The 70,548-nt window shown below is 43.1% G+C and overlaps 4 protein-coding genes across 6 annotated transcripts; 1 reads left to right on the plus strand and 3 right to left on the minus strand.

Annotated features, from left to right (window-relative positions):
• The first annotated feature begins 3,186 nt into the window (after window positions 1–3,186).
• pomgnt1 (protein O-linked mannose N-acetylglucosaminyltransferase 1 (beta 1,2-)) lies at window positions 3,187–18,399 on the plus strand. Of its 3 annotated transcripts, none has more exons than XM_080472800.1 (20): window positions 3,187–3,584; window positions 4,058–4,160; window positions 6,455–6,570; window positions 6,642–6,707; window positions 8,402–8,515; window positions 8,586–8,703; window positions 9,534–9,632; window positions 10,243–10,370; window positions 11,137–11,207; window positions 11,282–11,357; window positions 12,613–12,696; window positions 12,769–12,810; window positions 12,916–12,974; window positions 13,049–13,121; window positions 13,441–13,569; window positions 14,213–14,338; window positions 14,435–14,544; window positions 15,204–15,339; window positions 15,558–15,667; window positions 17,211–18,399. In XM_080472800.1, the coding sequence occupies exons 1-20, from the start codon at window positions 3,465–3,467 to the stop codon at window positions 17,293–17,295; spliced, it is 1,965 nt and encodes a 654-aa protein (XP_080328926.1). In that variant the 5' UTR covers window positions 3,187–3,464; the 3' UTR covers window positions 17,296–18,399. The 3 variants fall into 3 exon arrangements, 2 of the variants coding, with proteins under 2 accessions (XP_080328926.1, XP_080328925.1); XR_013935686.1 differs by having other exon boundaries at window positions 3,194–3,584; window positions 10,240–10,370; window positions 14,439–14,544; window positions 17,211–17,828; XM_080472799.1 differs by having other exon boundaries at window positions 3,194–3,584; window positions 10,240–10,370; window positions 17,211–17,829.
• A 2,454-nt stretch (window positions 18,400–20,853) lies between these two features.
• tspan1 (tetraspanin 1) lies at window positions 20,854–22,859 on the minus strand (the record flags this gene model as incomplete). Its single annotated transcript, XM_080473971.1, has 6 exons — window positions 20,854–20,913; window positions 20,978–21,061; window positions 21,280–21,402; window positions 22,144–22,242; window positions 22,369–22,443; window positions 22,686–22,859. 6 exons carry the CDS (start codon window positions 22,857–22,859, stop codon window positions 20,854–20,856), a joined length of 615 nt encoding a protein of 204 aa, XP_080330097.1.
• A 1,223-nt stretch (window positions 22,860–24,082) lies between these two features.
• Window positions 24,083–42,416, minus strand: pde4dip (phosphodiesterase 4D interacting protein; the record flags this gene model as incomplete). Its single annotated transcript, XM_080473048.1, has 21 exons — window positions 24,083–26,883; window positions 27,015–27,061; window positions 27,180–27,237; window positions 29,204–29,311; window positions 29,384–29,490; window positions 29,696–29,800; window positions 29,902–29,961; window positions 30,064–30,138; window positions 30,750–30,916; window positions 31,001–31,058; window positions 31,132–31,349; window positions 32,544–32,640; window positions 32,707–32,790; window positions 32,874–32,958; window positions 39,219–39,272; window positions 39,367–39,402; window positions 39,804–39,909; window positions 40,003–40,055; window positions 40,343–40,528; window positions 42,251–42,294; window positions 42,371–42,416. The coding sequence occupies 21 exons, from the start codon at window positions 42,414–42,416 to the stop codon at window positions 26,833–26,835; spliced, it is 1,845 nt and encodes a 614-aa protein (XP_080329174.1). The 3' UTR covers window positions 24,083–26,832.
• Window positions 42,417–46,917: 4,501 nt separating this feature from the next.
• Window positions 46,918–58,745, minus strand: prrx1b (paired related homeobox 1b). The gene is made up of 5 exons (XM_080472747.1): window positions 58,207–58,745; window positions 48,909–49,084; window positions 48,555–48,736; window positions 48,194–48,259; window positions 46,918–47,808 (listed from the first exon to the last, which is right to left on the minus strand). Exons 1-5 carry the CDS (start codon window positions 58,424–58,426, stop codon window positions 47,670–47,672), a joined length of 783 nt encoding a protein of 260 aa, XP_080328873.1. The 5' UTR covers window positions 58,427–58,745; the 3' UTR covers window positions 46,918–47,669.
• Between the last annotated feature and the right edge of the window lie 11,803 nt (window positions 58,746–70,548).

Below are 70,548 nucleotides of genomic sequence, written 5' to 3' on the forward strand. Positions count from 1 at the left end.
CCTAAAGGAGTTAGTGAAAGATGTTAGGAGACTTCCTAAAGGAGTTAAGGAAAGGTGTTAGGAGGCTTCCTAAAGGAGTTAATGAAAGGTGTTAGGGGGCTTCCTAAAGGAGTTAAGGAAAGATGTTAGGAGGCTTCCTAAAGGAGTTAGTGAAAGGAGTTAGGAGGCTTCCTAAAGGAGTTAAGGAAAGGTGTTAGGAGGCTTCCTAAAGGAGTTAGTGAAAGGAGTTAGGAGGCTTCCTAAAGGAGTTAAGGAAAGGTGTTAGGGGGCTTCCTAAAGGAGTTAGTGAAAGATGTTAGGAGACTTCCTAAAGGAGTTAAGGAAAGGTGTTAGGAGGCTTCCTAAAGGAGTTAAGGAAAGGTGTTAGGGGGCTTCCTAAAGGAGTTAAGGAAAGGTGTTAGGAGGCTTCCTAAAGGAGTTAGTGAAAGGTGTTAGGAGGCTTCCTAAAGGAGTTAAGGAAAGGTGTTAGGAGGCTTCCTAAAGGAGTTAAGGAAAGGTGTTAGGAGGCTTCCTAAAGGAGTTAGTGAAAGGTGTTAGGAGGCTTCCTAAAGGAGTTAGTGAAAGGTGTTAGGAGACTTCCTAAAGGAGTTAGTGAAAGGAGTTAGGAGGCTTCCTAAAGGAGTTAGTGAAAGGTGTTAGGAGGCTTCCTAAAGGAGTTAGTGAAAGGTGTTAGGGGGCTTCCTAAAGGAGTTAGTGAAAGGTGTTAGGAGGCTTCCTAAAGGAGTTAGTGAAAGGTGTTAGGAGACTTCCTAAAGGAGTTAAGGAAAGGTGTTAGGGGGCTTCCTAAAGGAGTTAGTGAAAGGAGTTAGGAGGCTTCCTAAAGGAGTTAGTGAAAGGTGTTAGGAGACTTCCTAAAGGAGTTAAGGAAAGGTGTTAGGAGGCTTCCTAAAGGAGTTAATGAAAGGTGTTAGGGGGCTTCCTAAAGGAGTTAAGGAAAGGTGTTAGGAGGCTTCCTAAAGGAGTTAGTGAAAGGTGTTAGGAGACTTCCTAAAGGAGTTAAGGAAAGGTGTTAGGAGGCTTCCTAAAGGAGTTAAGGAAAGGTGTTAGGAGGCTTCCTAAAGGAGTTAAGGAAAGGTGTTAGGGGGCTTCCTAAAGGAGTTAGTGAAAGGAGTTAGGAGGCTTCCTAAAGGAGTTAGTGAAAGGTGTTAGGAGACTTCCTAAAGGAGTTAAGGAAAGTTGAGTGGTTCCTAGGCTAAAGTAGGTTCTAAAGGAAGCATCAGTGGTTCCGAGGCTGAAGGAGGTTCTAAAGGAAGCATTGGGCCGCCTTTCCTCAGATTAGTGAGAATTCCAGCGCTCCTTATCATGGCTGCCACTTAAACACTTCTGGGGTTAAGGAGAAGTGGATAGGAAAGGAGATAGGAGGGATTGTTAGGAGATAGGAGGGACTAGTAGAGATAGGAGGGACTAGTAGGAGATAGGAGGGACTATTAGGAGACAGGAGGGACTATTAGGAGATAGGAGGGACTAGTAGAGATAGGAGGGACTGTTAGGAGACATGAGGGACTAGTAGGAAATAGGAGGGACTATTAAGTGATAGGTTGGACTAGTAGGAGATAGGACGGACTAGTAGGAGGTAGGAGGGACTGTTAGGATATAGGAAGGATTAATAGGAAATAGGTGGGACTAGTAGAGATAGGAGGGACTATTAGGAGATAGGAGGGACTAGTAGGAGACAGGAGGGACTATTAGACGATAGGAGGGACTAGTAGGAGGTAGGAGGGACTGTTAGGAGATAGGAGGGACTATTAGGAGATGGGGTACTAGTAGGAGACATGAGGGACTAGTAGGAAATAGGAGGGACTATTAATAGATAGGTTGGACTAGTAGGAGACAGGACCGACTATTAGGAGGTAAGAGGGACTAGTAGGAGACAGGGGGGACTATTAGGCGATAGGAGGGACTAGTCGGGGACAGGAGGGACAAGTAGGAGATAGGAAGGACTATTATGAGATGGGAGGGATTAGTAGAGATAGGAGGGACTATTAGGAGATAGAAGGGACTATTAGGAGATGGGGTACTAGTAGGAGATAGGAGGGACTATTAGGAGACAGGAGGGACTATTAGAAGATAGGAGGGACTAGTAGAGATAGGAGGGACCGTTAGGAGATAGGAGGGACTAGTAGGAGATAGGAGGGACTGTTAGGAGACATGAGGGACTAGTAGGAAATAGGAGGGACTATTAAGAGATAGGTTGGACTAGTAGGAGGTAGGAGGGACTAGTAGGAGATAGGAGGGACTGTTAGGAGACATGAGGGACTGTTAGGAGACAGGAGGGACTATTAGGAGATAGGAGGGACTAGTAGAGATAGGAGGGACTGTTAGGAGATAGGAGGGACTAGTAGGAGATAGGAGGGACTGTTAGGAGATAGGAGGGACTATTATGAGATGGGGTACTAGTAGGAGACATGAGGGACTAGTAAGAAATAGGAGGGACTATTAATAGATAGGTTGGACTAGTAGGAGACAGGACTGACTATTCGGAGATAAGAGGGACTAGTAGGAGACAGGAGGGACTATTAGGCGATAGGAGGGACTAGTCGGGACAGGAGGGACAAGTAGGAGATAGGAAGGACTATTATGAGATGGGAGGGACTAGTAGAGATAGGAGGGACTATTAGGAGATAGAAGGGACTATTAGGAGATGGGGTACTAGTAGGAGATAGGAGGGACTAGTTGGAGATCGGAGGGACTAGTAGGAGCTAGTAGGGACTGTTAGGAGATAGGAGGGACTAGTAGGAGACAGGAGGGACTAATAGGAGATAGGAAGGACTAGTAGCAGACAGTAGGGACTTTTAGGAGACAAGAGGGACTATTAGGAGATAGGAGGGACAAGTAGAGATAGGAGGGACTATTAGGAGATAGGAGGGACTAGTAGGAGACATGAGGGACTATTAGGAGTTAGGAGGGACTTGTAGGAGATAGAAGGGACTATTAGGAGATCGGAGGGACATTTCGGAGATGGGGGGACGTTGGGGGGATGTTTTAAAATTGTAAAAGTAAAATAGAAAAATAAATAAGATTTAAATAACTAGATGTTTTTTAATTTAAAAATCAGAAAACTTAAATAATTTCATTAAAAAAAGAAACTAAAACAAAATAAAAGAAAAATCCACTAGATGGCAGCAAGTGATCAGTCTGGAGTGCAAAGTGATGACGTCAACGCTTATAACCTCCGGTGTGACGTCATTTCATTGCGCCATCGATCGCTGCATGTTAGCATGTAGCCCTGACTAGCTCCAGTGCGGAGATTATTTCCGCCATTTTAACGATTTTTGCGGTTTTTATCGTGATTCAGGAGCCGCGGAACTAGTTTTGTTTAGCGGGAAGCTTCCGGTGAGTTTTTCCGGCAGCTCCCTGAGTTCAGCGGGTGGAGGGAGTCGGTGCGTCCGTGGAGGATGTGAGCGGCTCCGGCAGCTCCTCGGAGCAGCAGCTTCCCCCCCTCCGGTCCGGTCCGGTCCGGTCCGATGGAGTCGTGGACCCCGAACCCCCGGGCCAAGCCGTTCGTCCCGCGGCAGCAGAGGAGTTTGTACCGAACCTGGAGGTATCGGGTCTCCAGCAAGAGGAGCCTCCGCAGGTTCTGCCAGGTAACGGGTGGCAACCACACCGGGGCCGGAGGGGTTAAAAAGAGTCCTCCTGTCTTCATGTGATTTTTTTACTGATTTCTGTTTTGGGGGTTTCTTTGCGTATTTTTACATGTTTTTATTGCGTGACTTTACAATTGTTTAATGTCATTATCTGTTTCTTTTACTTGTTTTAATGGACATTTTTACGTGTTTTTAAGTGTATTTTTATGTGACTTTTGGTGTTGCCAGGTCTTTACATGATTGTTTTTTACGTATTATTAAAGGTTTTTTTATGTGATATTTGTGTTTTTGACAACCTTTTTATGAGTTTTTGTTTTTCACATTTTACTTTTATGCATTTTCTTGGCATTGTACGTAAAAACAACACGTAGAAAACTGATCTGTTTGATTTTCCAGGATGCCTGCCTAAATGCGTTTCTATTTATTGGACATGCTTTGTTAACTTCCATCATAATTAGATTTTCTTTGAACAGGCGGGTTCCGTCATCTTCCTGCTCGTCACCGTTATCGTGAACATCAAGCTAATCCTAGACACGCGGCGTGTCGCCAGCGAGGATGCCACCGCTCAAGACTACGGTAACGCCGTCGTTAACAAGCGAGCTAGCTTTTTTTTGTTGTTTCTTTTTTTGCTAGCGCAAATTAAAAGCTACATGCTAATGTTGGCCACAAAACAATCTGTCATATTTATGCTAAAACATTAGCTGTCTTAATGTTGATGCTAACGTTGGCATTGGCTGTCTTAATGAGGAAACTCGCTAGTGGCTTTTTATAGAATCTGTCTTAACAGTCTCTCCTATCTCCTTTCCTATCCACCTTTCCTTAACTCCTTTAGGAAGCCTCCTAACACCTTTACTAACTCCTTTAGGAAGTCTCCTAACACATTTACTAACTCCTTTAGGAAGTCTCCTAACACCTTTCCTTAACTCCTTTAGGAAGCCTCCTAACACCTTTCCTTAACTCCTTTAGGAAGCCTCCTAACACCTTTACTAACTCCTTTAGGAAGCCTCCTAACACCTTTACTAACTCCTTTAGGAAGCCTCCTAACACCTTTCCTTAACTCCTTTAGGAAGCCTCCTAACACCTTTACTAACTCCTTTAGGAAGCCTCCTAACACCTTTACTAACTCCTTTAGGAAGTCTCCTAACACCTAGGAATACTTCCTATAGGAGTTAGTGAAAGGTGTTAGGAGGCTTCCTAAAGGAGTTAAGGAAAGGTGTTAGGAGGCTTCCTAAAGGAGTTAAGGAAAGGTGTTAGGAGGCTTCCTAAAGGAGATAGGAAAGGTGTTAGGAGACTTCCTAAAGGAGCTAAGGAAAGGTGTTAGGAGGCTTCCTAAAGGAGTTAGTGAAAGGTGTTAGGAGGCTTCCTAAAGGAGTTAAGGAAAGGTGTTAGGAGACTTCCTAAAGGAGTTAGTGAAAGGTGTTAGGAGACTTCCTAAAGGAGTTAGGAAAGGTGTTAGGAGGCTTCCTAAAGGAGTTAGTGAAAGGTGTTAGGAGACTTCCTAAAGGAGTTAGGAAAGGTGTTAGGAGGCTTCCTAAAGGAGTTAGTAAAGGTGTTAGGAGGCTTCCTAAAGGAGTTAGTGAAAGGTGTTAGGAGACTTCCTAAAGGAGTTAGGAAAGGTGTTAGGAGGCTTCCTAAAGGAGTTAGGAAAGGTGTTAGGAGGCTTCCTAAAGGAGTTAGGAAATATGATCGTGTTGTGACAGTTGGACCACACTTCCACTAGGTTGCGTAATAATAATTCGACAACGGTGAAAGTTAGTGACGTCAGTCGTAATGAAAAAACTCAAAATTTCAGAAATGTAGTATAAAACAGTGATTTCTAGTTGACGGATATTACATTAGCAATACTTTGATCTAGGCTTACGTGTATGCTTAGATCCTGAAAATCCGTCCATTCATTCTAACCAGGACATTCTTACTGTTCACTCCAGGATCAGGTCGTTCTGCTCTCAGCCTGACGTAGGATGGCACAACAACAGATTAGAACTCAGCTACTCCGGATAACAACACACACATGCAGCTTTCATGACACACGGTTGGCAACAGACGCCATGACCAAATTGACCAAGGGTGCTGAAGCCCAACCTGTTGTCGAGCCGTGGCCCCGTCCAGAAGATAAATGTCGAACCACAGAAGTAGGACACTCTGCTGGTCCTCCTGCGTGAGACGTTCAGGTCCAGCGCTGCGCATTGCATATGGCTAACTTTACTAACTTTGCTAAATAAATGGTAAAACGTATTTTTGCTCTTTTAAACAACCAAGTATAGGACCAAAGAACCGGGAGGAACCAGCGGGCTTAAGGCTGGGTTCCAAAATACCACTTTCCCCTGTGGCAATAAAACCACTGATATAATGTCAAATATCACAAGGTTTGAATGTAAATCAAAGGAAAAGAGAAACTAAAGGAAGCATCTGTGGTTCCTAGGCTAAAGGAGGTTCTAAAGGAAGCATCAGTGGTTCCTAGGCTAAAGGAGGTTCTAAAGGAAGCATCAGTGGTTCCTAGGCTAAAGGAGGTTCTAAAGGAAGCATCAGTGGTTCCTAGGCTAAAGGAGGTTCTACAGGGAGCATCAGTGGTTCCTAGGCTAAAGGAGGTTCTAAAGGAAGCATCAGTGGTTCCTAGGCTAAAGGAGGTTCTACAGGGAGCATCAGTGGTTCCTAGGCTAAAGGAGGTTCTAAAGGAACCATCAGTAGTTCCTAGACTAAAGGAGGTTCTAAAGGAAGCATCAGTGGTTCCTAGGGACTATTAGGAGATAGAAAAGACTATTGGGAGATAGGAGGGACTGTTGATGCACCCTAAGAAAAGCTGTGGAATCACCGTTAGCATAGGCTGTTTTTTTTTTGTTTTGTTTTTTGAATTCCCAACTTTCTTCTAGAGGATGCTAACGCCAACATGGAGACACCGCGCCGCCCGGCTAGCGGCCACAGAATACTGGACATGGAGGTTTACTCGAGCCGCTCCAAAGTCTACGTTGCCGTGGATGGGACCACCGTAAGTCACTAGCGGCTAGCCACACTAAATCCATGGCTGACGCTAACTACATGTTTTTTCATGCCTTGAAGGTTCTGGAGGACGACGCTCGGGAGCAGGGCCGTGGGATACACGTCATTGTGCTCAACCAGGCTACGGTGAGACAACTAGCACCTAGCATTAGCCCGATTGCACAGCCTGTATTAGCATCTCTCATTGCCATTGGCCTGTTAGCACAGCAGGTCTCATTAGCTTCAATCTATAGCACTAGGCTATGTCGTTAGCCTATGTTAGCAGCCTGTTAACCTGTTTTGTTAGCCTGTAACATTAGCGTGTTTGTTGGGTTTGCTCTGTAAGAGTGCCCTGAAATGACTTTGTTTTATTGGACACTATATAAATAAAGTTGAATTGAATTGTTTTGTTTTGTTAGTCGATGTCATTTGTCTTTTTTTGTTAGCTTGTTTAGCCTTTTAGCTTCTTAGCATGTGTAATTAGCAGTGACGTGCTGTGATCACTGATGGGTAGGCAAGGCAACGCACTACGAGGCCATCAGCGTCGACACCACCCACACTTCTGTATTGTGGCGTTTGTCTCGCAGTCTTAACACATGAAGCCGTGCTTTTCCCTTCATACCAACTGCCATCAGCAGAGGCTTTGATTTGGACACACCAAACAGGAAGACCTTGGAGGACGACAAGACACACCAAACCCTCTTCACTCCTGGTTGCCAACTTCCAAATATTAAACTAAACTAGAACAACTAACTAACTGCGTGAACTAAGCAACAAAAACACAACACAACCATTACCAACACTAACAAGCCTAATACAACCACAAATAAAGACTCCCATAATGCATTGCAGCAATCAGCTGCGTGACGCTACAATATGTTTCTGCTGGTAAAGTGTTAATCTGACAGAACCAAGATGGTAAAACAACTTTACAGAAACTTAACCAATGATTCTAGATCTCCAGACTCTCAACAAGATCAATCTCATGACCTGGCAGAGCGTCTGTTGTTCACCTTAGAAACTCAGAAACAGAGAAAATGAAAACAACTCTGATAGTAGAACGTCTGTGGTGATGAAACCGCTCCTGCAGAACGTCTGCTCCCCAGATTGACATGAAAGTAGAACAATGTTCTGATCTTTCCGTTGCTGGAGGTCTGTAGCTCAGGTGTTTGTCGCTCATCTTTTAAAGCTGCTCTGTTTGTCCTCTAAAGAAAGTAGTGAAAATGTCTTTATCGTCTCTCGCGCTGCCATCCTGTCTGTTAACCCGCCAACTAGCTAGAGAGCGTAGCAGCACGGTATCAATTCAATAATGCACTGTGAACGTACCTTTAGCATTTAGCATAGCACGGTTACATCCAAAGGCAGTGTAGCAATTTGCCGTTTTACATAAATGATTTTCATATTGGAGAGCTGACTGCCCATGAGCAAACATCCAGAAACTGGATATGACTGGCAAAGGCAGAGCAGCAGGAGAGGGGGTGACTTCTGCAGCCTCTCTGCCGGACCAGGAGATGGCGATGTTGAGTCATTTGGGCTATGAAAAGCACAACATGCTGACACTTTCAAACCTATAGGTACTGTAGGCTACCGGATATTGAAAAATAAATTATAATTGTATTATAATTAAAACAAATAATCAAAATGAACATTTCATTCATTTCAATTCAGCCTTGGGTAGGCCCTGACTGCACGTCACTGGTAATTAGCCTGAACATTAGCATGCGTTTGTCGTCAGGGTCACATGATGGCGAAGCCAATGTTGGTATTAGCTTGTGTTTCAAGGTCACATGATGTCGAAACGAGTCTTTGATATGTACTGACAGCATTAGCATGTGTTTCAGGGTCACGTGATGGCAAAGCGAATCTTCGATACGTACTCTCCTCATGAGGACGAAGCGCTAGTTCTCTTCCTCAACATGGTGACTCCCGGACGAGTTCTCATCTTCACCATCAAGGTCAGGCTACGTAATCATGGTACAGCTAACGCTAACTGACAATGAGTTAACGTTTAATATCGTCCCGCAGGACGAGGGAACGTTTCATCTAAAGGACACAGCCAAAAATCTTCTTAAGGGACTCGGGAGTTCGGAAGCTGCAAACCTCAACTGGAGGGACATGTGGACGCTAGTCGTACAGAAGGGAGGTATGCTAGCCGCTGCAAGCATGTTCGCATTTGATAGCTTGAAAAAAACATGTGGACACCAGTCATGCAGAAGATAGGTACGCTAGCTGCTGTTAGCATCTCGCTGTTAGCATCTGGTACCTTTAAAAAAAAAAAGCATGTGGACGCTAGTCATACAGAAGACAGGTACGCTAGCTGCTGTTTGCATCTCGCAGTTAGCATGTCAATGCTGTCGTTGGAATGCTAGCATGCATTTGCGTTCTGATACGGAGTGTTCCCAACGTTAGCCTCAAAACAGTGGTGCTAGAATGGTCGCGTCAAATCTTTGGTGTCATAATATTCATATTGAAATGTTTGGATCATCACGTTAGCGTTGCAATGTTAACCTCAGAACATAAAATATTTAGCGTCAAAAGAGTGGCAACAAGACGCTAGCCTAAAAACGTTGGCGTTACAACATAACATTAAAATGTTAGCGATGACCACGTTAAAAAACATTAGCATCAAATAGCTAGTATCAAAATTTTTGCCTGAATGTTCTTGTCAAAACATTAGCATGTAGTTGTTGGCGTCATGTTGAGATCATAGCATTGTCATGTTGACAAATGTTTGCATCTTTCAGCATGTTTCAACGTTAATCTGATGCTAATGTTTTAAGCCTTTTCACACTAATGATCTGTTGTAAAAGGCGCAAAAACATTACTATCAAAACATTAGTGTCAAAATGCTAATGTTGGCCAATTAGCTGTTTGCGTTAGCAATGCTAGCTAAAGTAGCCCTTTTAGCATGTCATCGTTTACTACCGTAGAAAGCTAGCCTCGCTTATCGTGGCATGTTTGTTTGTGTTTTAGGCATCGTTTACGGAGAAAAGAGTTCTAAGTCTCCGTCTCTGTCGAGTTGGGCCGATCCCGTTCTGCTCAAAACGCAAGTCCAACTTGGCGTCTCCGAAGGTAAACCGCTAGCTTAGCATCACTAGTGTTAGCTTTTAGCACCTGAAGTTAACGCAATTTCCCACGATATCTTTAGTGTTTTTTCCATTTTTATGCCATTAAAGCATATTGAACTTTTTTACCTATTTATTAACATGTTTTTTCATGCATTAGCATGTTCTAGTGTGCGTGAAAATTTCTTCGTGTAAAGTCTTAGTTACATGTTTTTCATGGGTTTCAGGGTTTTTATTTGACATTTTTCTTTATTCACACATTTTTCAATTCTTTTTTAAGAATGTTTACGTGTTTTTACATTTTTAAATATTCATTAGCGCATCTGTTTCGAGTGTACAATGTGGAGTTTTCAACATTATGTTTTTTCACAGAGCACGTTCTTGAATATGGTAATGCATGTGAACCCAGGTTCACAAATGCTAGCGCGCTGTTACACATAACATTTTATGAGCTTTAGCTCAAGTTGGCAAGCATTTGCTAGCAGAGGCTAATAAATGCTAAAACAGGCCCGCCTTTTCATTGACGAACAGATAGGTTTCACATTAATATTTATTCTAATGTTAGCTTAGCATTTGGAGGTTACATGTTGTAGTTAACATACTATCGTTGCTAGCAGAGTCGGAGTGTTTGTGGAGCGACGGGGAACTGAACCGACGTCGGAAAACCTTCTGCAGCAAAGTGGAAGGTTACGGGTCCATATGTAGCTGCCGAGATCCCGCCCCCTTTCACTTCAATCCCGCCCCCGTAAGTACAGGCTATGCCTCTTTCACTTCCACCCCGCCCCTGTGAGTAGTGGCTCCGCCCCTTTCGCTTCCAACCCTGCCCCGTAAGTATCGGCTCCATCCCCTTTCACTTCAATCTTTAGCAGAGGCCCCTCCGCCTTTCACTTTAACCCCGCCCCTGTACGTCAAGTCTCCGCCCTTTTCACGCCAACCCTTCTCTCGTACATAGAGGCTCCGCCCCTTTTCACTTCAAATCTGCATCAGCATCTGGCTAACAGAACCAGGTTAGCAACAGATTAAAAGTTGCAAAAGAGTAGGCTAGCAATGTTGACTTCCTTTCCACTCACAAGCTGACAGTAGCCTAGCAACAGGCTAAAGGTAGGCTCATTGTGGGTTGGCTACAGAATGGAAATAGTCTAACAATAGTCAAAATGTAGGTTAGTAGTGTTATTTTCTGACATACATACATACATGCTAACAACAGGCCAATGGTTGGCTAGCAACAGGCTACAAGTAGGCTAAGTGCAAAATAACAGTTGGCTAGCAAAGTAACAGGCTAAATATAGGCTAGCAGTGGGCTAAAAGTGGGCAAGCAATTAGATAATAGCAGGCTAACAGTGTTAGCTTCTGTCTCTAGGGTTAGTCTTAGTATAAGTATTAGTGTTCTTCGTGTGTTAGCCACTGACTTTAGCATTAGCTCTCCTCATGTTGTACCTAGCTGCCTGTGTTAAAACTAATGTTTATAGCATTATCTGTAGTAGCTAAAAGTTAGCATGTTGTGGTTCCAGCTCCCGCTCAACAACGTGTTCAACGTTCCCGTTGCTGTCATCGCGGGAAACCGACCAAACTACTTGTACAGGTGTGCTAGCCTTCTAACACGCTAATTCATTGGAGTGTGTGAGTTAACATGCTAACCGCTAACTGTGTTGACAGGATGCTGCGATCGCTGCTATCGGCTAACGGAGTCAATCCCAACATGATCACTGTCTTCATCGACGGATACTACGAGGTAAAAGCAACGTAAACATACGTAATGTAAATATACTGCAAGGTAAAAACATAAGTAATGTAAAGATACTATGAGATAAAAACAACAAAAACATACATAAAGACACTACAAGGTAAAAACAACAAACATACGTAATGTAAATATACTATGAGGTAAAACCAACGTAAAGATACTATGAGGTAAAAACAACGTAAAGATACTATGGGGTAAAAACAACGTAAAGATACTATGGGGTAAAAACAACGTAAACATACGGAATATAAAGATACTATGAGGTAAAACCAACGTAAAGATACTATGAGGTAAAAACTACTTAAACATACGGAATATAAAGATACTATGAGGTAAAACCAACGTAAAGATACTATGGGGTAAAAACAACTTAAACATACGTAATACAAAGATACTATGTGGTAAAAACAACTTAAACATACGTAATATAAAGACTATGAGGTAAAAACAACGTAAAGATACTATGGCGTAAACATACGTAATATAAAGATACTATGAAGTAAAAACAACGTAAAGATACTATGAGGTAAAACCAACGTAAAGATACTATGAGGTAAAAACAACTTAAACATACGTAATATAAAGATACTATGAGGTAAAAACAACGTAAAGATACTATGGGGTAAAAACAACGTAAACATACGTAATATAAAGATACTATGAGGTAAAAACAACGTAAAGATACTATGTGGTAAAAACAACGTAAACATACGTAATATAAAGATACTATGAGGTAAAACCAACGTAAAGATACTATAAGGTAAAAACTACTTAAACATACGTAATATAAAGATACTATGAGGTAAAAACAACGTAAAGATACTATGGGGTAAAAACAACGTAAACATACGTAATGTAAAGATACTATGTGGTAAAAACAACTTAAACATACGTAATATAAAGATACTATGAGGTAAAAGCAACGTAAAGGTACTATGGGGTAAAAACAACGTAAACACACGTAATGTAAAGATACTACGAGGTAAGTAAAAGAAATGTAAAAACACGTAATGTGAAAACATTCAATGTCAAAACACTTAAAGATTTCACTATATATTCTACTATATAAAAACACATAACATAAAGATACTATGAGGTAGATAAATGAACTCAAAGAAAAAAACAAACGTGTGATGTAAAAACACCTAACTGATAATGCTACGAAAGTTGCTACATCAGTTATGCTAAGGGGTTTGTAGCTGTGGGATGCTAATGGCTGTGTTAACCGTTGTCTCGTCGTCAGGAGCCCATGGACGTGGTGGAATTATTCGGACTGAAAGGCGTCCAGCACACGCCCATTAGCATCAAAAATGCCCGCGTCTCACAGGTATCACGCCAGCTACTGCTAACTCACTACATAAGCTTGTCTGAGTGTAGTAACTGTTTGTTTCCATTGTAGCATTACAAAGCTAGCCTGACCGCAACCTTCAACCTCCACCCGGTGAGTTTCCCATCATGCTCTCGTTTAGCTTGTAGTCCATAGCTACGAGCTTTCATTAATTAGCTATTAGCCTCCACGTGTTCATATGTTGTCCTCTTGCGTCAGGATGCCAACTACGCTATCGTACTGGAGGAAGACCTCGACATCTCCATCGACTTCTTCAGGTACGCTAACACCATGCTAACAGCTTCCCTTTTGCTTCCGATGTTCTTACCGAGCTTCTGTCTCGTTTCCGAAGTTTCCTGAGCCAAACAATCGGACTCCTAGATGAAGACGAGAGTCTGTACTGCATTTCCGCCTGGAACGACCAGGTCAGCTAACGGCTCGAGGCACTGATGATAACATTAACAAGTTTAGTCCAGGGCTATGAGCGCTTTTATGATTTGGCAGCTTCAGCTTTTTTTTATTAATTTTTTTTAACGACTTTATAACAAATGAGTATTGTTAGTATTTCTTTACGGTATAGTAATTTTAGCACCTTGTTGTTATCATTTAGGTTGCATCTTTTGAATTTTTAACATTGTTAGCATGGGCTATGAGCATACGGCAGATGACCTGTCTATTATGTACCAGGGGGAGAACATGCGTTAGCATTTTTAGCATCCTGAGCCCGATTACGATTGTTTCCAGGGCTACGAGCACACGGCGGATGACCCGTCTCTTCTGTACCGGGTGGAGAACATGCCGGGACTTGGCTGGGTGCTGAAGCGAAGCCTCTACAAGGATGAGCTGGAGCCAAAATGGCCGACACCCGAGAAGGTGAGCTAGGGTGTCGGCTTCTGATGCCATTAAAACATTGGTAATGTTGGGAAAAGCTAATGTGGGCTGCTTTGCAGAGTCATGGTATGTTTGTACACCTTGTGCTAATGCTAACTGCTAAGCTTGCCAAAACGTTACGTGTTTAATGTCTGGACGTGTGGATTAACAGCTATGCTAACATGCTAGCTGTGGGACTGAGACCTGTGGATGCTAACATGTTGGTGCCAACATGCTAGCTGTGGGACTAGGACATAGGCCTGTCGCGATAATCAATAAATCAATTAATTGCACGATAATTAAAAATGAGGTGGATCAGTTTTCCAGGCTGGCACACCTGAGAGCAGCATGAGACTCCGTGAGGAGGAGAGGGGGACATGAGGTTGTTTGATTCTTTATTTTGGATATTTACAATCTCTTTTTTCACAATACAATATCAATTTGTAATATTCTTCAGATATAAAAGTTTATTTATCTTTAAAAGGGTATACTTGCATTATTATACCATTATTAATATATTAGTGGAAAAATGGTATCAAAACGGCAATATTATCGTTTATCGCAATAATTTCTGGGACAATTTATCGTCCAGCAGAATGTGTTATGGTGACATGTGGATGCTAACATGTTGATGCCAACATGCTAGCTGTGGGACTGGGACATGTGGATGCGGATGCCAGAGCAGCGTCGTGGACGAGAATGCGTAATTCCCGATGTTTCTCGGACGTACCACTTCGGAATCATCGGACTCAACATGAACGGATATTTCCATGTGAGTTTTTTCATGAAGTTTTTAGTTCTCTGGACGTTTTACAAAGCTTCTAAAACTGTGCAATGTTTTGGTAAAGATTTGCGATGTTTGTTGCAGGAAGTTTACTTCAAGAAGCACAAGTTCAACACAATTCCGAATGTTGTCATGAAAAATGTGGCAAGTGTCAAGAAAGATGCGTATGAGGCCGAAATCCATGCGCTGCTCAGGTAACATGCTAACGTGCTAATGCTAACTTGATAACATGCTCATGCTCACGCTCACAGATCAACAAATAACGTACCAAATGCGAACAAATTCACATAACGTGCTAACATGATAGTACTAGCAAATCCACATAACGTGCTAACTGCTAACCGATACACCTGACATGCTATTGCTAATAGAGACAATTTGTGTCGCTAACTTGCTCGCTGTCTGCTGAGGTGACTACTGTTAACATTCTAACTGCTCCTATTTTTCCTCATTCAGCGTGTAGCAGTTCTATTGTTGCTATGCTAGGGCAACCTTTGTTTTCAAAATATAGCAGAACTATTGTAGCTAAATTAGTGCTAATATTTTGTTAGCATGTAACATTTCGATAATTGCTTTGCTAATAACTGCTAGCTTAGCAATGAAAGGCGCATCTTTGCTGCTATTGACGCATTACTGTTGTGCTGATAGCATTAACTCACCAGTTCTTTCATAGCTACACAAGTCACGTTTTGTCTCGTGTGAGCGAGCGCTAACTTTCCTTGTTTGCATGAAGTAGTTCTATGGTTGCTATGCTACCGCTATTTATCTTAAACAGATATCAATTCTGCTGATGCGAAGCTGCTGTTAGTCGCTCTGCGTGAATGCTCAGCTAACATTGGTGTGTGTGCTACAGGAGCGCGGAGGTTCTGGATCACGCTAAAGATCCGTGCTCGGATTCCTTCGTTCCCGACTCAGATGGAAAAACCTACGTGATGTTCATCAGGATGGAGTCTGAGTCAGACACCAGCACCTGGACACAGCTAGCTAAGGTACGCTAATGACAAAATACTAATGCTAAAAATGGCTAATGGCTAAATACCAATGCTCTAAATAGCTAATGGCTAAATACTGATGCTAAAAATGGCTAATTGCTAACCGCTGATGGTTAGAATTGGAAAACAACAAATGGCTAACAGTGTTTGCATGAGCGCCCAGCACCAGCTGATTCTTCTTCTTGTTCCTCTGGTCCTGGTCTTCCTGGTCTCAGTGCCTCCATGTTTGGGACCTGGATGTGCGGGGGAACCATGCTGGACTGTGGAGACTCTTCAGAAAGAGAAACCACGTCCTTGTCGTCGCTACACCAACATCCCCATACTCGTAAGAACCGCTACGCTACGTATTAGCATGTGAGCTTCATTAGTGTCTAAGCTAATTTTGCATGTCAGCTTTGTTAGAATGTCAGTACTGTTAGCATGTAAGACGTTAGCATAGCATGCATGATGTTAGCATAGCATGTATGGTGTTACTATGTCAGCTTTATTGTGTCAGTTGTGCTAGCATGTTAGCCCTTATAGCATGTGTGAAATTATAGCATGTCAGTGATGTTGGCACATCAGCTAGCTATATATGTAGTATGTACCATGTTAGCATTTAGGAATGTGTTAGCATGTCAGCTACATTAGCATGTCAATAGCATTAGCATGTTTGAATGCATGTTGTCAGCATTTCAGGATTTTCTTCAGCATCTCAACTACATTAACTTGTCAGATACATTAGTACACTGAACAAAAATATAAACGCATTTGTTTTTGCTCCTATTTTTCATGAGCTGAACTCAAGACTTTTCTTTTGTATGCAAAAGACCCATTTCTCTCAAATATTGATGACAAATCTGTCTAAATGTGTTGGTGAGCACTTCTCCTTTGCCGAGTTAATCCATCCCACCTCACAGGTGTGGCAGATCAAGATGCTGATTAGACGTATGAATATTGCACAGGTGTGTCTTAGGGTGGCCACAATAAAAGACCACTCTGAAATGTGCAGTTTTGCTTTATTGTGTGGGACTGGGGGGGTCGCAATGGAGTGTGACCACCATTGTCCTCCCGCAGTGCAACACATCTCCTTCACATAGACTTGATCAGGTTGTTGATTGTGGCCTGTGGAACCCTCTACAATGGCTATGCCAGGTTGCTGGATATTGGCCGGAAGTGGAACACGCTGTCGTCTTTGCCGATCCAGAGCGTCCCAAACATGGAGATCAGGTGGAGATCCTGATGAGGACGAGGAGCTGCAGTCAGGTGGAGACAGTTTGTGCAGAATGTCTTTGGTCCTGCAAAGCGATGGTTGCAGCAGCTGTCCAGGTGGCCGGTCTCAGACCATCATGGAGGTGAACATGCTGGAGGTGGAGGTCCTGGGCTGGTGTGGTCACACCTGGTCTGCGTTGGTGAGGACAGTTGGATGCACTGCCAAATTCTCTGAAACGTCTTTGGAGACGCTCATGGTGGAGAAATGAACCTTTAATTGACGGGCATCAGGTCTGGTGGACAATTCCTGCAGTCAGCATGTCAACTGGACGCTCCTCAAAACCTGTGACATCATCGGCAGTAGCTGTGACCTCAGACTGCACATTTCAGAGGGACTTTTATTGTGGTAACCCCAAGACACACCTGTGTAATATTCCTGCTGTCTATCAGCATCTTGACCTGCCACACCTGTGAGGTGGGAGGAGTCATCTCAGTGCTCACTAACACACATTTAGACCGATCTGTCAACAATAGAGAGAAATGCCTGTTTTGTGTTTTACATCTTTGAGTTCAGCTCATGAAAACTGGGAGCAAAAACAAAAGTGTTACGTTTAGATTTTTGTTCAGTAGCATGTGAGCTACGTGTTAGCAACCAATGCTCTCGTTTGTCCCATTAGCGTGAAGAAGCCGGCAGGTGTGACTCCGATCCACCTGGAGGCTCCGCCCCCCCGAGAGGACAACGCCCCTGTGGAACCCGGCTAGCCATGCTAAAGCCAGCCGGAGCTACCTGGCTAACTCTGAGGATGATGGCGGCGTTCCAAGCTAGCTACCTTTGGTGTGAAGTAGCTAACACTACAGACTGCTAATACCAGAGGATGGTAAGCTCACTGATGGACACGTGGCTAGGCCTGACCTAGCGAGCACCGTGCTACGTGGAGAAGCTAACATGATGAACGCTACTTGATGAGATGCGAGCCTGCAGACAAACAGCTAGCTCCGCTCAACACTGAAAAGCTAACACTAGCTAAAATGCTAGGTTACATTCTGTTTTTATTTTGTTGTGTTTTTAGCTTATCTATTTATTTGATGCTAACAAGCTAGCCATTTTTGTTTTGTTTGTTTTAACTATGCTAATGATGTTCACACTTACGCACAAAGTTTATGGTCACGTACCTGTTACCATCGGAATGTTAGCATTTGTAATATGTCCCAAATCTTGAGTGTTTTGAGACGTGAGCTGTTAGCAGAAGTGAGCTCTTTTTTCTTACAAAAAAAATAAAGTTTCTACAAAGTTTCCTGAGACGTATTTCTGTCCCGTCACATAGATAAATGGTTACGCTTACATTTGAGATTTTTTCATAGCATTAGCTTTCCTCGTGTGGATGCTAGTGTGTTAGCATGAGCAAATTCCTAAAACTACAAAATAAATAACATTCAGAAATGCTTTCATTGTGAAAATAACTGGAATTGCTGAACTTGACAGATTTGTTACGCTATACTCAAAATGAACTCAAAATACCACAAGAATGTTTAAAATTATTAAAATTAGCAAAACAAATAGTTTAAACCTGATTGATAAAAGTTGCTATATAATGTTAGCATTAGTTTTTCGACTGTGGTTACTACAGCGCTAGCGTTAGCTTTCCTCTTCAGTGACCTTGACTTTGTGGTTTGTGGTTAGATGGTTTAGCGTAGTCACGGACATGCTAGGTAAATTACTGGTGAGGTGCATTGTGGGAAAACATGCAAATGTTAATGGGAAGCTTGCGCTGAGAGTCGGAGCTGATTTTCAGTGACAACTTGTACAGTATGTTGAGAAATGCAAATGTGGAATAACACAAAGAATACTGCTGAATAAGCTCAATTAAAAAAAAACACAAATTGCTGACTGTTGACAATGTTGAAAATAGCAGAGAAAACACAATCGGAAAAAATGCTAAATAAGCATAAATATAGCGTTAGAAAACTTGTACCGCAGCGAAATAGCTAACAATGACTAATCTAGCGTAAAACAGGAAAAAGTCACTGAAGACAACATCATGAATTGCTGCACCTGAGACTCGTCCTCCGGTCGCCTTCGATCAACAACCAAACTCCAGAGACGTTCATTTGATGCCGTAAGAAGCTGTGGAGCTCCTGCAGCCAGAGTTACAGAGTTCTACAGGGCGGAGCCGCAGCAGGAACCAGCAACACGGAGTTCCACAGGGCGGAGCCGCAGCAGGAACCAGCAACACGGAGTTCCACAGGGCGGAGCCGCAGCAGGAACCAGCAACACGGAGTTCCACAGGGCGGAGCCGCAGCAGGAACCAGCAGCAGGAACCAGAAACACGGAGTTCCACAGGGCGGAGCCGCAGCAGGAACCAGCAACACGGCGTTCCACAGGGCGGAGCCGCAGCAGGAACCAGCAACACGGAGTTCCACAGGGCGGAGCCGCAGCAGGAACCAGCAGCAGGAACCAGAAACACGGAGTTCCACAGGGCGGAGCCGCAGCAGGAACCAGCAACACGGCGTTCCACAGGGCGGAGCCGCAGCAGGAACCAGCAACACGGAGTTCCACAGGGCGGAGCCGCAGCAGGAACCAGCAGCAGGAACCAGAAACACGGAGTTCCACAGGGCGGAGCCGCAGCAGGAACCAGCAGCAGGAACCAGAAACACGGAGTTCCACAGGGCGGAGCCGCAGCAGGAACCAGCAACACGGCGTTCCACAGGGCGGAGCCGCAGCAGGAACCAGCAACACGGCGTTCCACAGGGCGGAGCCGCAGCAGGAACCAGCAGCAGGAACCAGAAACACGGAGTTCCACAGGGCGGAGCCGCAGCAGGAACCAGCAACACGGCGTTCCACAGGGCGGAGCCGCAGCAGGAACCAGCAACACGGCGTTCCACAGGGCGGAGCCGCAGCAGGAACCAGCAGCAGGAACCAGAAACACGGAGTTCCACAGGGCGGAGCCGCAGCAGGAACCAGCAACACGGCGTTCCACAGGGCGGAGCCGCAGCAGGAACCAGCAACACGGCGTTCCACAGGGCGGAGCCGCAGCAGGAACCAGCAGCAGGAACCAGAAACACGGAGTTCCACAGGGCGGAGCCGCAGCAGGAACCAGCAACACGGCGTTCCACAGGGCGGAGCCGCAGCAGGAACCAGCAACACGGCGTTCAACAGGGCGGAGCCGCAGCAGGAACCAGCAGCAGGAACCAGCAACACGGAGTTCCACAGGGCGGAGCCGCAGCAGGAACACTGAGTGACGACCACGGCTAACAGGGGAGCTAACTCTACGTGCTCCGCTAGCGTGGCAGTGAACCAGAGCGACAAATGACTGACATCTTTGACCAGGATGAACACGACCCTGAAACAGGTGGCGAGTGACGTGGTGATGATCACGTCTGACACAGCAGAGCTCCAGAACCGTGCGCGCTTTGCTAACTCAGCTTGAAGAGGAGGAACGGCGCATGGCTAGCATCGCTCACGATAACACCGCTCTGAGACAGGAAGTGGAGCCACTCTGGAGCCGTGGCGAGAATCAGGAGAATCCAGGAAGACGCTGAAGGACCAGAAACCAACAGTCGTCCTCCGGCTCCCGTCCTTCATTAAGCATCTGATCCTCCTCCCCATGCAGCCCCTCTGACATGTCCTGTTTGGCTATGTCAGAATAAAAGCCTCCACCATTAACAGTGGACATAACAGAAAGTGCTTATTGTCTGTCGAGGGTGTTTGAGACATTAGTATAGCCAGAGTGCAGTTCTCTTTAGTATTGATTACATTTGTTCTCTATAATAGAAGTGGTTGAAATTGCAGCGCAGTACACTACTTTTATCAAAACATATACGAGTAAAAGTTCTGAGTTTCAAAACCACTACACAAAAAGATGACTCAATTACAGTAACGCGAGTAAATGTATTTTGTTACGTTCCTCCTCTGCCTCTGGTATACGTGTGCGTATATGTGTGTATAAATAGTGATCTGTAACCAGCTGACCAGCTATTTACAAACCTGTTTATTATATCAATGAAACTTTAACAAAACTTTGAATTAAAAAATAAACACGAGAAAAATTTTGAAAAAAATGAGAATGTAGTTAAAAGCAGAATATTCAAAAACTGAAATATAATAAACATACAAATTTACTTCTTATAATTGCTAAGAAGGCTAAAAGCAACAAAACTAAACTACAAAAATTATGAAATGCATATTAAAATTGTGAAAATAAAAGCTAGCAGTAAAGAAAACCCTGTTGGAATTATTTATTCACGTATTTATTGTCTCACATCGTGTTTTATTTCCTTCGCATTAGCTTTAGCTCATCTTAGTTTTAGCTGCTGTTAGTTTTAACCATCATTGTTGTCGAGGTGACAGTACAGAAACATGGAGACTGTCATGGCGGCAATCTAAAAAAAAAAAAAAATAGCATTAGCACCTGTGATAATAGTGCGTTAAGTAAGTTAGCATTACCTCCAATATTCCGATTCCAGCTGCGATCCCGCCTACGATGTTAGCATGTTCTGTTAGCATCTGAAGGATCGCTCGGAAGCAGCCCTGAAGAAGAAAGCTAGCATGAAAATGCTAACTAACACATGCTGTTGGATTTGGCTAGCTCGTTAAATTTAAACAAAATCTAGCTTTAGCCACATTTGATTTGGTGTTAGCTTGCTAAGAAGCACTTCCAGCTCTGCCTGCTAACTGTAATGTAACCTAGCCATCTGTTAGCATTTGCTTGAGCTACAGCAGTTGGCTGGCGTTAGCGTGCCAGCTACCTGCATGTTGCTGCGCGCAGCCTCAGCGAGGTTGCAGGGGGCAGCGCTTCGGCAGCAGCTAGGCGGGAACGTTCCGGCAGTTAGCTCGAAGTCCGCATAGCTGGAGTAACCACAACAAGCTAGCTACAGAGAGGGAAAAAGAAAACTTCATTAGCATTTTGAGTTATCTTAGCGTTTTGCAATAACTCAGCATTCCTTACCAACAACACTAGTATTTTGAGCTAACATAGAATTTTAAAGTGAATTTTAAGTTCTGAAGCTTGGCATTGTCAGATATAGCAGCAGTTAGCAGTGTTGTACCTGAACTCGTTCAGTGAACGCTCGTTCATGAACTCGTTCAGATTTTAGGTGAACGTGAACTGAACGTTTTGTATTTCTGCCTGATGAACGTCACTGTGAGCAGCGCTCACTCTGGCGTTTGTGAACGGCGCTCTCACAGTTCAACGTTGTTGAAGAGGGTGATTTCAATCGAGCTAAAACTCACCGTAAACGGGCCTTAACATGTCGGGGGGGGAAACAGCCGATCTGGCAACAGCAGCCACCAGAGTGGCTCCACTGCCTGTGTCATCAACATGTGGAGCATCACGACAAAAACAAGTAGAAGACAGCTGCAGCTGATACTAGTGAGGACTGACTGGGGGGGAACAACGGGGAAATACCAGGATTCTGAGGGTACCAGCTCACAGCAACATGTTGGAAAAAGAACTATGAACTGGTTCATTTTTGGAACTATGAATTTAGAACTATGAATTTAGAACTATGAACTGAACTAGTTCCTTTTAAAATTTGTGAACTGAACTTTGAACTGGTTCGTGTAGAAAGTGAACTTTCCCAACACTGGCAGTTAGCATTGTGCGGAGTTACCTCACTCATCGTAGCATTCCAGACCTTCGTCACCATTGGCTCGGTTCCATAATCTTTGCGCAGCATCTCAGTCGCTAACGCTCGTATGATTCCCTCCGCCTGCAAACATGAGTTAACATCGTTAGCACTGTTATTTGCTAGCTTTAGACAATATTAATGTAAAAACCAGAAACTTTACAAAGTATTGTTTACAAACTGTCCAACAGAAGAATTGGCGGGACTTACGAAGGATGAGTACGCTAATGTCACAACTCCGGATGCAATGTTAGTGACAAACACGGCCAGAACCACCGAGAAGAACTGCGAGGAAAAACACATTAACAAACACGTACAAACATCGTAAATGGAGATAGCATCATCACACAAATGGTACGACGGTTTAATGCTAGTGCCAGGCTAGTGTTATGTTTCATGCTAGCTACATGCTAATTTTATATCAATTTCACCTTACAGGCTAGTTTCATGCTACTCTATTAATAATATCTCTTACTTTTACGTTAGCCCAAATAGCTAGTACTACGTAGCTGTGCGTTAGCACTCACCGCTAGCAGCTGACACTTGCTTTGTCGTATGGCTCCGCCTCCTCCCAGAAGCCCCAGCATCAGAAGCCCCGCTCCCAGCACAGCGCAGAGGATGCTAACGTTGATTGTGTGCCGGGAGAATGGTGCCAGCATGCGCAGAAAGTAGCTTCCGTCCACGCAAGCCCAGATTCCCATGGTTAGCAGCGCCAGTCCGGCTAGCTAGCAGGTTATCATCACAGGCCAATACTGTTAGCATCATTAGCAGTTTTCTCTAACTTATCTCTTCCTTTTCTATCAACTCAACTTTTCTAGTGGTTAGCTTTAGCATTTACAAGTGTCAATGCTAATTACTTGGAAATATCAGTGGTATGGTTACAGAAAACGTACTTACGGAGATCAAAAGGTTGAGGAGGAACATCGCTAGCTTAAGCAACGTGACGCAGCCCATCGCGATCTGCCACAAACTGCATTAGCTAACAAGTGCTAACAGACACTAGCAAAACACAATTGTGAACAGGGCATGTTGGGCTTGAATAGCTTGATAACGTTTTTAGCTTTCTTTAGCTTTTACTCTTACAGAAATTGCTACATTTGCTAACAATATTAAAAAAGCTAAAATTGCTACACTTCCTATGGTTGCTAAAAATAAAATAATATTGAAATTGCTAAGCTGCAAAAAATTGCTATTCTTTCTAATATTGATAAAGAAAGCTAAACTTGGTAAAATTATAAAAAAGAAAGTCAAAATTGCTCCAATTTCTAAAGTTGTTACATTTTTGCTACAATTGCTACTCTTGATATGTTTGCTAAAAAAATCAATTATTAGAATTGCTAAGCTGATGAAATTGCTTAGCTTGCTAAAATAAAGAAAAAAAGATAAAACGGCCACACTTCCTAAAATTGCACCCAAAAAATTAGGAATAAAACAAAGTTTAAATTGTTACAACAAAAAAGAATTTAAAAAAAAAAGCTAAAATGGCAACACTTGCTAAAATGCCTCGCTACTTTCTAATCTGGTCTCATCTTCAGCATTTGTATCTTTTATATCTTCCTCGCGTAGCATATAGCGTCAGTTAGCATTAGCAGTGTGTTACCTGTGTTGCTAACCGAAGCTAGCGATCCGCAGAAGCTCTGGGAGTCTGTTGCACTGTGACGGGCAGGTAGAGGGGGAGGGGCGGGGCTATAAGGAGATGGATGTGGTCACCACATGAGCTCATCGGGTTGAAGACGGGTGGGAATGCAAAATTTAGTCAAATGAAGTTGGGACTTGTGGGATGATGAGTTTGACGTGGAGCTTCAAGAGGAGGAGGGGGCGGGGCCAAGACCTTTTTCTAACAATACGTATACATAGAAGTATAATGGAAGTACGCAAATAAACCGTTTTTTTAACAAACTTTTTTGCAAGTTCTGTTACTTTTCAAAACAAAACAGTTTTATTGATGTTTTCTTCCCATTAACAAAACTTTTTACACATACATAGCTTCTAAATGTCAAAGAAACACAAACAATTTGTACGTTTCTATATTGCATTGTAGTGTACCATTACAAACATTTCATTAGATTGTCAAATTCTGATAGCATTCAGCTAGCTGGCCTACAGTAAACAGAAAAGATTCATAAAAGTAAAAAAAATAAAGGTCCATTGTAGCTTCTCCAGATGCTGGCATAACAGTGGAAACATGTATCTTAGGCCCCGTTTCCACGACAACATTTCACGTGACAACACCTAATCCGTTGAAAAAGCGGAGTGTGTTTACACTGCAGCAGTGGACACACTGAAAATGATATGGTTAGTCTGCCGGGCCATGGGAGGGCGCTGTTGCTTGTTTTTGTAATGAAACCACACAGACGTGTGCAGAGAACAAAACACTATATATAGGTCTGTGAAGAAAAATGTAGAAGTCAACCAAATAGAATGGAACTGGAACGAGCAGGAAAAACACAGAAAATGACACCAAAAGCATCCAGATATCTGAACAAAGAAGGAATTTATAGACAAAAGAAGTTTACTAATTAGTTAAATTGTCTTAAAGGTAATTAGTACCCAAATCTGTGACGAAAAACTTTTTACATAAAAACACTAGTTTCTTTAATAATCAAGATATCTCTCTTTATGTCTCTTTATACTCTTCAATCTGAAGGAATATCAATATATATTTTAAGTTTGTTCTTGGTCTGAAATACATTTGATAGTATCAAGATTGGCGCTGCCACACCCTACTGCCATACTACTACATACTACATACTACCTACTACCTTCTACCTACTACCTACTACCTACTACCTACCACATACTACATACTACCTACTACATACTACCTACCACATACTACATACTACCTACTACATACTACCTACCACATACTACATACTACCTACTACATACTACCTACCACATACTACATACTACCTACTACCTACCACCTACTACATACTACATACTACCTACCACCTACCACCTACTACCTACTACCTACTACCTACTACCTACTCCCTACTACATACTACCTACTACCTACTACCTACTACCTACTACCTACTACCACACCATATTTATTGTATTAGTCACTTTTTATCCATATCGATGTTGGTGTGTCATGTATTTTTATTTGATTGGTCAATAACCAATCAAATCCTGTCCCTCCTCCTCTTCCTCCTCTTCCTCCTCTTCCTCCTCCTCATCAACTTGTTTTCTGAACTATAAGAAGTTATGAAACTTTGGGATTAGAAAGTCAAAATAATCAGACAGACGTCGTTTCACCTTTCAAAAGCGTCCCTTAATCCCTTGAAGTTGTTTGTATGTGTTGAAGTTCAGTGAGTTTTTAATGCGTTCTGGAGACGATCTGAATGTTGATGGAAGTGAAAAATTCAAAATGGCGGACGAGGAGTTTTTTGAGGGAATCCAGAGGGATTACGTGACGCTATCCAATCAAAATGTAGATTTTAAAGGTAAGACGCAGCGCGTCACTGACCAAAATGCAAATCATGAATCAGGAAGAAAATATCGGCCGCGGTCTTCACATACCTACTATAAACATGAAGAAAATGGAGAGAACCTGACATCCGTCTGGACTGATGATGCATCGGATGATATCAGGGAGAGTCTCAACTATTAAACTACTGATCTGGACCATAAAACTAGAATACGATCGCGAGTCAAACCGCTACGTGTCGGCCATGTTTGTTTACAACTGGATGAGCAGAAGGAAGGGATGGGAGCGGAGAGATGAGCAGTAACCATCAGTCTCTGCAGGAGGGAATACCGGCGTGAAAGAATCTTTCCACTTTGGGAGCCGGATCAAAAACATCATGGATACAGTGGACCAGAACACTAACCCCCCAGAAACGAGGAAGGTTTTGCAGATCCACTCATATTCGTTGCCGTGTAAACGGGGCCTTAGCATTTTGTGCTAACAGCATTTTGAGATAACTTGGCATTTTTTTCAACAAACATTAGCATTTTGAGTTAAATCAGCTGGTTGAACGACATGCTCCGGGAGTGTGGGGTTAGCCATGTCTCTCGTGTCCCGACAGTACCTTATCCTGGCTCTGACCTGGTCCTGCTTGTGGTCCAGGGACTGGAGGTTGGTGGACAGGATGCTGGGCAGTGCTGGTTGGTGCTCGTTGTTTCAGCTTCATTAGATTGTCAAATTCCAATAGCATTAAGCTAGCTAGCTGAGAGTTAATAGAAAAGATTCATAAAAGTTCATGTCCCCCGGTGAGCTCAGTAGGTAGAGCATCAGACTCTCAGTCTCAAGGTAGAGGGTTCATGTCCCCCGTCCAGCTCAGTAGGTAGAGCATGAGACTCTCACTCTCAAGGTAGAGGGTTCATGTCCCCCGTCCAGCTCAGTAGGTAGAGCATGAGACTCTCACTCTCAAGGTAGAGGGTTCATGTCCTACGCTGGGCACCACCTTCCTGTGGGCTCTCCACCTTCCTGTGGGCTCTCCACCTGCAGGAAGGTTCTTAATGGTGCAATGTGATCTGGGTGACGGTGCTCAGACTGACACCACCATCACCTGGAAATGGAGAAGAGGGAGAAGATGGAGGGAGGGATAATAGTTAAAAAATTAAAGTCCATTGTCGCTTCACCAGATGCTAGCACAGCATTGGAAACCCGCATCATGACGAATAGCTAGCTAGCTCGCTAGCCCCGTCCTGCCAATGGCATCACCACGCTCCGACCACCAGTGAGCTAACGTCCGCACGCAATGTTCTGGCCTGGAAAGCACACAAAAAACATGTCATATCTTATAGCGTTAGCTTCAGGATGCTAGCATGGACTGGGGAGGAAGTGGGAGGGCTCAGTGTTGGGGGAGGAGTCACAGTGTGTGGGGTGGAGTCAAACTCACCAGTAAGTTTCTCTTTGCTTGGATCAAAACGTCTCGAGTCCTGCAGACTGAAACGACAGCACGTTAGCATCGATAGCATCGTAAAGCTTAGCATGGTATGTAAAACCACCATTGAACACTGGTAACGGAACACGGTGAGTTTGGTTGAGTGCAGTTGGTTCTCACGTTGTCGGACGATGAAATCTTCGTCTTCCTGCTTCAAACTCTTGGGGTTCTCTCGCAACTGAAAACACAATTAGCTTTGTTAGCTTGGAATCATTCGTTTTCTGAACATGGTTAGCTCACTTAGTGTTGTTAGCTCCATTAGCATTGTTAGCTTTCTAAATGTGTTTAGCTCACTTAGCATCAGTAGCTCACCTAGCTTTGGAAGCAGATATGGCTCAAAAATCAGTTTGAAATGTACTAACAGAAATACTTTTTCATTTTCAGATTAAACTGCATTTTTGACTCATAAATAAAAACTAATAATCATCCAAACTGCATTTTCATTTTCTTTGATAAGGCTGCTTCTTCTGTGACTTAATGAAAATGAAAAAGAAAATGATGATTAGGATTTAATTTTCAAAAATACGGAAGAAATTTAGGGCCACTGAAGAAAAAAAAAATTCGGAGGCTACAAAGAAAAACAACCTTCGTGGCTTCATAAAAAGTCGAAAATCAAAGTCGAGTTTTTTTTTTTTCACGGTGGAAAAAAAAGTCGGTCCTGTGGACATGTGGAGGACATGTCAGCGGTGAGACTGTTTCCTCATAATGCATCAGGCGGTTTAATGAAGTGATGAAAAGATGCTTCAGGACAGAATGGAGCTCATAAACACGGTGCAGTTATCATCAGTATCAGGACCAGAAGAGACAGAGCAGCTGCTGCCTGGTTCTGTAGAGGAACACAGTTATCATCAGTATCAGGACCAGAAGAGACAGAGCAGCCTGCTGCCTGGTTCTGTAGAGGAACACAGTTATCATCAGTATCAGGACCAGAAGAGACAGAGCAGCTGCTGCCTGGTTCTGTAGAGGAACACAGTTATCATCAGTATCAGGACCAGAAGAGACAGAGCAGCTGCTGCCTGGTTCTGTAGAGGAACAGTTATCATCAGTATCAGGACCAGAAGAGACAGAGCAGCTGCTGCCTGGTTCTGTAGAGGAACACAGTTATCATCAGTATCAGGACCAGAAGAGACAGAGCAGCTGCTGCCTGGTTCTGTAGAGGAACAGTTATCATCAGTATCAGGACCAGAAGAGACAGAGCAGCTGCTGCCTGGTTCTGTAGAGGAAGTTCGTCCAGTACGAAGGACAAAGACACGGATCCCGGCTGCTTATTTAAATGTTCTTATTAATCAAGGAAATCCTGTGTAAAATCACGTCCATCAGCAGTAAGAAACCTGATATAGTCACAATTAAGGGATTTAATGTGAATTCATATCTACGGGCAAATGATGAGGGACGGACAGACGATGAGGGACGGACAGACGATGAGGGACGGACAGACGATGAGGGATGGACAGACGATGAGGGACGGACAGACGATGAGGGACGGACAGACGATGAGGGATGGACAGACGATGAGGGATGGACAGACGATGAGGGATGGACAGAAAGTCTCTCCGTGAAAAAAAAAAATCTCGACTTTGATTTGGGACTATTTCTTTGGGCCACAAAGGTTTTTTTTTTAACCTCTGAATTTAGTTTTTTCTTCAGTGGCCCTAAAACTCCCGTACAAAAAGACACTCCAGCAAATAGTGACAAATTCATTTTGAAATGTCAAATATGAAAATTAAAATGCATTTGCAAAAATCCTTTTTCATTTCAAGGATATAGCTGCATTATCTGACTCATAAATGAAATTTATAATAGTTAATTCAAAGTGCATTTGCATTTCCTTCTTCAGGTTGCACATTTTATGGCAGAACTCAAAAATGTATGAGTCAGATAATACAGCTATGTCCTTGAAATGATAAAGCATTTCTCTTAATATATTTCAAATAGATTTTTGAGCCACATTCGCTTCCATACTTAGCAACATTAGCATTGTAGATTTGGTTAGCTCACTTAGCATTGTTAGCATTGTGTACTTGGTTAGCTCACTTAGCATTGTTAGCATTGTGTACTTGGTTAGCTCACTTAGCATCGACAGTACACTGGTTCATCCAGTTATCCTAATTAACTGAGTTAGCTAAGTTAGCTGCTATGCTGACCTGCTGGCTAGCTTCCTTCCACACATAGCCTAGCATGGCATTAGCTTCACACAGGATTCTTCGTAGCTCTCCTAAATCAGAGCAAAGTTCCCTCGCGCCGTTCGACACCTGGAACAAAACATTTAGCGTTAGCGATTGTGCAAAAAAAGGCTAACATCAGGCTGTGACAACATCGCTCACCTGTTGGGGGTGGAGCTCCAGGAGGCGGCGTTCCATCTTGCCAATCAGCTTGCTGCAGGACGACAGGCCCTGCTCCAACACCGCTACATGATCAGCCCCGCCCACAACTGCACCTCAGGGGGGAGAGTTAGGATGCTGCTAAGATGCTAATGCTGCTAACACATCTACGGTGGCTGACAATGCTACCACAGCTTCCACAGCTAAAAATGCTAGAGTGGCTAACACAGCAAAATTTTCGATCGATGCTTTAGTGGCTAACTCTGCTAACACCGCTAACTCTCTAAACAATGCTTAAGTGGCTAACACAGGTACCTCGCTTCCGGCTCAGGAAGATTTCATGTTTTAGCTCAGCCCCCTTCCTCCGTCTGCGCTCTACAAGCACCGCCTCCCGAAGAAGCTCCGCCTCCTCCAGGCCCTCTGTTAGCAAAAAGGAGGTTAGCTTCAGGCTTGCTCGGTTAACTTCAGTTTATGTGTTTTTGTCTAGCATTAGCATGTGTTTGCTTGATGCAAGCTGTTACCGGCGAGGCGTCGCTGGAGCAAAAAGTTTTCTTCTCGCAAAAGTTTGAGTTCCGAATAACCTGAAAAACAACAAACAAGTCAACAAGCGATACACATTAGCTTAGTCAGTAAAACTAGCATTAAATGTTAACAACAGTTGTTTGCATGATTAGCATAGTCACCTGTGATTGACAGGTATAGGGTGGAAGAGGGCAGGGCTCCGTAGGCATCCCACAATGCACCGGGGCTGGGAGACACTAAAGAGTACCACACGGTGTTAGCATGCTAACTGATGCTAGCATGACGACTTATACACAGTTTAACTTAACAGTAGCTGTTAGCATTTTAGCTCTTGAGAGCTTCAACTACAATTTATGGGCCTTCATTCCGTTAGCGAGCTAACAAGCTACTTAACAAGCAACCTACTAATTCAGTCACTCATAAACATGGTGCTAGATTTACCATTAGCTCACCCGCTTGAAGCTAACGCTCTCAAGAGATATAAATGCTAACTGCAAATGTTTAGCTGACTATAATGAAGTTAGTTGTTAGCCATCTCAAGCTAGTTAACATATGCTAACAGAATAATCCTAAAGCTCGCAATAATTCTGTGTGACAGTTAGTTATTAGCCCACTGAAGCTAACTGACAGATTTTGCTAATTTAGCTAGGATCGTTTCTGAAGTGACTGAATTAGCAAATTAGCTTTTTGTTAGCACCCTGAAGCTAGCTAACAACAGCTAACAAAATGAAGGCTTGTCAATTAGCGATTGTTGTACTTATCCAATGCTAGTTTAAATATATGCTATAACATCTAAAATAGCTTAAAGTGGCTAGACATATTTGCTTTGCTAACATTAGCTGCCAACCTCTTGCTACTCTTGCTGTGCTCCAGCTAGCGTCCATCTGGCTAGAGTCGTCGTGTGGCTCCGTGTCAGACACGTAGGAGAAGCTTTCGGATTGGTCTGAGGGGGCGGGGCTAATGCACGGGCGAGCTCTGAGGGTGTCGATAAGCTCATCATTGTCCAGACTTCGCCTGGAAACACAAACTGTTACGTTGCTTCATTGCTTCAAGCTAACATGCTAAATTTAGCTGCATCATGCTAACGAGGATACACACACTAACTGCTTGTCGACCATCTCATCGTCGTCGTCATTGTGGTTGTCATGGCGACCTACTGCAGGAGACATTTTACTTGTAATATCAGCTGATTTTAGCCCCACCCCCTGTCGTAAAAGCCAATATCTCACGGATTTGGTCTTGCAGGCATTGTGCCGTGGCCCCGCCCCTCCTGAGCAGATCTTGGAGGCTTCGCCCCCTCGGACAGTCGGGGAGCTGCTCCTCCAGAGTGCGGGAGGCGTCGTCTAGGAGGCAGGTTAACACGCTGCATAGGCCGACGCCTACTTCCTGTCTGCGACGCAACTCCACCAGTTCCCAGGCCTGAGACTGGACCAGCGCCGCCCACTTCCTGTAGTGGGTGGGGCCAAACTGTCAGGTACAACACACTTCCAGTGGGCGGGCGGGGTTAAACTGTCAGGTAAAACACTTCCAGTGGGGGGGCGGGGTTAAACTGTCAGGTAAAACACTTCCAGTGGGGGGGCGGGGTTAAACTGTCAGGTAAAACACTTCCAGTGGGGGGGCGGGGTTAAACTGTCAGGTACTGTCACTGCCTCAATTCTCCAAGTGTGTAATGCTGGGTGTATGTGCCGCTCCAAGCGCATGCTGGCGCGGCTCACACTGCTCCGTGTGCGCATGATTCTCCCCAGCGCACCTCAACAGGTGAGCACAATGGCACTGCCCTACAAACAGAGGGGAAAAGCAAGGCGCCAGCGGAGATGAGAACAGCTGAAACAAGCACTGAACAGAAGGCCTGAAACCAAAAGGGCTGCCGGTGAGCTCATGGCTGAACTGTTCAAATGTGATCTCAGCATTGTACAGGTAATTTAATGAATTAATTTACTCGGTTAATTAAGAAGTTTAAATCAGAAGATGAGAAGAGTTTAACATCCATTTAAAATCTTGTTTGTCTGTATTTAAAGGGCTCAAATGTGATAGTATGTAAAATATAGCACATTTTTCTTTAAGAAAATTCTCAGTAAAAATATTTAATTTATGTATGAAAATAGTATATCAAAGTATTTCTGTTAAGCAATTGTTAAATTAAAATGAACATTATACTAACTTTAATTGATATAAACATAATGAAAATGGCTCCAGATTATAAAAGTAGACCTAGTTTTCTGTGTGGTTAATGGTCATTTTACAGATTACCTGTGTTGATTTAGTAAAAATAATAGTTTAAAATATACTTTAACCTAATCAAATGTGCTCACTTGAAATTGAATTTATTTGTATTTACCTTGTTTGATGGAAAATCTTGAACTTATTTGCATTGTGTTTTATGTTCAAAGGTTTTTCATCTTTCTTGTCACTGAAGAATAAAAACAAGTGAAATCCTGAGTTTGGTCAAGTGCAGGAAGCCATGCCGTTCTAAAGAAACTTGACAAACACACTTCCAGCAGTGGCCGGGGTTTAAACTGTCAGGTAAAACACACTTCCTGGCTTTAAACTGTAAAACAGGAGCATACATACGCTACCTGTAGGGGCGTGGCCAAAACAGCTTAAATCTAACTGATAAAACATGATGCTAATGCTAACTCACCCTAAGCCATCATCTGTTTGTCCCTTTAGCTCCTCCCCCTCCTCTTCCTTTATGGCGGGGCAAGAGATGATCGTGCAAATCTGCAGGTGGTCAAACTCTGTGGGCGGAGTCACCAATCAGACCAGAAAGTAATTTCATTACTCACAGTGCTGTGGTTACTCACCCGGACTGCTGCCGCCATGGTCAGACTCTGTCTCATTCTCATCATGCTCCGCCTCCTTTTCGTAGCTGGGATCCCGAACGACAGCTAAACAGGTACCAAAATCTTCATAAAGTATTTCATTAAAATAAATTTAAATATGTGAATTTAAATTTTTTTAAAAAGTGTACGATTTCTTGTTGAGTGTTGCTCCTTGGGGTGGCGCTGTGGTTGCCCCCGATGTTCTCGAAGGTTCGGAAGATTCTGGAGGTCCTGCTAGCAACAAACACAACTTGAAGCCCCGCCCACTTCCTGTCACTATCACCGCCTACTTCCTGTCACAAGCACTGCCTAATTCCAGCAACAAGCCCTGTCTCTTCTCTACAAGCCCCGCCCACTTCATGTACCAAGCCCCGCCTCTTCTCTACAGACCCCACCTTATACATGCATCAAGTCCAACCCCTTCTCTATAAGCTCCACCTACTTCCTAGACCAGGCCCCGCCTCTTCTCTTTAAGCCCCGCCTGCTTCCAAGTCTCAGTCTTGAATGTTGGGCTCATTTCCCTGCTGACCTCATGAGTCAGTTGTCAAACGTGAACAACAGCAGGACTCATAGAAAAGTTAGGAAGTAAATCTAAAACAGACAGTAGGTCTTTGTTTTTTTTCTGACATTAAAAGCTTGAAAAAGGTTGGTGACCACTGAGGGAGGAAGTTACTTTTAGTTTTTGAATGAAGGTACTTTAGTTACTTTTTTAAGTGGGTTTTTTTGTTTGTTTTTTTTTCCCCTTTTTTTCTCTCCTCCTCCTCCTCCTCCTCCTCCTCCTCCTCCTCCTCCTCCTCCTCCTGTGATGATCGTTATAGTTCAGTCTTACAGCCTGAGGCCAAGTGTACACGTAACTGGTTTTTACAAAAAGGGATATTTCCCCTCTATGTTTACAAAAAAATCTTCACTGACTTGGACCCTCATATCCACCTGGTTCGGAGCTGCTATGAGCAGCCACACCTGTAGGGGGCAGTGTAGCAAGAAGCATGAAGCCATGATAGCCAATCACAGTCCTGGAAAACAACACAACGTCATATTGTGACGGAAATTTGCCACTCCCCTCTTTAGATGAAAGCGGAGACACAGAGTTTATCCAGATCCGCATTGTGGGCGGAGTTTTCAGGAATCCTCGTTTGTGGAGAGTTGGCGCTGGTTTATGTGTAAATGTAAAAACGCGAGCATCAGGTGGAACTAATTACCTCTGAACGTTCTGAGGGCTCGGTATCACGGGGGGCTTTTCCACCAAAAAGAACCAGGTTCTAGTTCCGGTCCAGGACCAGATTTAGCACCAGTTCTTGTCTTTCCACAACCAAAGCCCCGGCCAAACAGGGACTAAACTGCTGCTACGCTGGTCCCACATCGTTACTGGACCAGAGAGGAGCCAGACTGGGGGCGGAGTTATCTCTGGAGTTATCTCTGGAGTTATCTCTGGAGTTATCTCTGGAGCTATCTCTGGAGCTATCTCCGGAGTTATCTCTGGAGTTATCTCTGGAGCTATCTCTGGAGTTATCACTGGAGTTATCTCTGGAGTTATCTCTGGAGCTATCTCTGGAGCTATCACTGGAGCTATCTCTGGAGTTATCTCTGGAGTTATCACTGGAGTTATCACTGGAGTTATCTCTGGAGTTATCTCTGGAGTTATCACTGGAGGTATCTCTGGAGTTATCACTGGGGTTATCTCTGGAGTTATCTCTGGAGTTATCACTGGAGTTATCACTGGAGGTATCTCTGGAGTTATCACTGGGGTTATCTCTGGAGTTATCTCTGGAGTTATCTCTGGAGTTATCACTGGAGTTATCACTGGAGGTATCTCTGGAGTTATCACTGGGGTTATCTCTGGAGTTATCTCTGGAGTTATCTCTGGAGTTATCTCTGGAGGTATCTCTGGAGTTATCACTGGGGTTATCTCTGGAGTTATCTCTGGAGTTATCTCTGGAGTTATCTCTGGAGTTATCTCTGGAGCTATTTCTGGAGTTATCTCTGGAGTTATCTCTGAAGCTATCACTGGAGCTATCTCTGGAGCTATCACTGGAGTTATCTCTCACTGGAGCTATCTCTGGAGTTATCTCTGGAGTTATCACTGGAGCTATCACTGGAGTTATCTCTGGAGCTATCTCTGGAGTTATCTCTCACTGGAGTTATCTCTGGAGCTATCTCTGGAGGTATATCTCACTGGAGTTATCACTGGAGTTATTTCTGGAGCTATCACTGGAGTTATCTCTCGAGCTATCTCTGGAGTTATCTCTCACTGGAGTTATCTCTGGAGGTATCTCTGGAGCTATCTCTGGAGGTATCTCTCACTGGAGTTATCTCTGGAGTTATCACTGGAGTTATCTCTGGAGCTATCACTGGAGTTATCACTGGAGTTATCTCTGGAGCTATCTCTGGAGTTATCTCTGAAGCTATCACTGGAGCTATCTCTGGAGTTATCTCTGGAGTTATCTCTGGAGTTATCTCTGGAGTTATCACTGGAGCTATCTCTGGAGTTATCTCTGGAGTTATCTCTGAAGCTATCACTGGAGCTATCACTGGAGTTATTTCTGGAGCTATCTCTGGAGTTATCTCTGAAGCTATCACTGGAGCTATCTCTGGAGTTATCTCTGGAGTTATCTCTGGAGTTATCTCTGGAGTTATCACTGGAGTTATCTCTGGAGCTATCTCTGGAGTTATCTCTGGAGTTATCTCTGAAGCTATCACTGGAGCTATCACTGGAGTTATTTCTGGAGCTATCTCTGGAGTTATCTCTCACTGGAGCTATCTCTGGAGTTATCTCTGGAGCTATCTCTGGAGTTTTCTCTGGAGTTATCACTGGAGCTATCACTGGAGTTATCTCTGGAGCTATCTCTGGAGTTATCTCACTGGAGTTATCTCTGGAGTTATCTCTGGAGCTATCTCTGGAGGTATCTCTCACTGGAGTTATCACTGGAGTTATCACTGGAGTTATCTCTGGAGCTATCACTGGAGTTATCTCTCACTGGAGTTATCTCTGGAGTTATCTCTGGAGCTATCTCTGGAGGTATATCTCACTGGAGTTATTTCTGGAGCTATCACTGGAGTTATCTCTCGAGCTATCTCTGGAGGTATCTCTCACTGGAGTTATCTCTGGAGGTATCTCTGGAGCTATCTCTGGAGGTATCTCTCACTGGAGTTATCTCTGGAGTTATCACTGGAGTTATCTCTGGAGCTATCACTGGAGCTATCTCTGGAGGTATCTCTCACTGGAGTTATCCCTGGAGTTATCTCTGGAGTTATCTCTGGAGGTATCTCTGGAGTTATCTCTCACTGGAGTTATCCCTGGAGTTATCTATGGAGTTATCTCTGGAGTTATCTCTGGAGTTATCCCTGGAGTTATCTCTGGAGTTATTTCTGGAGTTATCTCTGGAGTTATCTCTGGAGTTATCTCTGGAGTTATCTCTACCTACGAGGAGGAAGAGACGCTGAACCAGCTTTCTGAAATCTCCAGCGAACACGGAGCCCCAGAGTGGTTCTAGAGGAAAAAATAAGTAACGTGTGGGAACGATATAATAAGTCGTTCCCTGAAGTTAATAATACGAGGGAACGAGATTATTCAATCCGTGGTTGCGGAGCCGTGGCTCTCCAGATGCTGCAGAGCTCCTGCTCCGTCAGTCAGCTCCGTCAGCTGGTGGATGTAGAATCTAGAATCAGTTCTTTTCAGGCTTTTCATGGTGACATGATTGTAACTAACTTCACTTCCAGGTCTTGTCTGGCGTTCTGACCGCAGGCTGAGGTTTCCAATGACAACCTATAGGTTACCATGGAAACGGCTGTAGAGCAGCGTTCTATCATTCTACACCTCCATTCCTCCATGTTGAAGCTTTTGATTCAGACACGTCCAGAAATAAAGTGAAAGGAGCAGAAAGTCACTATGGAATGTTGGAATGGTGAAAAATAAGAGCCAGGATCATTCATGTTATTATTATTATTATTATTATTATTATTATTATTATTATTATTATTATTATTATTATTATTATTATTACTATTATTATTACTATTATTATTATTATTATTATTATTATTATTACTATTATTATTATTATTATTACTATTATTATTATTATTACTATAATTATTACTATTATTATAATTATTATTATTACTATTATTATTATTACTATTATTATTACTATTATTATTATTACTACTATTATTATTACTATTACTACTATTATTATTATTACTATTACTACTATTATTATTATTACTATTATTATTATTACTATTATTATTATTACTATTACTATTACTACTATTATTATTATTACTATTATTATTATTATTATTACTATTACTACTATTATTATTATTATTACTATTACTACTACTATTATTATTATTACTACTATTATTATTACTATTACTACTATTATTATTATTACTATTACTATTACTACTATTATTATTATTACTATTATTATTATTACTATTATTATTATTATTACTATTACTATTATTATTATTATTACTATTATTATTATTATTACTATTATTATTATTATCATTATTATTTTTATTATTATTATTACTATTACTATTATTACTATTACTATTATTATTATTACTATTACTACTATTATTCTTATTACTATTACTACTATTATTACTACTACTATTATTATTATTACTATTACTACTACTATTATTATTATTATTATTATTATTATTACTATTACTACTATTATTATTATTACTATTACTACTACTATTATTATTATTATTACTATTATTATTATTAATTATAATAATTATAATAATTATAATTATCCACTCTCCCCTGACCTCCATAATTTCACTCTCCTCCATGATGTCACTCTCCTCCATGATGTCACTCTCCTCTGACCTCCATGATGTCACCCTACTCCATGATGTCACTCTCCTCTGACCTCCACCTTCAGGTCAGACTCTTCTCCTCCACCTCTACAGTCACTGATCTCTCTCAGACTCTCTCACTATTTCCCTCAGTGACGACGAGCTGCTGATCACTTGTTTTTTCTTTTATTAGTGATTTCACTACTGTGACACCAGACAAGATCATCTCCTGACCTCCATCATCTCCTGACCTCCATCATCTCCTGACCTCCACCATCTCCTGACCTCCATCATCTCCTGACCTCCACCTCCTCATGGCTGTTTTTCTCAGTAAAATTCCTTTTCTCCGTCTTCCTGTCAGGATTTAGTGTGGAATACCGTCGATCAGCTGATTGAGATGCTGAATATTGACCGCTGCTCGGTGGAGTCGGTGCTGAGCTACGTCGTCTGGCTGTGGTTCTCCAGCTGCACCACAGCAGATAGGAAGAGGCTCCAGAGGGTCACCACCACCACCCCGACACTCTCTCGCTATCTCCCATCCCTGGAAGACATCTAGAACCCCCGCTGCCTCAGGAGAGCCCACAACATCCTCAGGGACTCCTCACACGCCGGTCATCTCCTCTTTGAACTTCTGCCATCAGGGAGGCGTTTCAGGGCAATAAAGACTAAAACATCCAGTTTCTCCCAAAGACCTGTTGTTGTCCTGAACGCCTCAAAACACCAACAAACCCTGAACTGCTGTTTTACCCCCCCTGTCTTGTAAAAAACCCCTGGGGACTGTACAGTTTTTTTTTTTATTTTTATGTCTGCACTTTTCTATTTTATTTTTTCAGTTTTTATAGATTCTTTGTTGTTTAAGGGCATTTGTACTAATTATCTTTACACTTTCTGTTGTTTGCACTGTTTATGAGAGCTGCTCTTTTTAATTTTGTTGTGCCTCCAAGGTACAATGACAATAAAGGGATTCGGATTCGGAATTGTGACACTTTTGATTCTGAAAGTGGGCGTGTTGAGGGCGGGGCCTGGACGGTCCACCTTCCAGGTGGACTGAGAGCTCTAAAAGGATGTATAAGCCCCGATTTTACTTTTTTGGGGCGCCCACCAATTTCAACTTTTGGCTGCATGTACATTTTTAGTAGGAATCCTACACAACGTTTTATAGATGAAGCCCCTGCTAGTCAGTGTGTTGAGGTCAAAGGTCAGAAGCTCTGACTGCCTCTAACCTCTGTAGTTTTGTGGCACAAACTAGTTCCTCTCCTGAGCGTGACCAACTGTGCAGTGAAAACTTTACGTGCTCTGAAGGAAGCTGGTGAGAGTCTGTTTAAATATCGCTGATCAATAGTTTGGTGCGTTCAGGAGCGGCTTCTGTTATAATGACGCAGAAGCATCAGAGCACAACAGTTTGAAAGCATTTGATGGATTTCAGTGCTGCATCCTGTTTAAGCTACTGAGGTGTACAATAAAATGAATAAAAGAGGAGGGGCCCCACCCCTCACCTCCTTCTAGAAGCCCCTCCCTCTTAAAGCCCCACCCCTCACCTCCTTCCAGAAGCCCCTCCCTCTCAAAGCCCCACCCCTCACCTCCTTCCAGAAGCCCCTCCCTCTTAAAGCCCCACCCCTCACCTCCTTCCAGAAGCCCCTCCCTCTCAAAGCCCCACCCCTCACCTCCTTCCAGAAGCCCTGCCCCATCTTCCTCTGTTGCTCCTTCTCCCACAGCTCCTGTACATAAATGGGACAATCCAATTTCCAACTGGGAATTTCTGTTTAGTAGCAGCTAGCTTGATGCTACATGTGTTAGCATGAGTGTGTTTACCCGGTTAGCTTCATGGAGTGCGTGGAGCTCCGCCTCCTGAAAAACATTCAATCAGCTTCCTGTTAGTGCTTGTCAAAAACAACTGGGAAGTGGGAATTTACCAACTGAGAAATGGAAAGCTGGGAAAATTCTCACTTCGGAGTTTTGAAAAAAATCTAAAGTTAGCGCTATTTTTATAGCAACCATGCTAACTGCTAACTGGGAAATGGGAATTTCAGCTGGTCACTTCTAACATTTTAATAAAACCAATGCTAACTTTCAGAAGCTAACTGTTAGCATTAGCTTGTAAGCCGCAAGCTAATATGAACCCACTTGTTAAGCTAACAGCTACCATTGACTTTAATTAAGAAATTTGAGTATTAGCGACACTATTGTCATGGGGATTTCTGTTTGTGTTTTTCTGTACTGCATGAGCATTAGTTAGCATGCGTGTTGACCTGGTGGTGAACTTTGACCTTCAGCTGCTCCTTCTCCTCCTCAAGTTTCGTCCTCTGATGTTCAAGCTCCACCCCTTTCTCCTCGCAGATGTTCAATGATGCCAACCTGCTGGAGGGAAAGAGGTGAGCGGATCTTAACGGGGTGGGTGTGCCTTTACAATGTTGGTGTGTAAAGAGTGGTTATGTCTTGCTTCCTCACAGTCGCTCTACTTCCTGGTTCAGTTCGTAGTTCAGTCGTTGCAGCTCCGCGTTCTAAACACAAACATGCTAGCTTTAGCTTTAACACGCTAATGCTAACACAGTTCGACAATGCTAATGCTAGTGCTAACATTAAACATGAAGCGCCACTGAAGCTAATGATAACATTAAGCGTTGACCGCTATTGAAGTTAATGCTAACAGTAAAAATGAAACACTACTGAAGCTAATCCTAATGCTAACACTAAACATAGAATGCCACTGAAGCTAATGCTAATGCTAACATTGAAGTGAGCTAGCAGCACACAGAGACCATGCTAAAGTTAAGGCTAATAGACTGACCTGTCTATGTATATCTTTAAGGTGAACCTGGTCCTGGCTCTGGTGCAGATGCTCGTCCTGGTCTTTCTGGACGAGCCTCTGGTTCTTGTCCTGGTCCTGGTCCTGGTTTTGGTCCCTGAGGTTCTCCTCCAGGAAGTAGATCCGGAGCTTCAGACTAAAGTTTTCCTTCTTTAAAACGTCCAGATGCTGTTGCCATGGAAACATTTCAGAATCACGACAGTGGGTGGGGCCAGAGAGGGGGGCGCACACACACACACACACACACACACACACACACACACACACACACACACACACACACACACACACACACACACACACACACACACACACACACACACACATCCCTTTTAGCATTATTAGCTTTTGAACATTTTTAGCATAATTAGTTCTTTCAGTGTTAGCTTTTTAGCTTTGTTTTCATAATTAGCTCTATTAGCATTGTGAGCTTTTGATTGTGTTTTTATAATTAGCTCTTTTAGTAATATAATTTTTTTTCATAATTGTAGCATAATTAGCTCTTTCAGCATATTCGCTATTTTAGCACTGTTTTTATAATTAGCCCTTTTAGAATATTAGCTTTTTAGCATAATTAGCTCTTGGAGCTATCATTTTTCATCATAATTGTAGCATAATTAGCTCTTTCAGCATTACTCACTATTTTAGCATTGTTTTAATAATTAGCGGTTTTAGCTTGTTTAGCTTTGTTATCTCTTCTCATTGGTTTGCATAGCTAGCATGGAAATAGCAAACTGTCTTGACACAAGCGTAAAACTAGCATGTAGCTACCATGAAATTAGCATAAAACCAGCTAAGCTAGCCGTGTTTTTTTATCTATTGTGTTAGCATGTTGCATGTCTTTCAGCATCATGCTAGTTCAATAACAACCGAGCATCTGTTAGGAGCATGCTAAGCTAGCCGTGTCAGTAATTAGAGATCTTATCCATCATGTTAGCATGACGCGGTGCGTTCTGGCTCGCTAACTCGATTAGCATCACGCTAATTTCATCAGAAAACCCGTCTGACAAAAGTGTGTTTGTGTTTGGCTAGCGACGCTATCCGACACGCTCCATTAGCAGCCGTGTCAGCTAATGCTAATTGCTCCCGGACCGATGTGTCATAGCGCGTGCAGCTAGCTCGGGCGGCTGTGGCGGCAAGAGAGAAGAAAAAAACAGATTAGCGATGCTAATTTAAGCTGAACTCTGCGAACATGTGTTTTCAATGGAGTTTGGAATGCAGCGCCGTGATTGGCCGATCACCCCCCCTCCTCCACACACACACACACACACACACACACACACACACACACACACACACACACACACACACACACACACACACACACACACACACACACACACACACACACACACACACACACTAGCTAGGTCTGTTCCTCATCAAGTCATGCTGTCAGGAAGAATTAGCATCAAGCTACACTAGCAGGGCAGGGTCAACGAGCAATGCTAACAGTGCTAACGCAAACCGCATGTGATGTTTAAACGGTTAGCGTCAGCTAACTCTAAAGCTAATGTTTGACTCATTAATAGAAAGGACAGGGGGATAAATGTTAGCTTTAGCAGTTTAATGCAACATTCATGTTAGATTTATGTGGATTAGCTATTGTGATCTAACTAGCAAAAAACTAGGTAGAAGCCAGCAGGAAATTAGCAAGCGTGACATTACCGTGAAAAGAGTATGACCATAGCATAAAACTAGCACGAAACAAGCGTTTAACTAGCTTGAAGTTAGCTTGAAAATAGCATGAAGTAACTTAGCATGAAGTAATCTACTATAGTAGCCAATACTAAAGCTAGCATTTCACTCATGAGCATTAAACGTACATAAAAGAGACTTGTTAGCATTAAGCTAAGTCAAACCTCTGTGTTAGCATTAGCATGCTGTTACCTGCTCGAGGTCTCTGATGCTGTTCACCTGGATCGCTACTCCATCTACAAAAAGTAATCAGTTACTTTTAGAAAAGTACTCTCATGACTTCCACGGCATGTTATGCTAATGCTAACTCACCGTTCGTGTGGTTGGGTTTTTCAGCACTGGAGAGCCTGGAACACATTTTAGCATTAGCAATAGCATTACTGTCATATCTGTCCTGATAGCGTTAGCATTAGGGGAAGGCTGTTACCTTTAGAGATTAGCTGCCGGACTAGTGTTGGCATTAACACAAGAACCCTAGCTTATGCTAATACTAACGGCTAATGATAACCATTTATGCACGCTAATGCAAACCGCAGTTACTATGAAATGAGTGATTTTGTTATCAAATTAGTTAGAATTAGCATCCAATGCTAATGTCTCTTTTTAGCTGGACTACAAAGTCGCAGGATTCTCACTTTTCATGACATAAAACAAGCAAGTTTCATGCTAATTACACATTATTGGTGGCATGCTTGTTTGCTGCTAGCTTCATGCTAATTTCCTGCAGATTTTTTCTATTTTTCACATGAAGTCGTTGCTAGTTTTATAGTAGTTTCACGATGGTTTCATAGTTTCATGCTACTTTCATGCTAAATTACATTATTTTATGCTCTTTTTATGCAAGTTTCAAGCTATTTTTTTGTTACAGTACTTTCTTACTAAGTCCTTTTCTATTGCATGCTAGTTACATGCTAGTTTTACTCTCTATTCATACTTGTCTATTGTTAACTCCCTGATATTGCTATCGTCTCATGCTAATGTCTCTCTGTTACTGTGTTGCTAAACTCCAAGCTCAGTAGCTTATTCCATTATTCCCACTGTAAAAACAAGTTGATTCCTTCAAGCTAGGAAGCTATCATGCTAATGCTACAAACATTTTCTAGTGCCTCATTGGTTTTTAGCATCTTAGCTCACGTGCTGATCGACTTCTCGTGAAGTGAACAGTTTCTGAACTTTTCTTTGTTCCGAACATCTTTTCTTTTGGTTTCCGAAGTTTGTGTGAAACTTACCGTCGTCTGTGGAAAAAGCTGCTCATGTTGGTGTGTGTGTGTGTGTGTGTGTGTGTGTGTGTGTGTGTGTGTGTGTGTGTGTGTGTGTGTGTGTGTGTGTGTGTGTGTGTGTGTGTCTCACTTTGTCTTACCTCTTACCTGCCCCGACTTGCCCCCTTTAAAAAGAAACACCTGGGGCAAATAACACTGACATTAGTACATGGAGGTGTTGAGATAACTTTTCACAGTGATTATGTAACTTTATATAGTGCCATACCATTTCACAGTGTATAGATAACCGGAGTGTTGACAGACTTTTTGCAGTGTTGAAGCAACTTTAGTTTTCAGGTAACTTTGTGTCAAAATCACAAACACTGTAAAAGTTACTTTTTATAGTGTTGTAACTTTTTACAGTCTGGGAGTAACTTTAGTGTTGTAACTTAAGCATCGTGTTGAAGTAACTTTTTATTCCAACACTTTTTAAAGTGATGGAGTAACATTGTTGAATGTAGGGTAACTATGGAATGCGGGGTAGCTTTTTGGCAATCGATGATCGATCGGGCCTGTGTTAGTAAACACCCCACCCCCCCTCCCCCCAGACAGACTGCCCCTCCCTCACTCGTCCTGTCTCCTCTCTAATCAGCTCCAGATGTGCTCAGTGGGGCGGGGGGATCCTAGGGGTGGCGGGGTATTTACGGGGTGCGAGGAGAGAGAGACAGCGTCCGGGGGCTACGCTGATGAAACGGGGGTGGGGGGGGGAAAGGGTAAAAGAAAGAGACGCCGGCACATCTGGAATCACTTCAGGTTTCTTAACCCCCCCCCGGTGAAAGGTGAGCCGGGCGCCAGGGTAACTTTGAACGTACCAACAAGAAAACTGCCCCCGAGCCAAGCGGGGCAATTAAATATCAAAGATTCATTTTTAGAAAATACTTGAAAATAAGTTTCACCAATAAAAACACTGAGAATTCATAGTTAATCGATAATATTCATTAAACAATTTATAACCGATAATCAATAATGGATGACATCGTTTAATCATGTTACATCTTCAAAACAGGGCTAGCTTGAATGCTACTTTCATGTATTTGTATTTCTGCAGTGAAAAAACATGAAAACACAAGAGAACAAAAGATTAGAGGTTAAATTTCTGAAAAGAATTGAATGAAATACATGAATGTTTTACAAGAACTTGTAAAAAGTATTTTTAACGAAAAAATATTTGGACACAAACGTCTGGTCTCTTTAACGCAGTTTTTACCTTGATGCTTCTCAGCTTGTTTACGTTTCAGCAGCCAAAACATGAAAACGTGAGAAAAGGGAGACGAATTAAGTGAAATACATCAGTTATTTGCAGTAACTTTTTAAAAAATGTTGAAAGTATTTCCACGGGGAGAAATTGTGAGTTTAATCTTTAAATTTGAAATTTTCAGGGTCTGTTCATATCCTGTTTGATCTGGACCAGAGTCTCTTCAGGGTCTGTTCACATCATGTTTGATCCGGACCAGAGTCTCTTCAGGGTCTGTTCACGTCCTGTTTGATCCGGACCAGAGTCTCTTCAGGAACAAACCATTTGGTGAACCTTCCCACCAACTCTGAACCGAGGCCAAAAGATCTCTGGTCTTACTTTGTTTACTAACAATCTTTCCAGTGGGCGGAGTTAGTGGACCTGATGCAGAGCGCAATGCATTCTGGGTAGGAAACAGAAAGTTGACCACATGTATCAGAAGAAGCAGAGGCAGAATGAAAAAGTTGGAAAATATCTAGCGTTCATATGTGGATTAGAGAGGAAGACAAAGAGAGGAGGAAGTAGAGAGGAGGAAGTAGAGAGGAGGAAGTAGAGAGGAGGGAGTAGAGAGGAAGAAATAGAGAGGAGGAAGTAGAGAGGAAGACATATAGAGGAGGAAGTAGAGAGGAGGAAGTAGAGAGGAGGAAATAGAGAGGAGGAAGTAGAGAGGAAGACATATAGAGGAGGAAGTAGAGAGGAGGAAGTAGAGAGGAAGAAATAGAGAGGAAGAAATAGAGAGGAGGGAGTAGAGAGGAGGAAGTAGAGAGGAAGAAATAGAGAGGAAGAAATAGAGAGGAGGAAGTAGAGAGGAGGAAGTAGAGAGGAGGGAGTAGAGAGGAAGAAATAGAGAGGAGGAAGTAGAGAGGAAGACATATAGAGGAGGAAGTAGAGAGGAGGAAGTAGAGAGGAGGGAGTAGAGAGGAAGAAATAGAGAGGAGGAAGTAGAGAGGAAGAAATAGAGAGGAAGAAATAGAGAGGAGGAAGTAGAGAGGAAGACATATAGAGGAGGAAGTAGAGAGGAGGAAGTAGAGAGGAGGGAGTAGAGAGGAAGAAATAGAGAGGAGGAAGTAGAGAGGAGGAAGTAGAGAGGAAGACATATAGAGGAGGAAGTAGAGAGGAGGAAGTAGAGAGGAGGGAGTAGAGAGGAAGAAATAGAGAGGAGGAAGTAGAGAGGAAGAAATAGAGAGGAAGACATATAGAGGAGGAAGTAGAGAGGAAGAAATAGAGAGAAAGACATATAGAGGAGGAAGTAGAGAGGAGGAAGTAGAGAGGAAGAAGTAGAGAGGAGGAAGTAGAGAGGAGGAAGTAGAGAGGGGAGATAGGAGGGATTGTTATGAGATAGGAGGGACTATTAGGACGAACCCAGTGTTTGTTTGTTTTTTTACCAACAGCACCCCCTAATGGCAGCTGGTGTAAAAGCAGGACATTTTCTCGGCGGTTTGATTCGGTCTCTACAGTAAATGTGATGGGGTGAACATTCTTGGCTCCGCCCCCTTCCAGGTGAACCCGGTCCCGGACTATCCCAATATGAAAAGCCCGGAGAATGGAATCTGTTCAAAGCACCGGTCAAGTAACATTTCACCACAGAATCCCAGACTTCAAAGTTTATATTTAATTTCTGAGACGAAGTAAACATAAGAAACATTTAAACTGACAAATAAATTTTTTTAAATTGTTTATAAAATGATACATTTTGGACACAAACTTTAAATTTGAGGTTTTTTTAAGTGGAGCCTGGTCAATCATCAAAAGGCTAGTTAGCATCGATCAAAAATCAACAAAATCGAACATTAGATGTTTAATTGTTAAGATGAATTAATTTGATGAATTTCATTTTTCTACCACATGAATTCATTCAAGAGGTACAAATAATTTCTACATGTTTATACATGTTATTCCAATGGAAGATTTCTTACAGAAACTTTGAATTTGATGATTTTTAAATGGAGTCTGGTCTCTTCAAAACGCAATTTTGAACCAAACGCACAAATATCAAATATTAGGCATTTAATCTTTTAGCTGAATTATTTCAAAGTCATTGACGTTTCAGAATATCTTGTAAAAAAATGTCTGAAAAATCGATTTCTAATGGGAGCAATTTTGGATGCAAACTTTAAATTTGATGATTTTTAAATGGAGTTTGGTTAATTTAAAAATGCAGGGTAAATTATATTTCATGATAGAAATACATAAAAATCCAATAATAAACATTCAATTGTCTGAGACAAATTAAATAAAATTTGTGATTTACAATAACTTGTAATAAAATGAATAAATAATTTCCACAGAGACAAACTAAAAAACACTTTGATTCTGGTCAGGCTTCAGTAACGTTTCCAAAATAAAAAACAAAAATGCACAAAATTCAAATATTAGATGTTTAATTTCAGAGATGAATTAAATAAAACATACAAAGTGTTTAAATCAACATTAAAAAAAAACCGTAGGAATTGTTTATAAAATGATCAAATGTGAGCGTGAACTTTAAATTAGGCGTTTTTTTTAAGGGAGTCTGGGGTGAACGGTAAAAAGTTTGCCTGTTAAGAAGAACCGCAACAGTTTTAGTCTTTGCATAAAAAAATTGTTTTATTGTTTTTTAAGTTTTATTGTTTAACGTACATTTTGTTACAAAGAGTAATGTGGAGGAATTCTGGGTAATATCCGACTATAAAACCTCCTTTAGTCCCAAAGAAGAAGAAGAAGAGTCATCAACAGGGGGCAACAGGAAATCCAGGGGGGCAAAAGTAGATCCATGGGAAGGGGTGGGTTGATAAAGGGAGCTCCAGCGGCTAACAGGGGGGAAACAGGTATTCCAGGTGGTGGGAGTGGTGGTGGGGCGGGGGGGGCGGGGTGGGGGGGGGGGGGGGGGGGTCAAAAGTAGTTCCAGGGGTCAAAATTAATCCCAAGGGGGAACAGAGGTGGTAACAGGGTCCAGAGCCATGTTTAGCTGTAGCTATAATAGCTTTAGCCTGCAAGCAGATGCTCAACAGGGGTACTGGGGCAGCCTGGGGGAGGGGTGGGGAAGTCCTGGGCGGGTCTTGGTAGAGCCCAGGTTGGTCCTGGGGGGGGAGGGGCTTGGTAGAGCCCAGGTTGGTCCTGGGGGGGTCTTCCTTGTCCTTCAGTTGACGGTGGGCACCTGGTTGAGGCTGTACTCTTTAGCCTTTAGCCGCAGGTTAGCGATGCTGGACGCCATGTTGACACCCGAGGAGCCGCTGTTGGAGCAGGAGGGAGGGTACGTCGCCATGGCAACGGGACCACTATGAGAGGGAGAGCAGTGTTAGCATAGAGGCTAACAGGAAGTGAAGTGTCACCAACTGGGAGTGATAGGTTATTTACAGGAACAGGCTGGTTAGCATGGAGGCTAATGAACGGCTAGCGAGGAGTCATGGCAAGCTAACCAGTTCAAATAAAGTTCTTCAATTTAGCCTGCTAGCATACGTGTTATAGCTTAGCTGCTGATGGTTTAGCTCAGTTTAGAAAACAAACATGGTGGCTGAATTTAAGTAAAACCATTGAAGGAACAGCAAGTTTGAAACAAGAAGTAGAATTAAACAGGAATTAGAAGTTAAGCAGCAAGCTTGAAACAGGAAGTGGAAGTTAAAAAGGAAGTGGCAGATAAACAGGAAGTGTATTGGGGCATACTTGTTCTCGGAGGGCAGCATTTTCTGGGGCCCTCGCAGCGGCCCCGCCTCCGCCATCGGATACCAGCTTCAGGATCACATAGTCACAGTGTTAGCATAGCATTTAGCATAGAATTGAGCATAACACCAATGTTAGTCCCGCCCACTTTAAACCGAAGGCACAAAAAAAAACGTTGCCCAGTGGAACGATAATTACCTAATCACTCGTGAGCTCAAAGTGTCAATCAAAGGGAAGTGAGTAAAGTGGGAGGGGCTTCAGAGGAAGAACAGGAAGACTCTGTAAAACTGTTCTGTAGCTCCCATGTAGCCATTTTCTTCATTTACGATAAAATATATGTTAGCACTAGCTAGCGAGGACCCACCTGTAGGGGGCAGCGCTGCCCCAGGACAGGTAGTCGTTGGGACGCGGCGCCGGCCGCGGCACAATGGGCTGCTCCACCGCCGTCACGTCGCCCGAGTACGACTTGAGTAGCGACGCATTCTTGCTAGCTAGCATTGCGCGCTCATTCCGGCGGAACTTTGCTCGTCTGTTCTGGAACCAAACCTGGAAGAGCACGAGCTTTTAGCATGTTAGCCACAAACACGTGAACACCAGCTGTTTGCACTTTTGAGCAAATTTACCAATGTTAGCATTTTTAGCACTCTCAAACACTATTTTACTGTAGTAATCAGATTACCTGTGCTCGGGCCTGGGTCATCGATAGTAATCAGATTACCTGTACTCGAGCCTCGGTCAGGCTGACCCTCCTGGCCAGGTCTTCTCTGACGAAGGCGTCGGGGTAGTGCGTCCTCTCAAACACTCGCTCTAGCGCCTGCAGCTGGCTGCTGTTGAACGTCGTGCGGTTGCGGCGCTGCTTCCTCTTCTTCTTCTCCTCCGATGACAACGGCTCATCTGGACAGAGACCGGGGGGGAAGTACTGTACTGCATTGTATCATACTGCACCGTATCATACTGTACTATACTGTATCACACTGTACTGCACTGTATCGTACTGCACTGTACTGTATCACACTGTATTGTATCATACTGTACTGCACTGTATCATTCTGTACTGTACTGTATCATACTGCATTGTATCATACTGTACTGTATCGTACTGCTCTGTATCATACTGCACTGTATCGTACTGTACTGCACTGTATCACACTGTACTGTATCATACTATACTGCACTGTATCGTACTGCACTGTATCATACTGTTCTGCACCGTATCATTCTTTACTGTACTGTATCATACTGTACTGCACCATATCATTCTTTACTGTACTGTATCATACTGTACTGTATCATACTGTACTGCACTGTATCGTACTGCTCTGTATCATACTGTACTGCACCATATCATTCTTTACTGTACTGTACTGTATCATACTGTACTGCACCATATCATTCTGTACTGTACTGTATCATACTGTACTGCACCATATCATTCTTTACTGTACTGTACTGTATCATACTGTACTGCACCATATCATTCTGTACTGTACTGTATCATACTGTACTGCACTGTATCGTACTGCTCTGTATCATACTGTACTGCACCATATCATTCTGTACTGTACTGTATCATACTGTACTGCACCATATCATTCTTTACTGTACTGTATCGTACTGTACTGTATCATACTGTACTGCACCATATCATTCTTTACTGTACTGTATCGTACTGTACTGTATCATACTGTACTGCACCATATCATTCTGTACTATACTGTACTGTACTGTACTGTATCATACTGTACTGCACCGTATCATTCTGTACTGTACTGTATCATACTGTACTGCACTGTATCGTACTGCTCTGTATCATACTGTACTGCACCATATCATTCTGTATTGTACTGTATCATACTGTACTGCACTGTATCACACTGTACTGTATCATCATACTGTTCTGCACCATATCATTCTGTACTGTACTGTATCATACAGTACTGCACTGTATCGTACTGCTCTGTATCATACTGCACTGTATCATACTGTACTGCACCGTATCATTCTGTACTGTACTGTACTGTATCATATTTCTCATACTGTACTGTACCATGAGAAAAACTAACAAACTAACAAACATAAACTGACAACAGACAGAAAACGTGAAAAACCATAAGAAATTGTGATATGATGAGAAAAAACCATCAGAAAACCAGAAAACAGAGAGAAACAGAAAGTTACAAGAAAAACTCCAAGAACCATCAGACAACACACAAAAACCAACAAATATGATGAAATGAGAATGTGGTAATAAACTTGAGAAATGAGAAGAAAGAATCAACAAACCTTGACGGACAAATATCAGGAAATGTTAAATGATCATAAACAGAAAGACGACAACAAACTAGAAAATAAACAAATCTGTCAGAAAACCTCCAAACTATGAGAACCAGAAAAACTAGAACCAGGGGAACCAGGAGTACCAGGAAACAAACAGGAGAACCAAGAAAGAAACAGGAGAACCAGGAAAGAAGCAGGAGAACCAGGAAAGAGACAGAACCCCGGAAAGAAACAAGAGAACCAGCAGAGAAACAGGAGAATCTGGAGAACCAGGAGAGAACATAAGCATGAGAAAGAGGAAATGATGAGCTACAGAAACACCAGAATCTCAGAAACACCATGAAGAGAACCTTCGAGAGAAAACTCAACAAAGCAAAACAACATTCATGAGAATCTCTGAAAAAAAAGTTGAGGAGTGAAAAGAAAAGCAGGAAGTCCACCAAACTGTCAAAAAAACATAGACCACCAAAATAAAAGTCAGGAAGAAAGGAAAAATGAATAATTGAGAGAACAGCTTGACAAAGACGGGACGGTTCCACAAACTGAGAAATCACTAGAAAACCACCACAGAGACTTGAGACTCTATGAGAAACCAAAATAGAAGTCATGAGAAAACTAGACATTCATTACGGTCATCCAAAGCCCAAGAAAGACTTTCTCAGAAACCAGGACCAGAGACCATCGGAAAACATGAGAAAAGTTAAGAACACTGCTAAAAATCACCAGGAAACCAACAGAAATCACCAGGAACCAAGATAAAAAACAATCGCTGGGAAACCAACAGAAATCACCAGGAAACATGAAAGAATGACCAGGAGACATGAAAGAATGACCAGGAGACATGAAAGAATGACCAGGAGACATGAAAGAATGACCAGGAAACATGACAAAATAAGAAAGGAACATGAAAAAAATCACCAAGAAACATCAAAATGACAGAACCGTCGGCAGAACGAGAGAACAACAGAAACAACAGAACCTCCGGCAGAACGACAGAAACGACAGGCCCACCGGCAGAACAACAGAACGACAGAACCGCCAGCAGAATGAGAGAAAGAAAGAACCTCCGGCAGAATGAGAGAACGACAGAACCGCCAGCAGAATGGGAGAACAACAGAAACAACGGAACCGCCGGCAGAATGAGAGAAAGAAAGAACCGCCGGCAGAATGAGAGAACGACAGAACCGCCAGCAGAATGGGAGAACAACAAACGACAGAAACGCCGGCAGAACCTGAGAACGACAGAAACGACAGAACCACCAGCAGAATGAGAGAATGACAGAACCGCCGGCAGAATGAGAGAACGACAGAAGTGACAGAACCACCAGCAGAATCAGAGAACGACAGAAACGACAGAACCGCCGGCAGAATCAGAGATCGACAGAAACGACAGAACCACCGGCAGAACGAGAGAACGACAGAACCGCCGGCAGAATGAGAGATCGACAGAACCACCAGCAGAACGAGACAATGACAGAAACGACAGAACCAGCAGCAGAATGAGAGAATGACAGAACCACCAGCAGAATGAGACAGCGACAAATGACAGAACCGCCGGCAGAACGAGAGAATGACAGAACCACCAGCAGAACGAGACGACAGAACCGCCGGCAGAACGAGAGAACGACAGAAACGACAGAACCACCAGCAGAATGAGAGAATGACAGAACCGCCGGCAGAATGAGAGAACGACAGAAGTGACAGAACCACCAGCAGAATGAGAGAACGACAGAAACAACAGAACCAGCAGCAGAATGAGAGAACGACAGAAGTGACAGAACCACCAGCAGAATGAGAGAACGACAGAAACAACAGAACCAGCAGCAGAATGAGAGAACGACAGAAGTGACAGAACCACCAGCAGAATGAGAGAATGACAGAACCAGCAGCAGAATGAGAGAACGACAGAAGTGACAGAACCACTAGCAGAATGAGAGAACGACAGAAACAACAGAACCACCAGCAGAATGAGAGAATGACAGAACCCCCGGCAGAATGAGAGAACGACAGAAACGACAGAACCCCCGGCAGAATGAGAGAACGACAGAAACGACAGAATCCCCGGCAGAATGAGAGAACGACAGAAACGACAGAATCCCCGGCAGAATGAGAGAACGACAGAACTATCAGCAGAATGAGAGAACGACAGAAACGACAGAATCCCCGGCAGAATGAGAGAACGACAGAACTACCAGCAGAATGAGAGAACGACAGAAACGACAGAATCCCCGGCAGAATGAGAGAACGACAGAACTACCAGCAGAATGAGAGAACGACAGAAACGACAGAATCCCCGGCAGAATGAGAGAACGACAGAACTACCAGCAGAATGAGAGAACAACAGAACTACCAGCAGAATGAGAGAACAACAGAAAGTCAGAAAAACGCTCTCAAACCAGGAAAACAAGACTGATAAATATCGTGACGTTTCTATTCTCTTCATGAAGCTCGTTTCCACGACCGCAGACCAGTCGATGATTATTGATGACAGAACAGGTAACGGAGGAGAGGAACCACAGAACAGGTAACGGAGGAGAGGAACCACAGAATAGGTAACGGAGGAGAAGAACCACAGAACAGGTAACGGAGGAGAGGAACCACAGAATAGGTAACGGAGGAGAAGAACCACAGAATAGGTAACGGAGGAGAGGAACCACAGAACAGGTAACGGAGGAGAAGAACCACAGAACAGGTAACGGAGGAGAAGAACCACAGAATAGGTAACGGAGGAGAAGAACCACAGAACAGGTAACGGAGGAGAAGAACCACAGAACAGGTAACGGAGGAGAGGAACCACAGAATAGGTAACGGAGGAGAAGAACCACAGAACAGGTAACGGAGGAGAGGAACCACAGAACAGGTAACGGAGGAGAGGAACCACAGAATAGGTAACGGAGGAGAAGAACCACAGAACAGGTAACGGAGGAGAGGAACCACAGAATAGGTAACGGAGGAGAAGAACCACAGAACAGGTAACGGAGGAGAAGAACCACAGAACAGGTAACGGAGGAGAGGAACCACAGAACAGGTAACGGAAGAGAAGAACCACAGAACAGGTAACGGAGGAGAAGAACCACAGAACAGGTAACGGAGGAGAAGAACCACAGAACAGGTAACGGAGGAGAAGAACCACAGAACAGGTAACGGAGGAGAAGAACCACAGAACAGGTAACGGAGGAGAGGAACCACAGAACAGGTAACGGAAGAGAAGAACCACAGAACAGGTAACGGAGGAGAAGAACCACAGAACAGGTAACGGAGGAGAAGAACCACAGAACAGGTAACGGAGGAGAAGAACCACAGAACAGGTAACGGAGGAGAAGAACCACAGAACAGGTAACGGAAGAGAAGAACCACAGAATAGGTAACGGAGGAGAAGAACCACAGAACAGGTAACGGAGGAGAGGAACCACAGAACAGGTAACGGAGGAGAAGAACCACAGAACAGGTAACGGAGGAGAAGAACCACAGAACAGGTAACGGAGGAGAGGAACCACAGAACAGGTAACGGAGGAGAAGAAAGGATAGAAATGAGGAAATGATGTAAGAAAAGCAGCGAAACATCAGAAAAGATGAAGGAAACTGAGAAATTATGAGAAAAACACAAGAAACAATTAAAAACAATAAATTGGTTATGGTGACAAATTTGTGTATTTACATAACAGAAGCAGTATTCTCTATCTTATCTACTTTATTGAACAAGTAATCCCTTTCAAAACTTCAGTAAATAAAAAGACAAACAAGCAAATCGGATTGTAGTTTATAGGAACGATCAAATCCAAAATAAAACAGTGGGATTTTAAAATAAAAGCATGTTGTGTACAAAATCTTCCAAAATGCATCAATATTCTAAATTAAAACACTTTTTTAATAAAATTTCAAACCAAAGTGACAAAGAACTAAATCAACAATATTGTTTTAAATGTTGTTTGTTGGAATATCAATTTATTTTTCCCGTATATGTAAACAATAATTGAACAGAAATAGAAATCCAGATTTATATTATGATTGTATTCGAAACTCTGATCACCTTTTTATTATTTTATTTAATTTTCTTTATTTAATCAATTCTTCATTAAAGATGCGACTATACATACATTCCTCCGAAGAGCCATTGTTTAAATATGATGAGAGGAATTTTCTTCTCACATATAAACAATTTATTAAAAGTAGAAATCATGAACTTTCTTTTCACTTTATTCTTTATATATTTGTTTATTTATTGCGTGAATTTCAAATATAATACTTCTTAAAGCGACACGAAAATAAAACAATAAAATGTCGAGAAATGTTCTTTGTCGGAACATGTAGAGGTTTTGTTCTTAAACCTAAAACTCGATTTATGAAAAATATTAGAAATGTTTTATCGATTTTGTTAAAAATGATTTACGAGCGACTTAAAGGACCAAAACTAAAACTAACAATAAAGAAAGTCATAACAATGAATAAGATGGGACAGATTTAAGACTAGAATGTTCTTTAATATTATTTCGAGAAGATTTTCACGGCCGTTTCGAAACTCAAACATTTAATAAACAATCAAACCATAAAATCTTTGTTTTTTAAATCGATTGTTTTATTTGAAAAGTGATAAAAGACACCAAAGAAAAGCTACTCGAAGGAATCCAACCTCCTGAAAAGTGTCAGACGCTCAGAAAAAACCCTTGTTTTCTTAGTAAATGTGAGCCTGGTGTCTCATTTCCACAAAGTGCGTGACAGGCTGAAAATGAGCGCATATTAACGCAAAAATAACAAAAACACTCATTAAAGACGGAGGTGAGGAGGGGGCAGTTTATTTACCCTCTATGGGAGATTTTACCGCGGCTGAATTACCCCGGCTGGACTCTGCGACGACCATCTTTCTTTTCTTTTTCTTTTTTCCAGCGCTGGAAGTTTTCACCGGGGTGTCGGGCGAGTCGAGTTGTATCCGCCTCAGGAGGCACTAAACGCGGCTTCGCTTTGTCCGACGCGTCGGTGGAAGAACCGGAGGTTAAAAATGTTTACTTTCTTATCCCGAAAGTTTAAGTAAAATGCGTGAAATTTACGTTAAAAAAAACAAAAAAAACAACATGATGGAAATGTGTCAGTGATTTTATGTCGTCTTCCCCCAGTGTTGAGACGATTTATATCCGCCTCATGGGGCACTAAAAACGGCTTCGATTTGTCCGACAGGTCGTTGGAAGTTCCGTTGCTTTCAGAGAAATATATATTGACATCAAAATTACAAAAAGCAAGTAAAAAGCGCCAGAATTACGTTAAGAAACATTTTTACGTGAAGGAAATGTGGATGTGATTCTTCTGTCTTCACGCAGGTGGTGAGAGATTTATATCCGCTTAACGCGTGAAAAATAAAAACACTTTCAATCAAGTCCATTTAAAAGTTATTCTATCTTTCCCGGGGGTCGGACATTTATATCGGCTTTATAGCCATTTGAAGCGGATTTATGTACGTGGCATCCCCGAGGAAGAACCGGAGGTTCAAAAATATTGTTTTATCCAATCTTATTGAAAATACATTAAAATGACTTTTAATGACTTTAGGAAATGTGTAAGTGATTCTTCGGTCTACTACCCCGGTGTTTCAGACGGTTTATATCCGTGTCAAAAGCCACTAAAAGCGGATTGGATGAACCGGGACGTTTTATTCTTGAAATTATTTCATTTGAATTAAAAATCGTCCAAATGTCTAAACTTAGCGTGAAGGAAATGTCACCGGACTTTAGGCGATATGTGTCCGCCTTATAACTCATTAAAATCGGCTTTAATTGACCCGACACGTCGGTGGAAATATCGGTACTTCAAAATAAAATATGTAATGGTTAAAATAGATGTATTTAAATAAAAATGAGATTTATAATCGAGAGGTCTTCATCCAGATATTGGAGTCAGGAACGGGGATTTGAGATGATTCATTTCCGCCCATGAGTCACTAAAAGCGGCTTTGATTGATGCGACAGCCCGGTGGAGGAACCGGTGCTTCAGCAGAAATAGAGATAAAGATAAAAAATAGCTAAATGTAATTAATAAAGCATCAAAAATGCTTAACAAAATCTTTAAAGGACGAAACTCTGCAAGTGTTTTCCTCGGTGTTTGTGGACATTTGTATCGGCCTTATAAGCCACCAAAAGCGGCTTTGATGTATCTGACATCCCGGTGGACGAACCGGAGGTTCAAAGGAAAATATTTATCGTGCTTAAAATGGCTAAAATTTGCGCCAATATGTCTTTAGAAAACCGTGAGAATGTGAGCGAATGTGATCCAGATGTTCAATCTGGATCCGCGTCAGAAGTCACTTAAAGCGGCCTCGTTTTTCACCAACACTCGGAGCTTTTAAATCTTTATGTTTGAATAAATATTCTTTATTTTTAAAGCTCAAAATTAAATAAATGAAAGTTTTAAACATCTCATTTATTGGAGTCATTCCCGGAAAAATCATGTTGTTTTTCCGTTCAGTTTTTAAACATTATGTACTTTTTAATCCTTAAAGAAACAAAAAAATCTCAAAATTTAAATTTAAATTTTTTTTCCTCGATTTTTAACTTCCACCGTCAGACTTTCAGTCCAGCGGGGGTTTGAGGGGAACTGTATGCGCCTGAGGAGTCTCTGAAATCGGATTGGCTTCGTGTAGCGGGTCGCTGTGAAGAGCCAGAGAGAAGAAAAACTGTTTTTTCTTTCTTTCTCTTTTTTTTTTTTTTGAGAGGGGAAAAAAAATCTTCGCTTTCAAGATAAATAAACTTCTGCGCAGTTCACAGTTTGCGTTTCGCCAAATTTGATGCGCAAACGCGACATGCGGTGCGCAAAAGTGGAAGAAAAACTAAAAAGCTCCCAGGTTGCACATAAATTACTGATTATTATGATTTCTGCACTTTTAAACTAAAAGACAAAATATATATTCCTCATTTTTAACTTCCATCCTCAGACTTCCAGACCCAGCAGGGGTTTGAGTGGAACTATCCACCTGAGAAGTCACAGAAATCGGATTCGCATTGTGCGGCACGTCGGTGTGAAGAAAAAAGAAGTGCCAAAAAATCTTCGGGTTTTAAATAAATAAACACAGAAAGTTGTGCGCAGTTGAGTTTGCGTTCCGCATTTTACGCCAACTCTGATGCGCAAAACATAAATTGGTGGAAGAAGAAAAAAAAGGCTCCCACGAGGTAAATAAATGACTGATAATTATGATTTCTGCACTTTGAAATGAAAAGATCAAATATATTTGTAACTTCCAGACCCAGCGGGGGTTGATTCGAACTGTATCCGTCTGAGAAGTCGCTGGTGTAGGATTCATTTCGTGCGGCGGGTCGGTATGAAGAACCAGAGTGAAAATAAAACTATAAAAAAATACACAACAAAATCTTCCCATTTTATATAAATAAAGACAAGGTCGCGCGCAGCTGAGAGTTTGCGTTCCGCATTTTATGCCAAATTTGATGCGCAAAAACGCGGCGTGCGGCGAAAAAATGGACAGAAATTGCCTCCCAAGGGGTAAATAAATTACTGATTATTATGATTTCTTCACCTTGAAATGAAAATATGAAGAAGGGGAGGGGTAGATTTATTACCCCCGGAGCTCGTGGAGGGGTTACTCCACTGACCGTGTCCGCTTGACATCAAAGCGCGTAATGGTGAATTAATGGCCGTTTTGGGGGGTGGGGGTGGGGGTGGGGGTGGTATTAGTGGAGGTGGGGGGGTCATAGGGGGGATGATTCATTACTTAAAAAAAAAAAAAAAAAACAACTCACTGTCTTGCTGCGCCGTGTCGCTGCCGCTGGTGAGCCCCGGGGACTCCAGCAGACTCCTGCCGGCCTCCGCGGCGCCCTCCTCGGCCTGCGCGGCCGCCAGCTCCCCGGCGGCCTCCTCCAGGTCCAGCAGGTGGCTCACGGTGAAGTTCTTCTTGGCGGCGGCGTGGAGCAGCAGCGGGTCGGGGGAGGAAGAGGAAGAAGGCTGGAAGCTGGAAGTCATGGAGAGAGAGGTGGAGAGAGGCAAGGAGAGAATGGAGGAAGAGGGCGAGAGAGAGAGAGAGCGAGAGAGCGAGGGACAGAGGGAGAGAGAGAGAGAGAGAGAGTTTCCCCCGAGTAGAGAAGCGTCGGAGCCGGTCAATCCATGCAGCAGCTCCGCGGGTCCTCCCGGTTCTAGATCTGGTTGTGGTGTTTGAGGTCCGGGTGGAGGTGGTTCAGGAGGTTCTGGTTCGCCGAATCCAAGAGGTTCTGGTTGTTTTTGTAGGTTTTGTGGAGGTTTGTTGAGGAGGTACCGGGGCGTCGTCCTGCCGCCGCCGCTCTGAGTCAACATCTGACCGGGGAGAGAAGAGAGCGAGAGGAAGGGGGGGGGGGATGCTGATGAAGGGGAAAGGGAGGAGGAGAAGAGTGGAGGGGGGTGATGACGACCAGATGTGAGAGAGAAAAAAAACAAGGGAAAAAAAAGTTCTGATTCAGATAAAAAAAACTTTTTCACTGAATCAGAACTTTTTTTCTCTGAAAAGTTTCACTGAAACTGATTCTATAACTATAGCTCTACAGTTATCGGAAACATATATAACTATTATGAAAGAGCACTGTGTCTGTGTCCCATGGTTTTAATTTCTCCTATTTCATTAACATATAGACATCATCACTTCACATATTTTATTCTGTTTGTTTGTTTTTCATGGAGAATTGAACCTGGAACCATCCATCCATCCATATATATATATATATAATTATTATTGCCATTTCAGGTTTTATTACTTTTTTTTTCTTTTTAAACATTTCAGGTTGTTGTTCCATGTCAGGCTCTAACAAGTCTTCCCATCACTTTTAACCAAAATCCATCATTTGACCAATTTTACCTACCAGTAATGGATTTTGGGAAAACTGTGAAGGTGGTGGATTGTGGTCATGAATAGGATTAATGTGATAGTAGAACAAAGGTGAGGAGGATCTGAGGAGCTGCTGAGACGCTACAGTTTGAAGTATGAGTGTGTTTCCCAACATATCTTTATACTTTCATTTTAATAATACTTTGTGTTACAGGGTTATTCAGTCGGGGTCTCAGTCCAGTTTAGTGTTTATCTGATGAACGTTCTGGACGGCCTGATGTTCATTACCTTTGTTCCCCGATGTAGTTAGATTACACTGTGGTCGGTTGAGACTTTCAATGTGTCAATTATCTGATCAATATGAATATGATCACCGAGAGCCTGTTCAGGGTCTGTTCACATGCGGTTTGATCTGGACCAGAGTCTCTTCAGGGTCTGTTCACATCATGTTTGATCTGGACCAGAGTCTTTTCAGGGTCTGTTCACGTCCTGTTTGATCTGGACCAGAGTCTCTTCAGGGTCTGTTCACATCATGTTTGATCTGGACCAGAGTCTCTTCAGGGTCTGTTCATGTCCTGTTTGATCTGGACCAGAGTCTCTTCAGGGTCTGTTCACATCATGTTTGATCTGGACCAGAGTCTCTTCAGGGTCTGTTCACATCATGTTTGATCTGGACCAAAGTCTCTTCAGGGTCTGTTCACATCATGTTTGATCTGGACCAGAGTCTCTTCAGGGTCTGTTCACATGCGGTTTGATCTGGACCAAAGTCTCTTCAGGGTCTGTTCACATGCGGTTTGATTTCAGGGTCTGTTCACGTCCTGTTTGATCTGGACCAGAGTCTCTTCAGGGTCTGTTCACATCATGTTTGATCTGGACCAGAGTCTCTTCAGGGTCTGTTCATGTCCTGTTTGATCTGGACCAGAGTCTCTTCAGGGTCTGTTCACATCATGTTTGATCTGGACCAGAGTCTCTTCAGGGTCTGTTCACATCATGTTTGATCTGGACCAGAGTCTTTTCAGGGTCTGTTCACGTCCTGTTTGATCTGGACCAAAGTCTCTTCAGGGTCTGTTCACATCATGTTTGATCTGGACCAAAGTCTCTTCAGGGTGTGTTCACATCATGTTTGATCCGGACCAGAGTCTCTTCAGGGTCTGTTCACGTCCTGTTTGATCTGGACCAGAGTCTTTTCAGGGTCTGTTCACGTCCTGTTTGATCTGGACCAAAGTCTCTTCAGGGTCTGTTCACATCATGTTTGATCCGGACCAGAGTCTCTTCAGGGTCTGTTCACGTCCTGTTTGATCCGGACCAGAGTCTCTTCAGGAACAAACCATTTGGTGAACCTTCCCACCAACTCTGAACCGAGGCCAAAAGATCTCTGGTCTTACTTTGTTTACTAACAATCATTCCAGTGGGCGGAGTTAGTGGACCTGATGCAGAGCGCAATGCATTCTGGGTAGGAAACAGAAAGTTGACCACGTGTATCAGAAGAAGCAGAGGCAGAATGAAAAAGTTGGAAAATATCTAGCGTTCATATGTGGAGTAGAGAGGAAGACAAAGAGAGGAGGAAGTAGAGAGGAGGAAGTAGAGAGGAGGAAGTAGAGAGGAGGGAGTAGAGAGGAGGAAGGAGAGAGGAGGGAGTAGAGAGGAAGAAATAGAGAGGAGGAAGTAGAGAGGAAGACATATAGAGGAGGAAGTAGAGAGGAGGAAATAGAGAGGAGGAAGTAGAGAGGAAGACATATAGAGGAGGAAGTAGAGAGGAGGAAGTAGAGAGGAGGGAGTAGAGAGGAGGGAGTAGAGAGGAAGAAATAGAGAGGAGGAAGTAGAGAGGAAGACATATAGAGGAGGAAGTAGAGAGGAGGAAGTAGAGAGGAGGAAATAGAGAGGAGGAAGTAGAGAGGAAGACATATAGAGGAGGAAGTAGAGAGGAGGAAGTAGAGAGGAGGGAGTAGAGAGGAAGACATATAGAGGAGGAAGTAGAGAGGAGGAAGTAGGGAGGAGGGAGTAGAGAGGAAGACATATAGAGGAGGAAGTAGAGAGGAGGGAGTAGAGAGGAAGAAGTAGAGAGGAGTGAGTAGAGAGGAGGGAGTAGAAAGGAAGACAAAGAGAGGAGGAAGTAGAGAGGAGGAAGTAGAGAGGAAGACATATAGAGAAGTAAGTAGAGAGGAGGAAGTAGAGAGGAAGAAATAGAGAGGAAGACATATAGAGGAGGAAGTAGGGAGGAGGAAGTAGAGAGGAAGAAAGAGAGAGGAGGACGTATAGAGGAAGAAGTAGAGAGGAGGAAGTAGAGAGGAGGAAGTAGAGAGGAGGGAGTAGAGAGGAAGACATATAGAGGAGGAAGTAGAGAGGAGGAAGTAGAGAGGAAGACATATAGAGGAGGAAGTAGAGAGGAGGAAGTAGAGAGGAGGAAGTAGAGAGGAAGAAATAGAGAGGAAGACATATAGAGGAGGAAGTAGAGAGGAAGAAAGAGAGAGGAGGAAGTAGAGAGGAAGAAGTAGAGAGGAAAAAAGAGAGAGGAGGAACCACAGAGGAAGAAGTAGAGAGGAAGAAGTAGAGAGGAGGGAGTAGAGAGGAGGAAGTAGAGAGGAGAAAATAGAGAGGAGGAAGTAGAGAGGAGGAAGTAGAGAGGAAGAAATAGAGAGGAGGAAGTAGTGAGGAGAAAATAGAGAGGAAGATGTATTGAGGAGGAAGTAGAGAGGAGAAAGTAGAGAGGAGGAAGTAGAGAGGAGGAAGTAGAGAAGAAGATGTAATGAGGAGGAAGTAGAGAGGAAGAAATGGAGAGAAGGAACTACAGAGGAGGAAGTAGAGAAGAAGATGTAATGAGGAGGAAGTAGAGAGGAAGAAATGGAGAGAAGGAACTACAGAGGAGGAAGTAGAGAGGAGAAAGTAGAGAGGAAGTAGTAGAGAGGAGGAAGTAGAGAGGAGGAAGTAGAGAGGAAGAAATAGAGAGGAGGAAGTAGAGAGGAGGATGTAGAGAGGAAGAAATAGAGAGGAGGAAGTAGAGAGGAGGAAGTAGAGAGGAAGAAGTAGAGAGGAGGAAGTAGAGAGGAGGAGGTAGAGAGGAAGAAATAGAGAGGAGGAAGTAGAGAGGAAGAAAGAGAGAGGAGGAAGTAGAGAGGAAGAAGTAGAGAGGAAAAAAGAGAGAGGAGGAACCACAGAGGAAGAAGTAGAGAGGAAGAAGTAGAGAGGAGGGAGTAGAGAGGAGGAAGTAGAGAGGAGAAAAGAGAGAGGAGGAACCACAGAGGAAGAAGTAGAGAGGAAGAAGTAGAGAGGAGGAACTACAGAGGAAGAAGTAGAGAGGAAGATGTATTGAGGAGGAAGTAGAGAGGAGAAAGTAGAGAGGAGGAAGTAGAGAAGAAGATGTAATGAGGAGGAAGTAGAGAGGAAGAAATGGAGAGAAGGAACTACAGAGGAGGAAGTAGAGAAGAAGATGTAATGAGGAGGAAGTAGAGAGGAAGAAATGGAGAGAAGGAACTACAGAGGAGGAAGTAGAGAGGAGAAAGTAGAGAGGAAGTAGTAGAGAGGAGGAAGTAGAGAGGAGGAAGTAGAGAGGAAGAAATAGAGAGGAGGAAGTAGAGAGGAGGATGTAGAGAGGAAGAAATAGAGAGGAGGAAGTAGAGAGGAGGAAGTAGAGAGGAAGAAGTAGAGAGGAGGAAGTAGAGAGGAGGAGGTAGAGAGGAAGAAATAGAGAGGAGGAAGTAGAGAGGAGGAAGTAGAGAGGAAGAAATGGAGAGGAGGAAGTAGAGAGGAGGAAGTAGAGAGGAAGAAGTAGAGAGGAGGAGGTAGAGAGGAGGAGGTAGAGAGGAAGAAATAGAGAGGAGGAAGTAGAGAGGAGGAAGTAGAGAGGAAGAACTACAGAGGAAGAAGTAGAGAGGAGAAAGTAGAGAGGAAGAAATGGAGAGGAGGAAGTAGAGAGGAGGAAGTAGAGAGGAAGAAGTAGAGAGGAGAAAGTAGAGAGGAAGAAATGGAGAGGAGGAACTACAGAGGAAGAAGTAGAGAGGAATACGTATGGAGGAGGGAGTAGAGAGGAGTTAAAGGAGTTAGTAAAGGTGTTAGGAGGCTTCCTTAAGGAGTTAGTAAAGGTGTTAGGAGGCTTCCTAAAGGAGTTAGTAAAGGTGTTAGGAGGCTTCCTAAAGGAGTTAAGGAAAGGTGTTAGGAGGGTTCCTAAAGGAGTTAGTAAAGGTGTTAGGAGGCTTCCTAAAGGAGTTAGTAAAGGTGTTAGGAGGCTTCCTAAAGGAGTTAGTAAAGGAGATCACGGTGGTGAGGCAGTCAGACTTTCACTTAGTGACGTCATAATAAAGCGACGGCGGCTCTAGTTAGTGACGTCTGTCATGGTGAGGAAAGAATTACAAGTTTCTGAAAGGAAGGAAGGAATTATGGGGGAGCTGGTCTCCTTTGGTAAAGGAAGCATCAGTGGTTCCTAGGCTAAAGGAGGTTCTAAAGGAAGTATCAGTGGTTCCTAGGCTAAAGGAGGTTCTAAAGGAAGCATCAGTGGTTCCTAGGCTAAAGGAGGTTCTAAAGGAAGCATCAGTGGTTCCTAGGCTAAAGGAGGTTCTAAAGGAAGCATCAGTGATTCCTAGGCTAAAGGAGGTTCTAAAGGAAGCATCAGTGGTTCCTAGGCTACAGGAGGTTCTAAAGGAAGCATCAGTGGTTCCTAGGCTAAAGGAGGTTCTAAAGGAAGCATCAGTGGTTCCTAGGCTACAGGAGGTTCTAAAGGAAGCATCAGTGGTTCCTAGGTTAAAGGAGGTTCTAAAGGAAGCATCAGTGGTTCCTGGGCTAAAGGAGGTTCTAAAGGAAGCATCAGTGGTTCCTAGGCTAAAGGAGGTTCTAAAGGAAGCATCAGTGGTTCCTAGGCTAAAGGAGGTTCTAAAGGAAGCATCAGTGGTTCCTAGGCTAAAGTAGGTTCTAAAGGAAGCATCAGTGGTTCCTAGACTAAAGGAGGTTCTAAAGGAAGCATCAGTGGTTCCTAGGCTAAAGGAGGTTCTAAAGGAAGCATCAGTGGTTCCTAGGCTAAAGGAGGTTCTAAGGGAAACAACGAGCCTCCTTTCCTTTGCTTATTGAGAATTCAGACAGTTCTTATCATGGCCGCCACACAAAACACTTCCGGGGTGAAGGAGAAGAGGACAGAGAAGGAGACAGGAGGGACAATTTGTCTTTTCTCACATGCTAATCAGCTAAGCTAACTAGCATAGCATTAGCATTATAAAGCACTACAAACCATGCAACCTAGGATACTGTGTGTGTGTGTGTGTGTGTGTGTGTGTGTGTGTGTGTGTGTGTGTGTGTGTGTGTGTGTGTGTGTGTGTGTGTGTGTGTGTGTGTGTGTGTGTGTGTGAGCACTGGCTGGTAAACCATGACATCACATGACCACCATCAAAGGAGCAGTCTCTGTTACCAGGCAGATTAGGTGTTAGCTGTGTCTGTTGCCATGGAGACGGAGCTCCTGACAGTGGCTCAGCACAGTAGCAGAGGCTGGCTGACAAACAGGAACCAAATGTGATCTGGGTCTGTGGTCTTTGTACTTTCCAGCCATTCGATTTTCGTTTTGATGTCGGAAAACGAAAATCCGGAAACCATCTGATTTCCGTTTTTCGGTTTGATATTTGGAGACGAGCCGCCTCCCGTTTTCCATTTTAAAACAGAAAATCGAAAAACGTTAATGGGTCGTTTCCGGTTTCCCGATATGCGTTTCTGAAACAAAATTCTGGAAATAAAATACGACAGTAATTCTTTATTTCAAGTTTGATTTGCTGGAAAACCCGTCCATACTCATCTGGCTGTCCCACCCCCCACCCCCCTACATGATCTCCAGCAGAGCTTCTCCACCTACATGGATCTCCAGCAGAGCTTCTCCACCTACATGGATCTCCAGCACAGTGAGGCTTCTCCACCTACATGGATCTCCAGCAGAGCTTCTCCACCTACATGGATCTCCAGCAGAGTGAAGCTTCTCCACCTACATGGATCTCCAGCAGAGTGAAGCTTCTCCACCTACATGGATCTCCAGCAGAGTAAAGCTTCTCCACCTACATGGATCTCCAGCAGAGTGAGGCTTCTCCACCTACATGGATCTCCAGCAGAGCTTCTCCACCTACATGGATCTCGAGCAGAGCGAGGCTTCTCCACCTACATGGATCTCCAGCAGAGCTTCTCCACCTACATGATCTCCAGCAGAGCGAGGCTTCTCCACCTACATGATCTCCAGCAGAGTGAGGTTTCTCCACCTACATGGATCTCCAGCAGAGCTTCTCCACCTACATGGATCTCCAGCAGAGCTTCTCCACCTACATGGATCTCCACCAGAGCTTCTCCACCTACATGGATCTCCACCAGAGCTTCTCCACCTACATGGATCTCCAGCAGAGCTTGTCCACCTACATGGATCTCCACCAGAGCTTCTCCACCTACATGGATCTCCACCAGAGCTTCTCCACCTACATGGATCTCCACCAGAGCTTGTCCACCTACATGGATCTCCAGCAGAGCGAAGCTTCTCCACCTACATGAAGGAGCACCACCTCCAAGCTGAAGCTGCTCCACCTGCTGAGGTGAGCAGCATTGTACCAGATTCATTAATAATATAGAGAACATGATTCTTTCCATTGGTTTGCCTGCAGCCTCACAGCGCCCCCTGCTGTCAGAAGCAGGAGCTCAGTCACATTAATGAAACGTTTGTCAGGAGAGAGAAATAAACATTAAAAACTAAATAATAATTATAAATGAAGTGAGATTCAGTAGGGTTACTTTGTAGTTACACTATAATATTTACAGATTCTAAAAAACCAATTTAGTATTTTGGTTAATGGTTCCTAATATAATAGAAAATGTATTTTTAGTGTTGTTGTTGATAGTATTACTATGAAGTACCTGAGGCAGCTCTGTATGCAGTCGTGTGTCCTTGTCATCATCTTACTGATTTATGTGTTGCTTTAATTGATGGTTGAGATGAGGACAGGATTGTGTCTTCTAAAGGAAGACATGCCAGAGAAAGGACAGGATTGTCTTCTAAAGGAGGACATGCCAGAGAAAGGACAGGCTTGTCGTCTAAAGGAGGACATGCCAGTGAAAGGACAGTATTGTCTTCTAAAGGAGGACATGCCAGAGAAAGGACATGATTGTGTCTTCTAAAGGAGGACATGCGAGAGAAAGGACAGTATTGTCTTCTAAAGGAAGACATGCCAGAGAAAGGACATGATTGTGTCTTCTAAAGGAGGACATGCCAGAGAAAGGGCAGGATTGTCTTCTAAAGGAGGACATGCCAGAGAAAGGACATGATTGTGTCTTCTAAAGGAGGACATGCCAGTGAAAGGACAGTATTGTCTTCTAAAGAAGGACATGCGAGAGAAAGGACAGTATTGTCTTCTAAAGGAAGACATGTCAGAGAAAGGACATGATTGTGTCTTCTAAGGAGGACATGCTAGAGAAAGGACAGTATTGTCTTCTAAAGGAAGACATGCCAGAGAAAGGACATGATTGTGTCTTCTAAAGGAGGACATGCTAGAGAAAGGACAGTATTGTCTTCTAAAGGAAGACATGCCAGAGAAAGGACATGATTGTGTCTTCTAAAGGAGGACATGCCAGAGAAAGGGCAGAATTGTCTTCTAAAGGAGGACATGCCAGTGAAAGGACAGGATTGTCTTCTAAAGGAGGACATGCCAGTGAAAGGACAGGATTGTCTTCTAAAGGAGGACATGCCAGTGAAAGGACAGGATTGTCTTCTAAAGGAAGACATGCCAGTGAAAGGTCAGTATTGTCTTCTAAAGGAGGACATGCCAGTGAAAGGACAGGATTGTCTTCTAAAGGAGGACATGCCAGTGAAAGGACAGGATTGTCTTCTAAAGGAAGACATGCCAGTGAAAGGTCAGTATTGTCTTCTAAAGGAGGACATGCCAGTGAAAGGACAGTATTGTCTTCTAAAGGAGGACATGCCAGAGAAAGGACATGATTGTGTCTTCTAAAGGAGGACATGCTAGAGAAAGGACAGGGTTGTCTTCTAAAGGAGGACATGGCAGAGAAAGGACAGGATTGTCTTCTAAAGGAGGACATGCCAGGGAAAGGACAGGAGTGTCTTCTAAAGGAGGACATGCCAGAGAAAGGACAGGAGTGTCTTCTAAAGGAGGACATGCCAGAGAAAGGACAGGAGCAGCTTTACTAGAGACTCAACACCACATCAACATCAGCAGCTTTTCTTTGTTGCTCTTCTTTTTCTGAGCTCCACTTTATGAAACTGACGAGTTCTGATGATTAATAATCTGATGATTAATAATCTGATGATTAATAATCTGATGATTAATAATCTGATGATTAATAATCTGATGATTAATAATCTGATTACATTTCCATGTTGCTTTGCAGGAATGGTATCGTTAAAAGTTTTAAAGTTTTACTTTATCATGCATTTCAATCTGTTGTTGTTGTTTACATGCTCTCAGAGGTTATTTGTGAAATACAAATCCTTTTTCTTTACTTTCAGAAGCGTCACTTTGAAGTATTTGGGGAAGGATTGTATGTTTTTCTTACTGTGAGCCGTTAAGTTTGTTGAACTAAAATTAGAATTATATTAAATTGAGCTCCAACAAAATGTAATTCTCATGTATGAAGGACTTCTGTTGTTTCTTTCCAAGGTGGTACTTTGACTTTGTCTCTTCTTAAGAGAAAAATGTAATAAAATGTCTTAAACGTCCTGAGTATTCTGTCTCCTGAGGTTTACACTAGGAAATACTCCTGACAACTGTGGAGATAAATATCAGAGTGAAGTATAAAGTAAAGTTCTGCCTGACACATTATCAGGATGAAGAGTTCCTCAGGCTGCAGGATGGGTTGCCAGGTTCTGTGTCTCAGACCTTGTTGCCAGGTTGAGTCCTTCCTGCCAGCGAGTGGCGACCCTCCGTCCTCTCTGGAGGTTCTGGAGGTTCTGGAGGTTCTGGAGCTCCTCATCCGGCTCAGCAGGGAACCACAAAGATAAATATTCATTCTTCATGAGAGAGTTCAATAAAGTTAGTAATTACGGTTTGTTCATGAATTAAATGAATCACAAAAACAAACATTTAACAACACCTGGGATGTGAAATAATAAATGTATTCCTGCTATTTCAAATAACAGAAGTAAGATTTCATTTGTCATTTGTTTCATTTCAAACAGAAATAAAAGGAAAAAACATAGATTGTAGTAGAAAAGGAGTAGAGGTAATAAATCCTCGCCCCTCTCCAGTAAATCTATTTGCACCGGGTGTATTTTTTATTTATTTCTTAATTTAAACTGCAGCAGCCGGATAAACATCTGAATCCACTGCTGGAAGCTCACACAGCCTGCAGGGGGCAGCAACACCAGGCACCGTTGTTTAATCTCCCATCAAGCAAAGAAGAGACTCCACTTCTGGGTTTTACTGCAAATCAGACTTGGATCAAAGAATTACGCTCGTATTTTATTTTGTTATTTTGTTTAAGAAACGCATATCGGGAAACAGGAAACCACCCGATTTCCGTTTTTCGATTTCCTATTTCAAAATGAAAAACGGGAGGCGGGTCGTCTCCTGTTCTCCGTCTCCTAATATCAGATCGTAAAACAGAACTCGGACGGTTTCCGGTTATTCCATCTCCGACATCAAAACGAAAATCGAATGGCCGGAGGGACACGGACCCAAACGCACCTCCCGAACAATTGATTCATGTTCGAGAACCATTATACCTCGTTGAAAAATTCTTTCATCGTGGGCGTCAGAAGTTGTTGATGGACTTATAGTGAGGTTCTCATGTTCTAACAACGTTCCATCTCCTCGTGAGGAACTGAGACAAATGTCTCAGCAAAATACAGAGTGGATGGGGGGAAATCGTGCTGCCAAGTTTTACCAAAGTCTTTTCATTTAGTCCAATGAAAATCTCCCCACTCAACAGTCTGAGGATGATATGAGGACAGTCTGAGGGTGATATGAGGACAGTCTGAGGGTGATATGAGGACAGTCTGAGGGTGATATGAGGACAGTCTGAGGATGATATGAGGACAGTCTGAGGGTGATATGAGGACAGTCTGAGGGTGATATGAGGACAGTCTGAGAACAGTCTGAGAACAGTCTGAGGATGATATGAGGACAGTCTGAGGGTGATATGAGGACAGTCTGAGGACGTCTGAGAACAGTCTGAGGATGATATGAGGACAGTCTGAGGATGATATGAGGACAGTCTGAGGACGTCTGAGAACAGTCTGAGGATGATATGAGGACAGTCTGAAGATGATATGAGGACAGTCTGAGATGTCTAAGAACAGTCTGAGGGCAGTCTGAGGATGATATGAGGACAGTCTGAGGACGTCTGAGAACAGTCTGCGGATGGTCTGAAAATAGTCTGAGGACAGTCTGATGATGGTCAGAGGACAGTCTGAGAACAGTCTGAGAACTTCTGAGGAGGGTCTGAGGATGGTCTGAGGACAGTCTGAGAACAGTCTGAGAACAGTATGAGAACGGTCTGAGGATGATTTTTGAACAGTCTGAGGATGGTCTGAGGATGATCTGAATCCGGTCTGAGAACAGTCTGAGAATGGTCTGAGGACGATATGAGGACGGTCTGAAGACGGTCTGAGAACAGTCTTAGAACAGTCTGAAAGTAGTCTGACGACAGTCTGAGAACGTCTGAGAACAATGTGAGGACGGTCTGAGAACAGCCTGAGGACGGTCTGAAAATAGTTTGAAGATGGTCTGAGGACGTCTGAGGATGGTTAGAGGACAGTCTGAGGATGGATTGAGGACAGTCTGAGAATGGACTGAGGATTATATGAGGACAGTCTGAGGATGTCTGAGAACAGTCTGAGGATAGTCTGACAACAGTCTATGGTTGGTCTGAGAACGGTCTGAGGACGATATGAGGACAGTCTGAGAACAGTCTGAGGACAGTCTGAGGGTGGTCTGAGGACGGTCTGACAACAGAATGAGGACAGTCTGAGGACTTCTGAGGAAGGTCTAAGGACATCTGAGGAGGGTCTGAGGATGGTCTGAGTACAGTCAGAGGACAGTCTGAGGACGATCTGCTAACAGTCTGAGAACGGACTGAGGACAATATGAGGACAGTCTGATGACATCTGAGAACAGTCTGAGGAGGGTCAGAAAATAGTCTGAAGACAGTCTGATGATGGTCAGAGGACTGTCTGAGGACAGTCTGAGGACGATATGAGAACAGCCTGTGGATCGTCCTCAGACTGTCTGAGGAAGGCATGAGGACAGTCCGAGAACAGTCTGAGGATGGTCTGAGGACGATCTGAGAACCGTCTGAGGATGGTCTGAGGACGATCTGAGAACAGCCT

Source organism: Lipophrys pholis, assembly GCF_963383615.2.
Source record: "Lipophrys pholis genome assembly, chromosome: 10".
NCBI classification, from domain to species: domain Eukaryota; kingdom Metazoa; phylum Chordata; class Actinopteri; order Blenniiformes; family Blenniidae; genus Lipophrys; species Lipophrys pholis.

What these genes read in the sequence shown, in the direction of transcription:
- prrx1b (XM_080472747.1), bottom strand. Translation starts at nt 58,426, where the DNA reads ATGACTTCCAGCTTCCAGCCTTCTTCCTCTTCCTCCCCCGACCCGCTG. An exon ending in GGCAGCGCTGCCCCCTACAG is followed by an intron (nt 48,260 to 48,554) that starts GTGGGTCCTCGC and finishes GTGATCCTGAAG; the next exon opens with CTGGTATCCGATGGCGGAGG. An exon ending in ATGCTGCCCTCCGAGAACAA is followed by an intron (nt 47,809 to 48,193) that starts GTATGCCCCAAT and finishes TCCCTCTCATAG; the next exon opens with TGGTCCCGTTGCCATGGCGA.
- pomgnt1 (XM_080472799.1), top strand. Translation starts at nt 3,465, where the DNA reads ATGGAGTCGTGGACCCCGAACCCCCGGGCCAAGCCGTTCGTCCCGCGG. An exon ending in CCAACTTGGCGTCTCCGAAG is followed by an intron (nt 9,633 to 10,239) that starts GTAAACCGCTAG and finishes TATCGTTGCTAG; the next exon opens with CAGAGTCGGAGTGTTTGTGG. An exon ending in TCATCGACGGATACTACGAG is followed by an intron (nt 11,358 to 12,612) that starts GTAAAAGCAACG and finishes TCTCGTCGTCAG; the next exon opens with GAGCCCATGGACGTGGTGGA.